General features: G+C 32.8%; 1 protein-coding gene across 1 annotated transcript; it reads right to left on the bottom strand.

Annotated features, from left to right (window-relative positions):
• Positions 1–18,401: 18,401 nt before the first annotated feature.
• Positions 18,402–67,369, bottom strand: LOC124371526 (RING finger protein 44-like). Its single transcript, XM_046829879.1, has 13 exons — positions 67,205–67,369; positions 63,775–63,893; positions 62,919–63,078; positions 59,819–59,939; positions 59,626–59,702; positions 45,983–46,203; positions 39,873–39,999; positions 38,708–38,824; positions 30,219–30,425; positions 26,589–26,713; positions 21,951–22,121; positions 19,784–19,919; positions 18,402–18,727 (listed from the first exon to the last, which is right to left on the bottom strand). The coding sequence occupies exons 1-13, from the start codon at positions 67,367–67,369 to the stop codon at positions 18,665–18,667; spliced, it is 1,809 nt and encodes a 602-aa protein (XP_046685835.1). The 3' UTR covers positions 18,402–18,664.
• Between the last annotated feature and the right edge of the window lie 4,720 nt (positions 67,370–72,089).

The following is a 72,089-nucleotide window of genomic DNA, read 5'->3' as shown; positions in this document are numbered from 1 at the left end:
TCGGTTTGATTCAGTTTTTTAGACAGGGTTTGGCTGGCTCCCTCAGTGGCGGTTTGGTTAAGATTATCATATGTAGTCTGGTTGGATAAAACATGAAGCTTGTCGATATTATCATTAAAAAACTCCTCGTAAGTTTCTCCCTCTCTAAGCACCTGTGCAGTAAATGGAGGTGACTTCATTTCCTTGCCATGCGCTTCCGACAGATGAGTTTTGTGTTTGTTCTCTGTAGGTTTGTCTAACTCTATTAAATTATAAAGTGTGTTCACAGGATGATTTATTTTCTCACTACCTGAGTGGGAATTTTGGGATTTTTTTATTTCAAAGTTTTTTCCACGTGACTTTTTTCTTATTTGAATCGGAAAGGTTCCATCTTCATAAGTGTGTATAATGGGAGCTACTAAGTGAGTTGTTGGTTTATCACCCAATTTTGACTCCATTGCATCATAAGATATCTTGTTGATGTCAAGCGTCTGACACTTAAGTCTGGCTTCCAGATTTTTTGCTGCCTGAAGGGATATACTAAACAGATTCTTTCTTTTGGTTTTATTTTTTGAATCTGTGCTAGATTTTTTCACATGGAAGTTCTTGCCAGAAGAACTGTCCCTGTGACCACTTCGGGGAATGCAAGGTGAAGAGTGTTTTGTAGGCATAATGTTTTCAAAGTTGTTACAACATTGATGGTGAATACCGTCTGACAGTTTCTGAATTGTTTGCTCCATTTGGTCTTGTCGTTTCTTTAGAAGCAGAATTTCCAAGTACACTGATGAGGATTGTGCTACTAAAGGGGAGTTGCTGTCATCAGAAGTTTGTGTGGAAGCAGATTTAGTTGACTCAAGATCGTTATTTTCAAATTTAGTACTCTTCTGAAGTGTCAAAATAATTAAAAAGTGGCATGAGTTGATCATAATCACCACTATTAGTACTGCAATACTAGAAGCGTGAAAACACTTTATATGTAAAATCAGTTTGTTTATAAAATATAATTATATTCTAAAACAATAATTATGTTATTAATAGTTTAATCAGCATGGAAATTATACCCATTGGTAACTATTACTCACCAGTTATAAGGTTATATAAATACAATTTTAGGGCTAGGGGCGGAACACCACTATATTAGACTGTGCTTCAAAGAGATAAAAACAGTTTTTCAGTACCTATAAAAAATGGCAAATAAGTTTGATTAAAGATGTAAAAATGGAAATAGCAACACTTGTATGTTTGTTTACTATAAGATAAATATTTAACATGTGAAATATCGCATCAACTTACTGGACACAAAAGATCGTGTGAAGGTAAATTGCTCCCACAAATTTTGAACTAGTTTAATTCTTATTTAGTGTCAAAAATTCTCAAAAGAAGTTGTGGTTAGTTTGATGAACTGTCTACCAGGATATACTAGTTTAAGTAATCTGAATTTAGACATCCATTTATTAAAAACATATCAAAAGTATTTTATAATCTGACGTAAAATTTACGATACATGGCATGTTGCATGTGAGCAAATTGCAGCTTGTTTGTTTATAAGACTCTATATGATTAAAATAATTTCTTGATTTTTGTATGGTGATTTATAACTAACGCATGTACCTTTGGTAAATATAAAAAACATCTGACTATAGGGTTCTGTACCACAGGCTTCCAAAGAGCCAATGTTAATCTTATGAGAATATTTTTGTTTACTTTAAAAAAGCTAACTATAAAACACACAGATAGTAATCTCAATCCACTAAGCAATATTATCAGCTAAATGGTTATTGTAGAATGCACTAAGCAACTCAATTTAAGCTTATTTATTATGGTTTACAATTGTCTAAATAAGAGTTATTTATTCTTAAAAAGTAAATAAGCCTAATAAAAGAATACTGTGCAAAACAGAATTTGAATTTATTATAAGTTAGTTAGTGACTGTATTCATAATCCTAAATTTTTCTCAGAGGGATTATAGCCAAAATCGGAGCAGAGCAACAGACGCCAGGGTCATGAAGAAATATAAGTAAAGAGATAAGATGAGCTTCCAACCTGCTAATAACGTTAATTACAAAAAACATAACAAATTTCCAAAAGTGTGGCGAACCGCCATGGGTGCAACCTTTTGTGTGTTAATAAGCACAACTTTCCCCCATTATTTAACATTCTGCACACTCACTGTTAACTTTTGTTATCAGGCACGATGGGCCATGTCCACAGAAAATGCTTGGACATCTGGATGGAGAGAAAGAAGAGTTATCACTGCGAAATCTGTTCCTATCCACTACGCTGTTCTACCCAATCATACAGTCTCTACATCTTCTATTACGTTGTCTATCAACTGATCAGGTTCACAAAAATTACCCTCTATGTGGCCCAGGAAATTAGTATATTCACCGCGTGCTATCTAAACGTCTTACTTATGTATTACTTGTTTGAAACTTATGTCCTACAAATGCAAAGTTTTGAAATTTTTATTTGTCAATCAGTTTCTAATATTCATCAAGAGATGAACAATACTATTACTGCCATACATGACTTTATTAAGAGCTTTTGGATGAACTGACATTCAAGATAAAATTGAAGAACAGTAAAGTTATATTAATATTTCTGTTTTTAAAATTCAGTAAATGTTATAGTCATAGCTGTATACGGGCTAATATAAGCAAATATACATACTGTATTTTAAAAGTTTTGTCCTTTATTGGAGATGCAAAATATAAATTGCAAAACTTCTAATTTCAATGTGAGGAAATTTGAGTTAACTTTTTTATTTTTGAAAAATCGATAAACAAAAGACAGCAATTGTCTTTAGTGAGTAATGCAATATGCTGATATTTTCACTGCAACAAGGATTGAAGAACACATGTAGCTATAACATATTACTAAAAATTGTAGTATATATGTATTTATCTAGATACAGTAAGTTCAATTTGAGTAATACAATTAAATAAAATGTTTATTTAAGAATTTTAAAATTAATCACTAGTTACATAAAAAAACTTTGCAACTACAATACATTTTCACAAGCTTTTCCAGTCTGAAATTCCCAGATGACTAATTAAACTCACATAAAAACAATTACACATTGAAGTCCAGGAAAAAATATTTTTTCTCAGGTTCCAATTATCTCACCAATCATTTGTGAATTTGATATCATATTATCATAGGTATTTTTTACTCATAGTGTTTATTAAATGTAATTTTGTTAGTAATTTCAAAAGTTTTAAGAGTGGACTAATTAATTTTTTTTTTAAATTTGATGTATTTATATCTGTGGAAAGTTTTCCTTTCTTTTAATTAATCGTTTCAAACATTTATGAAAAAATATTGTGCATATGGCATCATACACAGAGTGCAAACATGATTTTCATACAGTAATACACTTTACCCCAATCAGCAGCTGATCTTTTTGAAAACAATCTTGAACTGAATATTTCATTCATGTGCATTAAAGATATGATAATTTAATTAGTATACTGACAGGCATTTTATAAGCCTGATATAGGAGTAAAATGTCACTTGACAGATTTGAAATCGTTGTTGAGTACTTAATCTGGCAACCTGTCAGTGCCAGGTTCTTAGATTAATACTGTGTGGCATTTTTGGTTTGGTTTTTACAAGACTTTGTCTAAGAGTGTTTTGTGTTCTAAAAGCGGAAAAGAGCAAAGTTTGTGGTGCAGATATAAAATACTTTGGAGTATCTCATACTAGGGTCACTCTGAAAGTTTTTAGATACCAGCAGACAGTGCATACTACAAACATTTTATAATTTTCATATTATAGGAAGGTCACTGATTGATCGGGTGGCGTTATAGGAAAGACACTGCACTGCATTTTTCAAAATTATCACTAGTGATGATATGTGTACACATAATTGTATGACGTTCCAACTCAAGGAGAGAGATGCGTATGGATGGTGTCTGAAGACGAGCCATCCCCCTCAATGGTAAAATAACAACAATCAGTGAAGAAAGTAACATAGCCTGCTTTCTTCATGAGGATGGTACTGGTAAACGCTATAAAGCTGGAGGGACAAAAGACTGTCACAGCAAATTGGTAAACTGAACAATGCTTGCCATAGGGTTAATTTTTTTCACTATAAAAATGCTGCAAACACAGCTGCAAAAACTTGTTGAGTTTTTGGTTGAAAATTGCATCAAAATGATTTTTATTCACCCCATCTCACTATGTGTTACTTCTGGTTATTCTTCAGTCTGAAGAAACATTAGTATAGTTGGTGGTTTTCTTTGGAAGCCAAAATTGATGCAGAGATTCATAAATACTTTACTCAATTCCAAAAACCGAGTGCTTTCAACAAGTAGAAATTCAACTTCAAAAGTGTATTGAAGCTGAAGGCGACATCTTTGCACATGCATAACATTTGTTAAGTAACACAAAATCTCTTCTTACATCTCTCAAAACTTACAATTACCAGCAAAATTTCTCCCCCAATGGATAAGGAGTAAAGAACCAGACACAGTATGATCGGTCAACATAATTGTTACGTAATTAGCCCTTTCCTGATGAAACATGGTCCCTGACTTTTCTGCTATAATTTCATAAGCAAAAGAAATCCGGGCACTGCCTGGTTGATATACTAAATCATATTTTGTTGACATATGAGATAGGTTTGGTGAATTCCATTGACTGCAACCTCTCAGAAATAGTTCAAACTACTTGAGAAAATATCAGCAATTTTTATGCAGTACAGGATTTGTTGATTAGCAACGAGTTGTCTGTCGAAGTAAGATCATAGCCATGCGAATGTCAATCACTTTCTTTTACTTTTATTGTTGATTCATTGTAATCAAAGTTTGTTTTAATTGTTAAACAGTCAGTTTTAGGCCTAATTCCAGATATTTAGTTGGTAAGTTTATATTATGGCAAGGCACCTGTTTTGTATTACAATTTGTAAGAGTGTAAAATGTCATGTGCTAATAAATGACATATAATTTTCAAGTGAAAATATTTAATGTTTATTACTTTTATTTGATATGTTATAATATTGAAACAATGTTTAAATTATTTGTTTAGTATTATTTATTATTTTAACACTGGCTGCGAGTACAAGTACTTTAAATGGCCTTGCCTGTTTTATAGTTTATTACTTACATTACGTTTTTTATCTAGAGAAAAAATATTGCATAGAAGAAATAAGGAAACAGATACACAATGAAATAAATATGATTTGCTGCACAAAAAGCTTCAAAATATTCAGTGTACATTGCCACAAGAGCAATTGGCAATTATGAGTTCCGAAAGGGTTAAAATTTTTTATATGGAAACTATTTGTAAAATTTATACAACAATGAACAAAGGTAATACTTCTACAAATTCATAATGGAAATGGCCACTACAGCAGATTGGAGCTTCTGTACAGAGTAGTAGTACTATAGCTATAGTATTAGTAAGTTATAAAAGAAGGATTTCAACCCTGCTGTGGCTGCATAAGTACTGCTCACAAATTGATGCCAATAGACAATAGACAAAATTCTTTATTCATAATCTTCAAAATTAGAATGGTTTCATAAAGTTTACATGTAATAAAGTTTACGATGGTTGTGTAAGTGTAAATAAGTTATCAGTTCTCCAGTTAAGAAATTCTTCAATTGAGTAGAAGGGACGTTCTTGGAGCCATCTGGTTAGTTCCCGTCTGAATTGCTGTTTGTCTGCAGTATGATTTTTAACTTCAGACGGTAGTATGTTCAGGAATTTGGCACCCGTATAAGTAGGTTGCTTCTCAAATAGAGTCAATCTATGAGAGGGAAGTGAGTAATTGTTTGCTGCTCTTGTGTTGTGTGAATGTACATCTCCTCTTCTAGGTATGTTTTGTTGACTGGTATGGACAGTTACTTCTAATATGAATAGGGCAACTGTTGTTAGAATATTTAAGTTTTTAAAAGCCAATGGAATAAAGGTGTTTGGCCACTCCCTTTTGGTCAAATTCTCATTGGTGGTAAGTATACATCAAGTTTAGTATATGAAAATATGTCATATTCAACACAGTCTACAGAGACAGAGAGTGAGTATGTGTGTATCTGGATTCTTGATTGATTTTCACTATTCAAGGGAAAAAATAATTATGCAAAAAAACTATTTCATGACCAAGAACACCTTTAATTTTTAATTAACAAATATTTTTTCCTGCATTTTATTATCAAATTTCCTGACTTATTGAATGTTAAAATAGAACTTTGACTTCCTGCCTCAATAAACACTAAACTCAAAACACAATAAATTTAACAAAATTTGTCAATATTTGTAGTATGTATACGACTTGTGTAGAATGTCAAGAGTTCTATAGAATTTTAAAAACTGGATAAATAAATTGAACAAAGCGTGACATTTCTTTATTTTTACTTTACTTCTTTTTTATTTCTTGAATAGCACAACAAATTCACATAATATTAGTTCTAAATTACAACTATAATTACTCATAGTGGTTATACAAAATGGTGGTTATCAGTAGATAAAGGCTTGGCCAGTTGTAAATAAAAATTTAAGCTTGCTAAATTACAACTATAAAAATAAGATATAGTACTATATTAATAAACTACTAAATTGGCACCTGGTTTTATTGCCTGAGATAGTTTAACTAAGAGTACGTTCATATTTGTCATTACTAATTTGACAAAGAGCATAAACCAGGCTTGTTAATAATCAAGGATCAGGTCAAGTTTTGTTGTTTCATTTAAAAAATACTAGAAGGAATTTCAACCTTCAATTTACATTCCACGTTTTCAAAACCAAACTACTGCATATAATTACTGACATAACAATGAACCAATTCTGCAAAATATAAAACTTTGTTTCGCTTCTTACTTTTATTCATAAAATACCACATATATATGAATCTCCAATGTCATAAAGAGATGGCTTGAAAATAATGATTTTAAACATCATTAAATAATTATGTTAATTAAACTCTCTTGCACTGTGTGAGTTCAGCTGATGCACATACAGAATCAGAATTTTCATTACAAAAATAATGGTAATTAGCTTGCATAAGAAAATGTTTAAGAAATCTTATACTAATATAGAGGATTGTAATAATAACACACATTTTCATGTTTGGGTTTTCCTTCAGTAGAAGTAAATGTACTCATAAGATATTTCTTTCAATAATAAAAAAATGGTCTAAATAAAAATACACTATAAGGAACTTGTGACATTTTACATTAGGCTTGTACCACCTAAATAAATTTATAATATTTATATGATATAATAACTTTGAATATTTTCTCATCATTATGAGTTTCTAGTAAAGTAAATGACAACCACACAAAATACAATTATTTAATACTTTTATTACAATATAATTCGTGTGGTCAGGTAATATAATTTTTCTAACCAGAATTGCCATTTTATGAACATAACAAATTTAATATTTAGTACTATGTACCACATAAAATACCATTTCCTTAAGTAAAATCATACACGTAAAATTATACCGGGTATTTGATTGTTTAATTTTAAGAACCTTGGTTCTACATTTATCTAAAATGATAAACCATCATAAAAGTTACATAAATTCTACAGGAACCTGGCTTAATTCCAAATAATTATTTTCGGAATAAACATCTCTTTTATTCATATTTACATAAAGGAAATGTCTTATAAAGAACAGTCAATTTCAACTGAGGCACCAGTGCCTAACATATAGATAACAAAGCCTATACTGTATGTAAATAACTCTGAACAAAAAAACGCCAGCAGAGAAAATGCTTTTCTATTTAATGTTTTCATATGTAAAATATCGTTTCTAATATAAGAAATACCATAAAATTCCTCTTTTAACTTTACTAATAACCACCATTAAATGGTTACATAACTTATTGGTTAAAACAATGAGGTGTATCTCGGTTTTCATATGCAAACTGTAGAAGTATCACAAAATAAAAAATACTGTGAATACTTTTAAGACTGACCCACTTGTAAGGAACTTCCAATTTCAAAGAATATCAGTGAAGTCCCTTGAACTTCACTAATATTTAATGGGAAAATGGCATTCAATGTAGAAAATTGTCGCAAAAATCTGTTATTGAAAAGTAAGTTTTTTAGCCACTTTCTAAATGCTCCATAGCCAGCTGACTAGCCTTCCCCTTAAAGCAAACATGCACTATTGTGAAGTATGATGAAATTACACCAGATTCAACTACGTTTTGTCTCAAATTCATTGTACCACACAAAATTACAAGTGGTAAAGAGAACTTTTTTTATAGACCTAACTTTGGCTCTCAATAAAGCCATTTCTAATTCAAACCACATAATTGCAAAGCCTTATAATTATGTATGATTCTGGCACTGAATTAAACTGTGCATCAATGTCAAAGAGCTAAGGCAAAAATTATTTGTGACAAGTGTAGTACCTAGTGATTGCCACATATCAGGGTTGCCATATGAACAATAACTTTTCAATAGAAACTTTAATGAATATATAATTACGGTTAGGCCTTTATACCCCATCCTGTTTAGTTCATCAGTTCAATATTCAAATTAGGGTGGGTTCTTTAACTTTCAAATCCGTCTGTGAATTCATTAAAACCTATTTACACACAAGAATTGTTCAATAGTATCAGATTTCATATGTTTTCTAGTTTTATTAACCCTTTGCGTGCCACGGCGACGATACATCGTCGCCAAAAACCCTTGCGAAAAGTGCCACGGCGACGATCTATCGTCGCCGACTTACTGTGCGAAAAGTGCCAGGCGACGATCCGTCGTCGCCGTCTGTTATCGTAATTTTTAACGCTTTATTTTTCATGAATTCTTTTCACGACCAATATTGTTTTATTTGTTAACTATCCTGCAATAGATAAATAATAGTTCACATAATACTTTATATTAGTGAAGATAAAAAAACACAGAATAATAGAAGCAACAACAGCTGGCGGTGATCAACCGGGCGCGTAACATCGTTGGCGCGTAAACAACTCGCTACGTATAGTATGCGTAATATCTAAAATAATACGTTCGGTCACATGGTTGTGTATACATCGTTTTGAGGTTAGGATCTCTAAAATGATTTTGTTAAATTGATATCTCCCGTGCGTGCGTGCGTGTGCGCGTGCACACGCGAGCGTGTGTGTGTGTGTGTGTGTACATATTTTTTGGGAAAATATGAAGACCATATATTAGATATACTTTAGAACCAAAGGATAAATGTAAGTAATGCATTAATTATTTTTGTTTTCGTGTTGTGTTACCGGTACTGAAAAATGATTTTTTCATTATGTACATAATTTCAAGCATTGTTATGTAACTATAGTAATTATATAAAAAAGTCAACCATTATTTTTTTTCACATTAACAATGTTATAAAGAATATTAAAAAAATTCTTCCCATAGTAAAATTGTTTCTTATTAATTTGTCAAAAAAAATAAAAACTAAAAAATAAAAATTGCTTTATACATTTTTTGGTTTTGACATACCAAAACTAATATTATTTTATGTTGTTTTATTTGTTTTGTAACATTTTATTGTAATACAATTTTTTACAAACATTTTGATACCTCTTTCATAAAAATAGTATGAAAAATAAAAAAAATATATTCTTTTTCCGGAAGCCCGGTAATACTTCTTATTATTCCCTGGCATTTTTCGCATATGACTTGCAATATAGTTGCTAGTGCATTTCTTTTGTACTAAATTTTTTGCCTTGTGGCATTCAAAGGGTTAAGTACTGGTATCGATGCTCAGAACAAGCAACTGTTGTAATACTATCCTGAGTATTTAAAAAAAAATCAATATTGTGATGTAGTTTTCCGTTTTTTACATTTACACAAAAAGCAATATTTACTGTTCAATTAGACCAAATCCAGAATCTGCATTGTAAAAATCCTCATCCATGAAAATTAGTATTATGGAATTGTTTGGGCATTTTAAGCTTTTTTTCTAAAGGTTCAGGAAACAAACACTGCCATTTATGATTATCATCAGGGTTTTCTGTTTTAAACCACATTGGAAAATTGCCATCACAATGGAAATCTTGAAAATATTGTGGTACAGAGCCATCTTCAGTCAACAAATATTAGACCAAATCTCCTATGCAACAAATACTATTTTAACAGTAAAGAGCCTTATATGAGAAATTTATGTTAGTATTATAACAGCTTTAATTGAAAAAAATATACATATAAATTCTTAAATCTATATAAATAAAACAAATACAAATTATTGGATACATGTCATATAGTTACTTTATTTCTGTACTTAGTTTCTTAACGTATTTAATGATACTTTGAAGCATTCAGATAAATAAGATAAATAACCAGCAAGAATGGTTTTGAAATGTTTGAAAAACCTTATATACAAGATTTGTTACACAAATTTGCAACACTTACTTATCATGCTTTACTAAAATGATCAAGGGAAATGTGGATTATTTTACTAACCCATACATAAGATAAAAAGATTTGCAGTACAACCTCACTTATCTGATCTCATTTACACGGATATCCGGGTTATCCCCATTGATTGTAAAAAAATGGAGGGTTTTTTAAGTACAAATTATTTTTGTTGAATTTCCAGTGTATTTTTTATGTTAACGCGTTTGGTGTACAGAATAATGCTCAAAATATATAAACAATGTTGTGGTAGGCCTAGGAGAAAATAATGACATTGAATGTCTTCATGATCATACTTCTCAGAAACAGTGTACGAAAGTTAAAAAAAAGATACTACCAATTGAGTTTTTTTATATAATAGTAAGCAAAATTTATTTTTACGTTTTTCCGATATAATTAAATCTCTTAAAAACAAAATAATTACTTTCTTTTAATGTTATATTTGTAACAAATAAATTCTTTATTATCTATTGTGATGTTACTGTATTCCCGGTTTATCTAGATCACTTCTGGTCCCAATTAATCCAGGTAAACAAGGTTGTACTGTCCTTGATTTCCAATTAAACACTAATTTAAGTTGTTTGTAAGTGTAAGTGTGCCCAGCAAATGTTGCACTCAAGTGTGTATTTGGCTGGTAACAGACCATGTGGAATATAACGTGCTGAACTGTTACTCATAACATAGATCTACACATTACCACTGGATACTGCCACTGTACAGAACTAAGAATTGTACAGCAACATAATCGGAATGATTGAAGTTTTCTAAATATGCAAGTAGAAATATAGTTCCCATAACTACCATGCTTGCTCATAAGGGACATTCAAACAGTAAATGCTGTGCACTTTTGTTCGACTATGCCAGTTGTAAACAAACAATACTGCTAAGAAAACCGTGATACACCTCTTCATTCAGTCTTACGCATAACTGAATCTTGCATTACATACATTCAAACAAGGAATGAGAAAGTCAAACGCTAAAATATTATTTACACAACACAATGTAAAATTAACTAAAACTAGACACGACTAACCTAGATTGCTGTTGTTAGTGAACTAAAGCATAATGGACAAATGACATGAAATGGACAATGTTTGTACTATGAGAACAGAGGTATGACACAGGACTAGACGAGGACAGCAGGCACTGCAAGCCGCGGTCGATACGGTTGAGCTACATTTACTTACAGTAATGATTGTACAAATACTAACCTACGCTGAGACCAACACAAGTATTGCTATGATTACCATATTGTATTATAGCTTTTCACCAAGGTTAGAAACTTGTACAGCAATATTCAAATTTAATTACTCAAAACATATGCTATAAAGATAATTGTTGCACACTCTAGTCAAGTAACCTTAAGAGTTGTTTCCCTTTCAAGATAATTGTACTTCTACAGTAGACAATTATTACATCAATTTTGTAGACCTACATTGGACCAATGTTTATACATCCCAACGTGCACTCATAGAGATGACCACCTTTATGGTCTTGTAAAATAGAAATTTGGCAGCAAACTTTATTTGGGGATCAATTTCTTGTTTTGGAGCCATCAGATAGTATGTACTCCATATTTTTGTAAATGGCCTCCAACTTACTTTTTCTTGTGGAAATCCTGATTTTGGCTAATAAAATAAAATAAAAAAACTTCCTGATTCTTCAAGAAACGTAAAATGTTCACAGCAATCATGTAGATGATCTAATCTATTAGCCTATTCAGCAAGTTTGCTATTTACTACTATTGCATTTGTCTTGACCTCTTTTCTATACACTGAAAATGTATACAGTTTAATATACTTTGAGAACAGACATAAATCACAAAAAGCGAAATATGATGAGTAAGATGGGTGTTCTAACACAGGATTAATCTTGACCAAAGAAATTTGTGGACTGGTGCATTATATTGGTGTTCAACAGATTTGGGCCGTTCCCATTTTAAGCCTTATTCTGTCTGTCCTCATGGGCCACTGGCCTGTGCGATGATCTTATCAAACAGAATAAGGGGGAGAGCCGATACAGTACGAGTTGATGGTACTGATAAAAAGTGCAGCGGTCACAGACAGGATTTGAACCTGCGCTACCTGTAACTCAGACCCAAAGTCCAACGACTTAGACCGCTCTGCCATCGACACTCCCAGGTACCCTGGGATACTCAATCATGGATACCCTTAACAAAAACTATGAATATGCCCCTCAGTTTTTGACTTGCTCTGGTGAGCTTTTTTCTCTCCCATCAATGATTACGGGTTATGCGTTATTTTGAGATCATATAGTATTCATAACAACTTTCACATGGTATTTATACCTATTCATTTGCAGTGAAATGCCACATGATGTCAAAGAAAAAGTCTCTGCTATTCTGTTTGTACTCATGTAAAAGGGTTACTGTACCATTATTAAGCAAACTTTCTTGATTAGCAAAATGTATCTTACAATCCCACCATCAATGTTCATCATAACTTTCGTAACCCAAATAATGTTGCAGAAGAGTTCAATTTAAACTCAAATACTCTTCAACTATTGAACAGTTTAAGTACATGCATACAAATATAACCATTAAATTAAATTGAAAATATTCATTGAAGGTTTTTTTTAATTTCACGTGGAATTTGAAATCAATACTCTGCTTTAACTTTACCACTGTCATGATTGCAACATTCTGAAATAACAACAAAGCAAATATTAAAACAAACTAAACTTGATAGGGGGACACGATAATGTATTTTCTCAAAGTTTTTAAGGAATAACATATTCCACCTCCCCTCCTACTGATATGCTTAGCAGCGACACCATGAACAAACACAAAAATTCAAGCAAACTTCAACAATGAAAGGTTATGGCTACAGTCTTTTGGGACCAAAAAAGGTTAGTTGCTTATAGAGTTCTTGTAGACAGGGACCACGATTAATGCAGCCATTTATTGCCAAACCTTACAAGACCTGGGGCTCTCTATTCAAAACTAAAGAAGAGGCATGCTCAAGTATGGAATTGTTCTGCTGCACGATAACGCCCGCCTTCATAGTGCCGGTGTAACCAAATAATTTCAACAATTTCAGTGGGAAATTTTTGGACCACCCACCATACAGTCCCTACCTAGCACTGAGCAACTTCCTTCTTTTTCCTCAACTGAATAAGTGATTTGGAGGTGAGCACTTTCGCAGTACTTCAAGACAAGGTCACGACTTTCAAATTCACTGGAGGTAACATTTATGAATATGGTATTTTAATACCAATAATTCAAACATGTTTTTATGTCGTGAACATTCCCTTATATAATACCATTTGGTATATACATTTCTGTGTATGCTATAGCATTTTTTGTCGTACCCGCTTGATGCATAAAAAACCTCATGAACCAACAGAGTTATCCTCCTATTGATATGTGATTGACACTGATGTTTCCTGCTTTATTGGTTGTAAATATCATTTCCTGACACTCATAAAAAGAAATGTTTCAGAAAAAATATATTTGATATAATATATCATGTACTGATTTTATGATTTTTTCATCAATAAAAGATTCATACTCATACCAACCCTTATTATTTTCTCCCATAGAATAAAGCTTTACAATTTTACTAACCTTGGTTTTCACATCAGGATCTTATTTACCTGATCTAGAAAATATAGAAGAATTCTAAATGCTTAGTAACATGTTGCCATAAGATAATTGTAATACAAAAATATAAAAATCCATCTATGTGAATAAATAAGCTCTCGTGAAAATCAGAAGTGTCGATTATAATGTAAAAACTGTGCATACAAGTCAGGCTTTATTTAACTATTTAAAAATACAGCTTCTGTTTAAAATAAAAACAATGTTGACAAGCAAATTAATTCCTAGGAGAGAGTAATGAATGTCTAAAAACTCATATACTCAGTTTACATGCTTATGAAATATGTAAATTTTAATTAATGTGATACATTTGTTTAAGATTTTTAGATTTAAACTCTAACCCCAAAGATTTTACATTGAGCCCATTTATTCTCTACAATTAAACACACCTAACCTGTTTTTATCTGACTGTTTTTAAATCAAAATAAAATGTTGTAAGTCTCAGTTTTATTAATTATTATGGATTTTACTAAATTTTCAAATTGGGGATTACAAAAATTATGTTATCAAATTCTCAACAAATTATATACTATGAAATAGTATTTATATAAAACATAACTTATCATATATATATACCGTCTCAATTTTATATATTCTGTAAGTATTCTTTTCAAACTGTTGATAATTTCACAATTAAAAATGTTTGTAGTTGATCATGTGAAGTTTACATTTTTCAAGTGGAACATGGATGGAATAGAGACCGAATTATTAAAAAATTTGAATTACATACGTGTAATGTACAGGGCTGAAAAAACCATTTAGAAATATAAATACAATACTGCACAATATCTACTGTGTCAATCTTTCAATGAATTTGTTTTTGTACATACATTAACCTCTTCAGTGGAATGTTTCTGTGTGCATGCGACTTCTATGGTAGAATGTTTTTTGAGCAAAGCTAGTACAAAAACACAAGAGGTTTAGTAAAGATTCAATAGCTTAGTTAATTTTGGTCAGATCTTCATGACTTTTTCAGAAAATACTGATAGTGAAACTAAAAATACATCTATAGTATAATAATAATAGATCATATAATCGTATTGGTTTGCTTAACATGATTTATTTTACCATGAGACAAAACAAAAAATAGATATAAAGTGATTGATTTCACTGCCATGAGCTGCCATCTTTAAAACTTACAGCTTTGAGATATCACATTCAAACATGAGATTATATCACAGTCTCAAACACTTCATTTAATTCCAATAATGTAAAAAACAAAAAAATTCCCAATGAACAAGTCTCACTACCTTTTTTACTCATGCTGACATAATTACAATCATTTGGCAGAAAAACTATTCAACAATGTCACTATTCCGAAAAATAGAACAGTAAGAACTTAAAGAATCCAGAATCTCATGAATATGTGTTTCCTATTTTGTCTACATTGTTCTTAGTAACAAGACATTGTTAGGAGATGTTACAAGTTGGAGGGGTTGGGGCTGTATTTATACATAATTTTAAATATATGTATACACATAAATGGTAAGGAATTGGAAGTAAACAATTAGTAATTTTTTTAACTATCCATGTTCCACTGTAATTTATTTCAATAGAAACTGCTGAAAAACGAGTATGTAGTTTTCAAATATATACAATAAAATATGTTTGTCTGATTGGGAGTTTTTTTTAATAATTAAAAGGAATAGCCCCCATATTTTTTTAATTTGAAGTAAACAATTAATCATTTTTTAATTATTTATGGTCCACTGTAATTTATTTCAATACACTACAGAAAGAGATTGTATCTTTGTTATTTTAATTGTTTAACAAGAAAGTATAACAGGGAAAAAGCTGTATGAGTTTTTATAAAAATAAGAATTAAAGTATTTTTACTGTTTATTTTTGTCAAACTTGAAAGCATTCCTGTCATTTTTATTTTTAAATTTCATTTAGCAAGTATCCAAACTTTTGTAAGGCCATCTCTTTTTATTATCAGTACTACTTACTATTGATAGCAACTTCATAACTTAAGCATTAAGTAAACTGCCACCTGGGTCACAACTTGTGATAAAATATGTTCTTCTTAAGGCAGTTTTCATCGAACCTGAAGTAAAAGATTGGGAAGGATTTATTCACTATTGGACCGTAAATATTGATATCAGAAACAATTCCCATTGGATTGAATTGAGGGAATTAATTATTTAATACATACTTGCTCCATAGATCATTTTAAATATGTGGCAATTTTAAAAACCTATTACGAATAAAATAGCTGGATTTATAATTTGGTATTCCATGAACACAGATTTTGCATTTCCTCAAAATATTTAAATTGATTCACATTTGCTGAAATACATTTCATTAAACTCCTCTTTGTCATTTAATATTTTTAGATTTAAAATAATTGTTTATCCTGACCATTGGTAACATTGCTATAAACTAAAGATTTACTTCTGTAAATATATTGTATGATATATTTGTAAAAGTAGAAGCTGTGGTTGAAATATTGCACAATAAAGAAAATAAACCACATTCATTTTGAATGTAAACAAAATGGTTAAACCAAAGTGTTGTTATACAAGAAAATGTGGTTAGGCGTATATGGAAAAAGTTTGAGGAAAGACTTGTGCATTTTACTTTAGGCAATGTTTGCTAGAAAATAGTACATACCAAAGTTCATAGCTTCTGTTGTAACAAAATTCTAAGACCTGTTCTACAGCACAAAGAACAAAACTAAAAATAGGCTAGGTTAAAAAATTAATTATATATTTAAATACATAAAATTTACTTCAAATATTTAAAAAATTAATTATATATTTAAATACATAAAATTTACTTCAAATATTTAAATTGTTCTTTCTGTTGGTAGGAGATATATTGTGGTATACCATCCCATATATTTCGAACCATAGTTCTTGACTACTTTGTCTATGAATGTAAGCAAATCTTTTTTCAGAAAAGTAAATTACATTTGTGAAAGTTTCTACAATATAAATTGTGTTATTACTTCACTTTTGTGCAATCCGAAATTTTTCCTATTTTCATCTTTAACCATGTTTAATTTACAATCTTTTATCAACATCTCTTTATAGCCCAAAATTGTAATTGTTAAGTGAACCTGCAGAACTAGTTTAGAATTTTGAAACAGTTAATTTTATACATGAGAATAAGAGCTTAAATAATATATACATGTGGATAAAATGAATGCACAACCTAGTATTTCATTCCAAAAATTCAACACATTTTTTTTAATAAAAATATATTCATGTCAGTTTTACTAAAGTTTTCCAATTTACACTACATTCTACGTTATCACTTCCAGCTCCAGGTTGTGCGTTATTTTATCCAGGAGTGTATTACAAACATAACTTAAACACAATTCTGATACAAAAAATTGAGCACAACGAGTTGTACTCAATTATTAAGAGCTTTTTTTCTTTCATAAGCAAATTACATCAATTTTTGGAGCCTTACATTTCCAGCATTTTATATTATATTATACGTAAGCATTTTTTGCTCAATAGACTACAAAAATTTAACAATTCTTTTGTAGATGGCATAATACTAGAAAAAGTATAATTCAAGAAGTTGGGAATGTTAGTTCAATAATAATAAGCTTTGCCTATACCTCTCCTTTGGCTATTTTACTGTACCATTAATAATAGACCTACATTATCTGTTATACATTACTCCTGTTTCATAAGAAAGTGTAAAACCAATGAGTTTTTCCCCCCAAAAAGCGAATGGTTAATTTTGGAATGTTTTGATGGATATACAAGAAAGAATTATTATGCATAAGGGCTTCTCTTAGCTATAACTTCACATGGTAAAATAAAGACATTCTTTGACCTTTTTTTATTTATCATTTCTTATTGCAAACAACCGATGTGATATTTTACCTTCGATTTTGAAAAATCCCCACATATTGTTACAAGACAAAATCATAACATAAGCAAAATAGTCTTGCATTTATTTCAATGGAAAATAACAGAACATACAGAGTGCAGGTCAACATAATATTATTAATTAATTGCTTATAAGCTAGTAAACTGTTGTAATACAGTAGTAAACTATTAGGTACTCTGAAAACTGTTACAAGGTAGAACTTATCCAGGTCTTCTTTACAACACATCACACAACACCCAATTTATTTATGCAAAGGCTTCAAACGTGAGTCCAAGATACGTGAATTTCAGGTTACACATGAACTACTAAAAAGTGGTCCAAAGTTTTAAGGCCATCTCTTAAAGAAGCATAGTTAAACCCTAATCGTGCTCCAAGAAACTACCAAACAGACAAGTTGATGTAGAAAACCCACAAGAACGGGTGTGGGGAAGTTATACCTGTAGAAAATTCTAATCTATCACACTGACAAACAAAACGTAATTACTCTCCTACAATGAGTGAAGGTGACTTCTAAAACTAAAAATGCATCAGCTTTCAGCCTAGCCTAGAGTAAAACATACAAATTGCACTAACGAGTACCAAACAATAATTATTGAAACAGAAAACAATTAGATGGAAATCGCATTTGCATAATTTATAACAGAACTCACAATAACATGAAGGCACATACAAAAATAATACAAAAATGTGCAAATCAACTACAATGATAACACAAAACTTAATTGGTTAGTAACAGTAAAATAACAATAATTGTTTTAGCACTTTAAAATATAAATACTTGAATTTTAAAGTCCACTAAACTATTGTAACAATTATATAAGGAATTGAGTTGCAATAAATACTTCAAAGTTACAAGAGAAGCTAACAGGATGAAGTTCACTCGGAGGAGCTGAAATAACCGGAGGCATCACCACGGCAGATGGGACAGGTGCGGTTTGACTGAAATATTACACATATGTTATAACACAAGTCACTGCATTCTCACTGTTAGCTGCTAAGCGTGAATTTTCTTTATCTACTGCACAATTCAGTTTTGTCTATAATATAGAATAATACAATAAGTTATGTGTATTTAGTAATTATATGTCATATTAACAATTAAAACTTTATAAAAAAAAGAATAACATACACTTAACTTGCTATTGTGACATATTAAAAGTGAACTTATAGTTACAGTTTATTAAATTTTAAATATTAAGCAATATTACCCTCCTTAATACAAGCTCAAGGTCCCAACCTTAAAAATTAAAACTTTCTGTGAAAATTAGATGAAGATCCAATAGTAAATAACAAAATGATTACTGCAAAAAGTGGTACATGATTTAAATTGTAATATAAAATTATTACTTATTAAACAAAAATTTATTTACTTAAAGTAAATCTTACAATATTTTATTTTTAACACAAAGACATTAAATCCAAAATAAGACCTGACTAAGATGTAAAATTGTATCTTTCTGTAATTTCAAAATTCAAATATATTTTTGAAATACCCCAAATAAATAAACCATGCTTACTTATGTAATGCTTAAGGTTTTCATATTAGAACTTTTAGAAAGAATGACAAGTTGAAAAACGATCTGATCATAGTTCATGTTAATATTACAGTTTAAAACCTTCAAATAATACTTGCAATTAACAGTAATTATAAATTTTGGTTTATACATTGGTATGTCGTACAAAGTAATTACCAATTAGAATCCAACTGTTTAGGTATTTCAGATAAATTATATAATATTTATGTTCTTCCAAAGATTGAAAAAACATAGCAAAAAATGTAAATTACCAAAAAATGTTTTTGAAATTTTCAGCTTAGCTCGAATATTCCAAGCTACAACAATAAAAATCAATAGTAATTCATCATTAATACTTGAAATGCATAGTATTACATACCAAAGATGTAAGAACAACTTTTCTTGTATGAATCAATTTATTTTCGAAATTGCTTAGATTCTAATTGTATAACAAGTAAAGCTCGCACACTCAGTCAATTACCTTGAGCCACTTGTCGACGCACTTAGCGTGGAACTCGTGTGAGCAAGGTAGACCTCGCAACACTTGTCTGGGCTCGAAATCACACATGCAGACCACACAAGATGTCTGGTCGCCTTGGTGAGTCTCTGCATTAAATCTGAACACAAATACTTCAATATTATGCAATTGTTTTATTACAAGCAAATAATTTCTATATCAAACAAATCACCAATACTAGGTACAAACTTTATTATAACCTGGATTTTACTAAGAATTTGCAAAATGGAGTACCAGTAGTAATTCATCCTTACTATTTTGAACTCATTAGTATGCTTTGATACTGCTGAGAAAAGTAGTACAACAATTGGGCCATTGTCTGTTAAATAACAGGACTTAGCAGGCTGTGAACTTCATATATTATCTGTCATATATTTAATGTTTCTGGTTGGCATAACCACATAAAATATTGCTTTTTCTTTTAATGTAGTCACCTGATATTTGAAAGGATAATACAATTTCAGACATTTGCCAACGTTATTTGTTCCAAAATGTGTAACACTACGTTTCGAGGATTGAAATCTATCTTCATCAGGTTTTTTTTTTTGTTCTCTTAGGACAAGAAGCTTATAAATTGCACTTAGTCCTGTAAGATCCTTAGCGCTGCTTCCGGAGTGACAGGATATTCAGGACGGGTAAGGTAAGGGGGTAGGGGCCGCCTCATATCGAGATCCATGAGGAAGAATTAGGGCACTAATCTCAAAGTCATGTCCCCCCAGAAGAAGGGGAGGCCAGCTCTGAACCAGCCTCTCCAGTCAAAGCAGGCAGGGGGTGGCACACCCTTATTGAGGCTAGCAAGAACCTCTGATAGTTATGGAATGAAACCCACCAAATTCCAACAGTCATCTCCCCCAGTAGACTAGACCTATTGAACTGCCCTTGCACCCCAGAATCTCAACATTTGCGGTTAGTGATGTGCCGGTCCTGGACATCCATAGGTTAAGTGACACATTGGTATTTGCTGTGCCACTGGTAGATTCAACTGGAAGGTGTAAACCAGCCAGAAGTGATCCCTGCTGGGTATCCTCATCAGGTTAGAAGACAATTAATACACTCAAGATTGAGATTCAACACAACACATAGTTTCTTTATTCAGTTTCTTTTCGATTATAATTTCTTGCTTATTCATTGTAGCTTGTCATCTTTTTCTGATTCCAACATAGTAGTAAAATAGTAAAAGGAATCAGCTGATTCTACTTCATGTTTGTTTAAAGTTATTGGTATGTTCTTTTTTTTTAGTTAACTAATTTTTATATAGTTGATATTTTTGATATTGCAAGTAATGATTAGCTAATAGATATGTGGAATTAACGATTACATAGAATAGCACAACAAAATCTTTTATATGAAGTTTTAGTGGAAGAGATGAAAAACATAGAGCTTGGACACGACATGACTTGCCGCAAGTGTTGCATTATGTGTATTCCAGACAGCTTCCAAGACTTTCTCATAACATTCCAAACTCTAAAGGTACGTGTAAACACTTTATCAACTGGTAATTGAACATCTTGTTCCTTGCTTCAGTATGGTTATAATAAATACTCATAAATATTGATTTCCCTTGTTGTTGTGTTTTTCTTTATAAAATTCAGTTTTATTGGCCATTAAGTACTCCAAAGATTACAATAGGCTTCGTCAAAATAACATAATTTTTTAGCTTAATTCTAGTGATATAATATAAATATAGGTACTAGTTTCCAGTCATGTCTGTTATAATAAATATATAATAAATACTTAAATCTACTCAAATAAATAAAACATAAAAAAAAACACAGAGACATGGAGTTAAAATCTAAAATTTAAAATAAATATAACAAATTATAGAATATCCTTATATATTTTTTGTATTTACAACATATCACATTTCATATAGGCTACTCCTCAACACTGTAAAATTCCTTAAGCTTAAGCCACTCTGACATATTTGATTTAAATTGTTTGAAAGGTAAAGCTCTAACAAAAAGAGGAAGCTTATTAAATAGTTTTAACTGCTGGTATTAAAAAATAAAGAAATATGAAATTTTCTAACAAAGAATAATGTACTATTTATTATGTAACAACTTATAATGTTTGGGCCCAGTCTTCATAGAAGATGGACATAACAATAAAAATTTTATCTGCTGATACTAACTTGAAAGAGGGCAGTTGATCAATCTCACTACGATGCAGGCCTCGTGGTTTAGCTTCTCCCAGACGCTCTGCTAGACTCAGTAGTGCTTCGTAGTTCTCTGTCTCCGTAGAATCGGGTGAACTAAGTTCGTTCTGGCTGTACGGCGACAGTGGTGGGTTAGAGAACATAGCTCTGTAACGTAAAAGCATAATATCACTTTACAGAACCCATCATTTCAGATGTGCAAGAACTAAGTTTTGAATCAGTGACTGTTCAGCCCTTTATTTACTTCATAAACCCTTAAAACGAGCCACACTGATATATCTGTAGTACAGGATGTGCAGCATGTGGTCTCACTCAATTTTCTTATTTGTATTTATTGTGTACTTAACAATTCACGGAAGTACAGAAACACATAAAAGTATTGATTTATGACCGCAGTGAAGACCAACAATAAACATTCACTAGTGTTAAAACCGGTTTAATTTTCTTGCATTGTTTTGTGAGGTGGCACAGGACAGGCAGTGGCAAACTGTCAATTACAACCTAGTATGTAATATGTTCACATAGTTTTCAATTCTTATTAAAATTGTAATTGGTATATTTCAAAATGAATGATAATTTTTAATGTATTAACAATTAAGAGAGCAAATGGAAATACAATCTTGCATTGCCTCCTTGCAACAGTGAGAAAATTTAGAGGCTTTTCAGCTGAACTCTAAAACCTGTACTTGCACATCTCCTGAGCTGATTCAGAATACTGACTTGCTACCTCAGTGTATCCTGCAATGTATTTGCTGCAGGTGGTAAGTTACAGTAGATAACCACTTCAAGTGGTCATTTGGTCACTCCTGGCCCAATACCTTATCCTGGCGTTCATATGAAACATTACATAGAAATATCATAGTATATCCAAGCTACATTACAAATTTCAATATAATTAATACAGTTACAATGAAATATTATATAATGAAAACTACAACATTTCTCAAAACATTAAAAAAATACAAGGCTGTGTTGTTCTTTTAATCCATAAGTCAGAGTACTTACGGCTTTTAGGGAGAGTTTAGGCCATAACAATTATACAGAGATACAATTAATAACAATGTGTGAAATATTGCCAGTAGATGAGTTTAAATTTTTTAGAAAAAGATATGATGTTATCAATAGATATATATCATAAAAATTGCTTTTTAAAACAACTGTGTTGCGTGTTATTGGGCATTGTGACCCCTTCGTATTAGAAAAATGCAGAATACTGTACACTGGAACGCTACTGTCTGACAAAGATTAGGACGATAAGATATCAGATTTTAACGCCCATATAAGCAGGAATTTCCAGTTCTTCCTTTCAGTTCAATGTAGTACTTTATTAAGTTATTTAAAAACGGGAATATAACTGTATGTAAAATGTTGTCCCGGCCCAAATTTTGAGGTTTCCTTGCACCAATAAAATGACATCACACAATATTGTATTGGAATTTTTATTTTAAAGTACGATTCTCATTTCCCAAATTACTGTTCCAAACAAATGTTTAGTAGCTAATGGCACCTAAGAATCCATGCCATGATTTGAATAAAATTGTACCAAGCTCAGAACAAAAAATGCAATACTTATGTATTTTAATACATACATAAAATAAGGTAAACTTTCTTTACATTTGTTATTATTATAAACAAACTATGGAAACAATATTGTATATTTCTAGATAATTATTTATTTGTATATGAAGCCTTGTTAAATCTTTATCTACACCTGAAAGCAGCAAAGTGGACAGTTAGGGTCCAGCCAACAGTGGTGCGGTTGCTATATAGCCTCACTCGTGGTAAAAACATCTCATAACAATCTTGGTTTATAGTTTTGGATTAAAAATCTGGTTAGCTTCTTTTACAAATCCTTCATTCGCCCCAACATGACGAATAACAAGACACTTTCCATTTTCTTTTGAAAATATTTTAAGGAGAAGTACATTATTAAAGAATAAACAAATTACCTTTATATTCAATGTTATTTTACAATAACCATCCAAATATTCATATATGTTTCTATTTTATAAATTGTAAAATAACATTGAATATAAAGGTAATTTGTTTATTCTTTAATAATGTACTTCTCCTTAAAATATTTTCACATAGTTTGCACTATGTATACATATTAATATTATCCAATATAAAATACAAACTCACAATTATTTACAGCTAACAAACAATTGCAAATCCTACGCAATGTTTGCTTATTTAAAATCTTCTTGTGTTCTTATTTATTAAAAAAGTAAAAAAAAAAAAATCATATAGGAAATATGAACTATTATTATTAATTTATTAAAATAGATATAATATTTTAAGGCTTTAGGACATCATGGGTATATATCTGATGTATTTTCACATCATGTTTAAAAATTATAATATAAATTGTAAATTTATAAAAATATATGGACATTTCATACTAATTTTGTATACAACTCACGTCTGGAAATACAAGATGAAAAATATTACAGTAAGTTAGAACACATTTTACGTAAAAATATAGAGTTGTAATATATACTGAATATACAAATATTTATACAATTACTTGAATTTTGAGCCTACAGAAATTATTTCTTATACTAAAATGTAGACTTCTTCAGGCTCCTTTTTATGTAGTATCTCATTAACCCGCGAGAACTCGCGCTGCAAGAAGTTACGCAAGAACTCGCGTTGTTAAATCGAATCTAACATCCTCCAACCAACTAAGAACGGCTTTTTCATGGTCTTGCAATAATTGTGAAGCCATGAAAGAGCAATCTACGAAATATAACTCAAAAGCAAACTGAAAAACAAGAAAAATCACTAAACTGATGATGGATTTAAACTGGCAGTTACGCGATCACTCGCGCCATTAGATCGCTCCTAATGATCACTCGCGCTGTTAGGTTGAAACTAATAACCCGCGAGGAGCGTCAACCCCCCTATGTTAGATTCAATCTAATGGCGCGAGTGCTCCCGGATTAACAAAAGGTCTCATATTTTTCACAGTGCTAATGTTAAAAACGGAGAACATCACTAAGTCAAGGTACGTATCTGTCAGGTGGAAGGACATTCAACAACACAGCACAACTCTGATTGGGTGAGGCTAAGGCGGGCCATAGGAGCCCCCCTCACACCCTCAACTGTCCTATTTGCTGTACTCCCGTATAGATATGGCACTATTTTTGTATTTAGAATTTCTACAAAAACTATTATGTTATGGGTCTAATACTATGATAGCCATACCTAAAAAATACTATTTTTTAAGAAAAATTACAATTACATTATCACTAAATGTTCTTGCAGAGAGATTTTAGTGTTCAAACAAACTGATACAGAAAATATTGAAAACATTCTGCTTTGGGGAGCTATTGAACAACAACCATCCAAAAGACAGTTATAGATCTTTTTCGGTAATAAGGTAAAGAATATGACACATATTCTATTTTGTTGATACGATAATACAGAAAATTTTCTAACAGATTTGTTATTTATATGCATTATTTACTAGATTGTTATAGCTATACTATGTAAGAGGCTGTAATTATTGAAACACAATACACACTTTTGAGATATAAAAACAAATATGGTATTGTGTACAGGTTCTAAATAAAAAAACCCGCAACCCACTACTGCTCAGCCTTTACTCATATTCTCCTATACTCATGCAAAGTTTAAACAATATATCTCACGCCTAAATGCATTGAACATCAGTTTATTTGCTACAACTCAGACTTGTAATATATATATATATATATATATATATATAAAACACTATACACATGAGCCATGTTTTATTCATATATTTCTATATAATTACTTCAATAAAAATACTCATTAAAGCGATGTTAAATATGCCCAAAAGAACATAAACAATGTTCCTACAAGATTTTAAAACTTTGAAACAACCAGATTAAAAACTAACATGTTTTTGCTTAAAAAAAAATGTATAGTTCTTTTTATAAAACAAAAAGTATTACAGTCACAATAATATAATTCTTTAATAATAGTTTGCATCAAAACATCCAATTCTTGGCACATATAGATCAAAGTACGTTTGACTGTCAGAATACAGTCATAATTGACAGTCTGAAGAGAAGCAAACAAAATGCAAACCTCCTACATATTGATAGTTTAAAACCTATTGAATACAATACACTTAATTGAGTTGAGTAGCATAGTACAATGTTAAATTATCGAAATATGAATGTCAACGTATGTGATGTTGATACTTGATGTACTTTTTAAAACTGTTAATGTAAACATTGCCACAGCACTCAATGTTGCAATTGTAGATGAGGTGGTATCTTTGTGCATATCACAGAAGGAAAATCCCTTGTCACTATCACAAGAATTGCCATCCTAGGCTCTGGCTTATGCAGTAGAGTTTTCATATTAGAGTGAAGGATGTGTCATCCTCTGATTGTACCTATTGTGAATTAAAAATCAATTTGAATAACTTGATTTTGGACGATTAAACACTTAAAAAAAATTTGTTGTTGCACTTGTCACATTACTCAGTGTAGCAGTTAGTAATCCATGATCTCTTGAATAGTTGGATGATTGAGTTAAAATAAAATCTCTACCAGGGACATATTTTGTTTTTTGTATTCTTTGATATTTATATAAAATTAAAATAATAATGATACTCACAAGAGGTGAAGCCAGCCAGCCTGGTACGCACTGGGGGCTTGTAACTGAGGTCTCCACCGCCGTGCAGAGTTGCGACGTGGAAGAGCTGCTGCATGTCTGCGCACATCCAGTGGCGCTCCTCGTACCTAAAGACAACCAGACACTGGTAAGAAACAATACATTGTGCTAACCTTTAATATATCTGTACCTGACCTCAATGGACAGACTCAATCAAAAATTTCCAAATCACAATATTTTGCTTAATAATTTGCTAACAATTTATTTTTGAAGCAACTTTTGTGTCCGTGATATATTTTTAATTTGAGAATAAACCATGTGAGATTAACATACTTTTTATGTCTTAAAAACATTATTTTTTCTTTGAAATGATATTCACAATTACACTATGGTTACCTTTATATCTTTACTAGCAGTTACTCACGGCTTCATCCGCAGTTTAGTAGGTTAAGCACCTGTATGAGTACTTCTGGTTCAAGTGAATTATATTTCCTATGTCAATGTTGAGTTTGCTTTCTTGCCACTATCAAGAAAATATGTTAAAAAGTGTATATTTATAACCATTGTAAATTGCTCCGGCCTTGGTATATTTGTTCCATAATTGATTTTGCCATTTTCCTGATTAAGATAATATATAAACATACACAACTCTGAGAAGCCTACTTCTGTGGAAAGACAATTAAGATAGGTTTCATAAAAGTCTATAAATGTATAGTAAAAAGATAGAATACTTTGTATTTATATCTGCACTGCTAGCAATTATCCACTACTTTGCATGCAATTTAGAAGGGATTGCACCACTGCTGGTTCGAGTGAATTTTATTTCCGAGGCCAATGTTGAGTTTGCCAATCAGGAAAATATAAATCACAGATCAGACAAGCCTACTTCTGTCCAACTACAACTAAGATGGGTTTTAAAAGTTTTAAATTATACTATTTACGTGGTTGTTTCTTTATAAATTGAAAAATATGTTTAATATTTTAAAACATTTAGAGCTGGAATTGGTACATTAGTTCAAAAACATAGTCCAGTGAACTTTCATCTAGCATAGTTATTGCCGATTTTAAAGGGAGTCTTCGGAGTCAAATTCTGACTATCTCATGTCTTAGGACATTTTCCAAGGTAGCTTTTAAAGTATATTTCTAAATTAGAGTACTGAATTAATTGCTGAAATCTAAAAACGATATGAAAACTAATGGTTGCTTCTTAGAGAACTAGAAACACACTATAAATGTAAACAAATAGAAAATAATGGAATTAAACATATCATTGTGCTGTCACAAAACAATTTTTACACAGAACAGTTTATTACATTTGACAGGCTCTTTCAATTAATATTTCACAACTTTAGAGACCAAGATGGGATTTTTCATTACTAGCAAGACCAGCGGAGCGTAGTCCGGAGGCATTTTTTAAATAAGAATAAGCGTATATTCATCAAGGGGGCCAAAAGAAGGTCCATGTAAAATTTCAGTACAATCGGTTGTTGAATATTTTACACGTACGAGGGGTATCCAAAAAGTAAGTTTCCCTGTTCTGTAAAAAGACGCGTACGTAACACAGCGTGCAGCTGTGGGCGGGGATATGTAGCGCGGTTCGGTTGGCAACAGGTGCGCCGGTCACTGGCCCATTGTCACGCTTCTCAGTCAGTTGCTGCCCAAACATCATGGAGACTCCACTGCGTTCTGCCGCCAGTTGCGAAGTCCGTAGTGTTATTCGTTTCTTGACCGCCAAAAACGAAACTGCCGTTGAAATTCATCGTCAGTTGTGTCAAGTGTATGGTGAACATGTTATGTCCGTTCAGATGGTCCGTCGTTGGCGTGCAATGTTTTTGGAAGGAAGAGAAAATGTTCATGACGATGAGCGTAGTGGCCGACCGGCCAATTCTCGGCAAACCTGACGTCAATGATAAGCGAGTGACTCTCGATGAAATTATGGATAAACTGCCGTCAAGTGTTGAAGTTAGCTGGTCATCTGTGCACAATATCATGACAGAAGATCTTCAGCTTGCAAAAGTGTGTGCAAGATGGGTGCCTCGCTTATTGAGCAATGCCCATAAACAACAACGAATGGCTGCTGCCCAGTCTTTTCTTGCGATTGTTTGACGATGAAGATGAAAACCTTTTCAGTAGAATAGTCACTGGTGATGAAACATGGATTCACCACTCAACTCCAGAGACCAAACGCCAGAGTATGGTGTGGCAAAAAAAAGGAAAGGCAGCTCCTCAAAAAGCCAAAGTTATTGAGTCGGCAGGAAAGGTAATGGCTACAGTTTTTTGGGACTGCCGTGGAGTGTTATTGATTGACTATCTTCCTCGTGGCGAAACCATAAATGCAGAAAGGTATTGTGAAGTTCTCACCAGACTTCGGCGGGCAATACAGAATAAACGGCGCGGACTTTTGTCGTGCACGGTTCTGCTTATTCAAGATAACGCCCGACCACACGCTGCTTGTGCAACAATGGAACTTTTGAGGAAATTTAAGTGGGATGTTTTTGGTCATCCTCCATACTCACCAGATCTTGCGCCTAGCGATTTTCATCTGTTTCCGGAGCTGAAAAGACACCTTGGCGGTCGGCGATTTGCCAACAGCGATGACCTTCAAAATGAGGTGGATACTTGGCTTACAAATTTGGCGGGTGAATTTTGTGATGCTGGAATAAAAAAAAAACTACTTCCTAGATACCAAGAGTGCTTAGAAAGGGATGGTAACTATGTAGAAAAATAAGGTATGATGTAAAAAGTTGAATAAATGTGTTTCAGTTATTTTTTGAGTCTTTTTAATTTTTTTCATAATTAATGGAAACTTACTTTTTGGATACCCCTTGTAAAAGCAAAACATACAAACAAAGGCACTTCCGCATTTATAATGTTATTAGGATAGTTATCTTTATTGAAACTGCAGTAGTGTTATAATTGTTCATGCCAGATTAGGTTTTACTTCGCCAAATTGCACTTGTATCATGTTATTCTTTATTCGAGCTGCTGACTTTTCCTCAAAGTTACATTGTGCTGTATTTACTATTACATTTCGCACAAAACAACCAACAAGAATCAATATTGGAAACTATTCCTGTTGATTATCGTGAATTGGTAAATATAGAGAATATACCTCAGCAGGGCTGGACTTACATATGGTTATAGGGCTATAGCCTAGGATGGCAGATTTTGAAGGATGGCAAATGTTAGGCCTAGTATTATTGCTACAATATAAAAATAGGCTCTTTTTGCATTTCGATAATTACTCTGCTCCATTATGATGTTACAGTATACAAGGTAGGAATATGCCACACCACGTGTCATGTAACAGGATTTGCTGAGGTTTAAAAGGCAAAATTTCAAGTCTATAACTCATTTCATTATTGACAGATAGAATGACAGACAATAATATGGCAATGAAATTTTTACATACCCCGACAAACAAAAGAGAAAATTGTGTCCGCCAACTAAGTGATAGACTTCAACAACACTCAGCCAAATTCCATGGTTAGACTTACAACATCACCGATCTCAATCTTGTCTATGTAGAAATTATGTTTTACACAAATTTTCTACAGATGAAATCTTTCTCAAGATATCAGGCCACATGAAACTTGTACTGTTGATCTTAGTACAAAAAATGCAGATACTAACCTCAGATATGAATATAGAGGGTGGTGAGGCGACTTGTACTAGTGGGGCGGGGTGGAAGGGCGGAGCAGGCTCCTGGCGAGGGGGCACCAGGTAGGAGCCAGGTACAGTAGCTAGTGGTGGGGGTGTGTAGCCGCCGTGATGATGGTGATGGTGGTGAGCTGGTGGAGGGGCATGATGTGGAAGACAGCCACCAAATGGAGAAGGCACCTGAAATAGTTTATATCAACTATCATTCTAAATAACTGAAAGATTAATACTTAAGTATACACAAATTTTGGTAATTACAAAATAGGTAATGACAAATTTTATTTTTTGTAGATGTGTAGTGCACATTTTATGATTTGTAGAATTTTTTACAATCCCAATACTGTAGTAGTTTGGATTTATATGATGGAAGAATACAATTTTAACACTTTGAGTGCTGGCCCTAAATGACATGTAACTCTGTAGAATGCTGGGCGTTTTTGGTGGTTTTCAAAACTTTATGTAAAAAAAAGTATTTAAGGTATGAGAAAAATACTTACATGCCTTAATTCAGCTTACTTTCGTCTTTCTTTTAACGTGAGATTGTTAGTGGTTTTTTAAAAAACTACACATAAAAAATGTTTTTTTAAAACATATATTTTTGGAAAAAAAATTATTTTTTGAGACAGTTTTTTTTATTTAACCCACTAAACTAAGCATATATACAATTATTTACAATGACCCATTTACAAATATAAACTGTCCTTTGAATAATACAAATCATGTTTTTATGTTTTGTAGTTTCTTGACAAAAAACTATGCCGTCATATTGATGCGTCGGCATCACTTTCGCTGTCAGCACTGTTTTCAGCATCTGTAACATAATAATATACTATGTAAAATATGAATATATTTTCATTTTATTCATAAGAATAGAATATTAGTTGAATAAAGTTAATTTATTATAATACAAATTATAGTTTGATTCACGAAAACAATAACGTATAACCAAACTTTTAGACTGATGTTTATATGATAAATAGACTTACTTATTCTTACCTGAAGTATGTGTCTAATCTTCTTCCATTAAATTCAGGATCAATGTCAGAATCGTCAAAAAATACTATCTACACCAATAAAACTATCTTCATCTAATACATCGCTGATCGCAACGTCGTTCAAGCTGCGAGAAGCCATGATTGCGACATCGACTGCCGGCTGCAACGAACGTCACGTCAGCGGCACGTAAACAACGCGACCGAAGTTGCTTTGTCTTTAAGCTCATAAAATACATCTGACGCTTTCTAGCGGTGAATTGTGTTACTAAAAACCCAAATAACATTGTAGAGTAGGCAAAACCCGTTTAAATACGGACAATGTAATATAATACCAATTGAAATGACAACCACGTAAAACTACGGGATTAGCATTCTTCCGAAGTTTCGCCGTTCCGTAAAATTACGGGATTAGCACTCTAAGTGTTAATGGTCATATATGAGGCATATGCAGAGAGTAAACTGTAATAAAGGTCTCATGGCCGAAACGATAATGGTTCGAGGTTAGTATGTCAAGAACTGTCGAAGTTACAATATGTTTTGAGAAAAAGATGTTGATAACAGGGAGGATACTGATGAAGAAAACACTGAAAATATCTCATTTATAAGCCATGCAGAAGCAGCATCTCATTTGGCCGAGTTAATGGTTTATTTCAAGCAACAAGAAGAGACAACACTGGCCGAGCTTCTCATATTGAAAAGGATGCATGACCACATGGCATGGAAACGCCATTCAAAGCTAATGAAAATTAACAAAGTTCTTTCAGATAAATTAAACAGTATATACTGTATTATACTTTTTTTGTGATGTGTATTTTAGGTATTTTTTCAATATAGAAGTGTTGTATTGTTTGTACATGTTGTTCTTTATTTTTTCAATATTCTCTGTTTAACTTGGATATGTCGAATCAGCCGCTGTCCCAGCATGTCCGACTTAATGAGCTGCACTATAATTCCATACATGGAGTGGAGGAATTTATCTCCATGGAGATTGCAGCATCTAAAATCCTCCACACCTTGCCTGGCCTCCACTCGATTCAACTAGTGTTGGTCTGTCAACTGTTTTAGGACCCAGCTGGCTGACATTTTCCGATATTAAAGGGTTTCTACGATGGTTTCATATAGCAGTGATCTAGAGGTTTGTGAAAATATCACAGAAAGTTCATTAACAGTCCAATGTGCAATCATTATGGAGTACATTTTAAATTTTTCAAAAATTTCAGTAACAATTTAAGGTCTTCCGCTCCTCTGATCATCATGCACAGACGTACAACCGTTTTTTAACTTGTGAGACCAATTGAACACATCCTTATGATTCTTAAGCTTTATCACCATATGCAGTTTTAACTCATTATAATCGTCAACCAGAGTTTTCCCTTCCAAACAAGAAAATGGATGATGCTATGTTTTTTGCACTTGGCAGGAGATTGAATTAACATTTTTCACAAAACGTATTGTTGCATCGACAGTTCTTGACATATTGGCCTTGAACTGGTATCGTTGTGGAGAGGCGGAATCAGGCTACACTGGAATGTAGCAAACACATCGAAAAAAAAAATCCATCCGGCCATGAGAGCCTCAGTACACATACTTTATGAATATGCTTCGTATTTCAACAACAATATTATAGAAGACTACTAGTTAACATTGTTAACTAGTTAGTTTTAACAATTTTATAACTATTGTCACAGCCATAATTTGACTCCTTTTATTTCTGTTAAGAGGTTCACATCACAACTTAGATGACCATTAGTGGGAGCTTTGGCTATTTTTGACTTAAGTTACCAGTGATATAATGTATTATGCCTTATTTAAAGGTAATATTATTTGCAAAAACTTAGTTTCTTTGAAATTAAACAATATTACCAAGAGAAATAAAGGTATTAAATATCTTTTCGTACAAATTGAAAGGTCATATATATATATATATATATATGTGTATATATATATGTGTGTATATATATGTGTGTATATATATATATATATATATATATATGTACATACATACATATATATATGTGTATATATATATATATATATATGTATATACATACATATATATATATACACACACACAATTCCTTGAAAACAAAACTAAAAGAAATATTATCTATGATCCAACAAAATATAACTATGAACAAGCATCCAAAAGTGTTATTTAAGTAAAACATCCAAAAAACCTGAATTATTTTGAAAACATGTGACCCAGATAATATATAATATAATTACATGTTTTAAAAATCATTGCAATAAAGTCAATGACATAATGTGACAACATTGAATTATGTTGAAGCCACCAAAGAGCCTGCTTGCATAAATAAATTGTATGTTAGTTAAAATAAGTTTATAGTATTGTAATAATATAGGACTCATCTATAATAGTCCTTACACTCAAACTGGTCTGAACTGGAACGATACCGACAACAAGTAGCAGGACTCAAGATAACAAGTAGTCTCTATTGAATGTTCAACAATGCAATTCCCAATATAGTTTAGTAACTCAGTAAAATAAGGCAAAATAAGGATGCAACCTCGGAATGAAAGATTAATAAGCTAAAAATTTGCATACGTCTTTATTTTGATGGTATAAAAACTTACCTCAAAAGTCTCATATAATTACGTGTACGCGTCTTTAGATAATTTAAGGTCAAAGTTCATGAAAATCATTTTTTTGCAAATATCTCGTTTCCCTTACGGCTAAATGACTTTGAAGGTGGTTAGAGAAATTGTCGAACGGAAAATTCTCTTCAACTTTTGTCTGTAGTAATTTTATGTACGTTCAACCCTTTTTGAGATACAGCGCAAAGAGTAGGGGACCGCGCTTACCTGTATAAACGATAATGCGAAGGTCAACCAGTAGAATACAATAAATAAATTAGTTATATTGTTAATTATTCATTTAATATTATTATTATTACTTAACACGTTCAGTGCGGGCCCCGCGGGGTAAGCGGCGGCGTAGCAGTGCGCGCCACGCGGATCCGGGCGGGGCGTTTGCCACAGTCTCGACTATTGCTCAGTGTGAGCCCAGCTCTCGGCCGGGACGGTTCGTACTCGTTGAGCGTGGCGTGTGGTTCCGAGTTGACCTTGACTTGTACTTCGTTTCTGTTTCCCGCGTTTTTTTAGCATGTGCAAGTGATGCGTTCTTAGTGAGTTGTTTATTTATGTGTACTGACATTGTACTATTGTAATATATTAGTTTTATATCGCATTTCAGGTGTAGTGACATTTGTACTATTATATTATACAAGTTTTTATATCGCATTTCACCATGTCTGCCAACCGTGCTACAGAAAATAGTGCTACTGACGATGAAGCATCAGATGTGGATTAGTGAATCCAGTGGAAATACTGCTGTTGACAGTTCGGGTAGTGATAGTGAAGATATTGTAATACATCCTTCATGGGCTAATAATACAAATGGACTAAGACAGATCCCTTTCACCGGAAACAATAGATTGCTAGTAGATGTACCAGGTAATGGTTTTCACCGATTGACTGGTTTTTTATGTTGATGGACGATCCATTCCTCGAAAAAAGTGTGCATTGAAACAAACAAATATGCTCTAGAACTATTTTGTGGACCAACAACAACTACACAATCTCGTGTCACAAGATGGAAGGACATTGAAGTGGCAGAATTAAAAACTTTTCTAGGCCTACTTTTGCATACTGGCTGGCTTCAATTCCGTCTCAACCGACTCCAGGACTACTGGAAAACAAATAGATTGTACAATTTGCCACTTTTTAGAGAGTATATGAGCCGAGATCGGTTCCTCCTCATACTCAGATGCTTACATTTTTCATCAGAAAATGGAAACGAAACTGATCGTTTGGCAAAGGTTGAAACTAATTGTTGACCACTTCAACAACAAGATGGACGAGGTGTACTATCCATGTAAAGAGTTGTCACTGGACGAAGCCATGGTGTTGTGGCGAGGAAGATTGGTGTTTTCGCCAATATATAAAAGGTAAACGCCATAAGTACGGAGTGAAGTTATATTCTCTTACTGAGCCTTTTGGACTGACATTGAGATTTTTAATCTACTCTGGTAAAGACGGAGATTTGTCTGGTAAAGGTCATTCATCTAAGGTAGTGTTGAAACTCATGGAAGGTAAACTTGGAAATGGCCACTCTCCATTTTTATGGACAACTTTTATAATAGTTTTGAATTGGCAGCTAAGCTTCTCTCTGAAAAAACCTACTGCACTGGAACTTTGAGAGCAGATAGGAAACACAATCCGGCAGCAGTGAAAAGCGCCCAGCTAAAGAAAGGGGAAACACAAGCTCAGTTATGCAGAAGATATTATGGTCGGGAAAATGGCGTGACAAACGTACTGTAAATGTACGTGTCAAACGAGTTCGAAAATGAAATGGTCACGGTTGTGAACAAGAGAGGGCAGGGAAATCCAAAAGCCCCTGCCAATAGTGCAATACAATGCACACATGAAAGGCATCGACCGAGCGGCGACCAGATGCTCTCTTATTATCCTTGCGAGCGTTAAAACCTTGCGATGGTATAAAAAGATAATTTATGTCATGTGATGCAAATGATAGTAATAAATGCCATGCAGCTTCACAATATGCATTACTATTGACAAAAAACTCTCTTTGTACGATTTTAGAAGCAGTTTGATAGAGAGTCTTTTACCCCCAAAGCAGCAAGCTCCTCTCATTACTCCGCCAAGAAACCCAACCCACAAACTTGTACAAAATGAAGAAACGGGATAAAAAAGGGTGACAGAAAAACGTAAAAGATTGTTAGGGCTATGCTACAAAAATGAAAAGAAAAGGAAGATGACAACATATACATGTTCTGTTTGTCCAGGTAAACCAGGACTTTGTGCTGTCAATTGTTTTGACATTATATCACAGAGGCCAGCAGTAAAAGCTATGCCCTCAAGACCTTGTAAATATTGTATATAGTTTTATTTGTTTTTGTTTTGCACTGTATAATGAAAATAGTTTCAAATTGGATTGTTTTTACGGTAGCCACTCGCGTTATTAGACTTTTTAAGCCGCGCTCTGTGTGACAAAACTCTTTCCGCGTGCTGACCCCGCGGATCCGCGGGTCAATCTGTGACGTCATGTAATCCGCCATTTTTGGATCACGGACGTTATTATCTGCCCATAAATCTGCCTCTGATAGCAATTGGTAAGTGTATTAATAAATATTAGACTTTAGCTTCTGGTGCAATTTACATGTATTTGCCGTCAGCAGTCAACGTGTTAATACTATTATTATTGTTATTATTATTATCATTATTATTAAATATTTATTATTATTTTATTATTTAATATACCGAGACGAAACCACTACAACATATATCATCGATGATGGACTTCTCTTGCCTCGCTGTTATATGTAATAAAGATGATACTATCTCTGATATTTTGAATAAATACGTCAAATTATTTACAAAAACATTATGGGTCAAGTATCGTTGTTGTATTTGATGGTTACTCAGACAACACTAAGAACATTAAAGCAATGGAACAATTAAGAAGAACTGCTGGTGTGTCAAAATCTTACGAACTCGCTCTGATGAAACAATGGTGGTGCCAATCAGCCAAGAAAAATTTTTTTATATATCGAATTCATCTAATAAAAAAATATTTATAGACATGCTTATCAACAAAATTAAAAACTGTTAATATCACTACAAAAACAAGCCAGAGATGATGCCTGATGTTCTCATTGTAGAAACAGCTATTGCAGAGTCTGAACTTAAAAAAAAAACTTCTGTCATTGTAGGCGAAGATATTGATTTGCTAGTTATCTTGATAGGAAGTGCTCAATCACATCAACAAGAAATTTTTTTTAATGGTTAAGGATAATGTGGAGACAAAAACTGTATTCATCGAAAAAGTTTTTGATAAATACCCTCATTCTAAGAAACACATATTATTTTTACACGCATTTAGTGGATGTGGTACGACTTCTGGGCTTTATAAAAAAGGTAAAATATCGTTTATTAAAAATGTTCGAAAAAAACATCACGATTTAAATCAATCAGCTGAACTATTTAAACAAAAAAACTGCTCTGTACAAAAATTATTTTTGAAAATGGAGTACGTATTTTCTTAGCAACGTATAATGCTCCGAAATCAGAAGACGATATAGACTATTTTCGATACACCCAGTTCATCAAATCAACAAGACTCAACAAACCAGTGCAGTTATCAAGTCTTCCTCCTTCAAGTACAGCAGCTCGTCAGCATATCCTTCGTGTCTATTATTAGACCCAAATTAGGTTGGGAAATGATTTAGAACCCCAGGAATTCGGCTGGGTACTGCAAAATGAACTCCTGGGACCAATAACAACATTATTACCACCAGCACCAGAAGAACTGCTGAATACAATATTTTTGCAATTGCAAGAAAGGTTGTGCTTGCTAATTGCGGATGCAGGAAATCAGGATTGCGATGCACTTTAATTTGTGGGCAGTGTAATGGACAATCATGCCTCAACGCTTCATCAACTTCAGATGGTTTCAATGAAGAATGGTGAATATGCACATGATATTTCTTGAATCTTTCTATTCTGATAATTTAGTAAACGAGAATGATGATAATGAATCCGATATTGAACAGCCAGAGGAAAAAGAAGAAAAAGAAGGAGAGGAGGAGGAGGAGGAGAAGAAGACGATGAAAAAGAAGAAAATTAAAACAAAAATATTAATCACTAATAATGAAAACAAATATTTTATATTTGTAATTTTAATAAATTGATTATTGGATCAATAAATAAAATATATAATTAAAACTTAATTTGAAATATTTCTTTTTAATATTGTATGTTTTGTAAAAATAAAATAAGTATTATTTAGAGAATATATAATTTATAATTAATATCTATAAATATGGTAATATTAAATAATAAATAATAATAAAAATTTAATTATAATGATAATAATGCTAAACAATAATAATAGTATTAAGTAATAATAATAATAGTAAGTGAATAATTAACAATATAACTCATTTATTTGTTGTATTCTACTGGCTGACCTCGCATTATCGTTTATACAGGTAAGCGGTCCCCCTACTCTTTGCGCTGTATCTCAAAAAAGGGTTTGAAACGTACATAAAATTACTACAGACAAAAGTTGAAGAGAATTTTCCGTTCTACAATTTCTCTAACCACCTTCAAAGTCATTTAGCGTAAGGGAAAACGAGATATTTGCAAAAAACTGATTTTCAATGAACTTTGGACCTTAAAATATCTAAAGACGCGTACACGTAATTATATGAGACTTTTTGAGGTAAGTTTTATACCATCAAAATAAAGACGTTATGCAAATTTTTAGCTTATTATCTTTCATTCCGAGGTTGCATCCTTATTTTACCGGACTATAGTAATATCCAGTTTAAAACTGAAGGAACAGAAAATTAGTCCAGATGTTGAAGGTTATGTACATTTGAGTGCTGCATATGGGAAGGTTTACTTTATTTCTTCAGCAGTTACCTGACATGTAGGGTTGAACTGCGGAGGGTTGTAGAGACAGGGGGAGGGTGGAGTGGTGTTGGCCTGACACACAGTGATTGGTGTAGAGTACAGTGACAGAGGTAACGTGACCGGCACCTATAAAAACCAAGCTTAAGAGCCGGCTGTACTGGTGGCCATCTTGTAGAATAATGTTGAACTTCATGCACTTTTAGATTCATATTTGTAATCAAATGGTTTTTAGTTTTTTAAATATTTATAAGTTAAAAAAAACTCACTCTTTTGTACTTCATTGTTTATTGTATACATTTTTATTTTTGGGATGCGTATTAATTAAACTTTTTAAATGAGGTGTCTCCCATAATGCTATGATCAAAAATATGGGTGGGTGTAAAAGTGCATGAAGTTTAACACTATTCTTATGAGGGAAATCTCAAGGTAGTATCACTACAGACAGCTCTTAATTATTGTTGTTTGTAACATCGGAATAATTGTAATATAATGAGAAAAAAGAGAATTTACATCACATTATCAGATATTATTTATAAGGGAAGCTAAAAAAGAGTAAAACATATTATTCCATTTAACCTATTTAAAAAAATGTACTAATTATTTTAAAATCAAGAATAATTAAAAATGGAATAATATTAGAAAATACTTCGAAGTTCTAATTTCTTTTGAAAAGCATTACTAATAAATCTGTTACTTACACAGTTTGTCTTCATTTTATAAACTTAAAAACAATTTAAAAGCAATAATATATTTTTTAAATCTTAGCTTGATAATTTGTATTAAGACGTTTTGGGGAAAATGTTTAAAAAGGCACTACCAAAATCACAAATATACAGAAACAAGAAAACATTATTTTCAGCATGTCTGTCAATTTATATCCTTATAAAAAAAGAATATATATATATATATATATATATATATATATATATATATATATTCTAGTTTTAAATTGACGAATGACCATTTTTATCATCAACTTTTATCAAAAGCAATGATTAATCAACTTTACAAAAATATTCAACAGAAGGAAGTAATTAAACCATTAAACTGAATCAGAATATTTAGGTAAAAAGTAACTGGTAAGAACAAAACGTCTTATCAAATGTTTTAATACAAATATAGATTGTGATTAAGGAATTAAATATAGCTTTTGATATTATTTAAGGTATCTTACCTGTGTGACATCCATGACTACAGTGGGCTGTGGCTGAGCTTGGTGTGGGTTGGGCAGGAAACTATGATGGTTCAGCGAGAAACCTTCAGAGTTCCAATCTCGGTAGCATGGCCGCCTTATTGGAGGGCTATAACACAAACATATTTTATTACTAAGAAGAAGCTGTGGTTCCTTTCTTACTAAGCAGGATTACTATTATAATGATTTGTCATCATTAGATAAAACTAACCTGTCTTACAACAGTTTAAACCTTGTCGGTTTAGACCACATTATGTAATAAACCACAAGACTAGTTATACATTAACAATGTTGTAGTACACCTACAAGAGGTTGATAATTAATTGTAATTTGGAAGATATAAACTGATTCACTACAATCCACTGATGATGAACTATATTATAGGTGAAACCGCTAATAAAGAAACCTGCGCAGAAGCAAATATTTGAGCAGCACAGCGCAGGAGGGGCCCCCCTCCGGCGGGGGGGTAGTGGCGAGTGGGCGGAGCATCTTCTTGTCAGCTGTTTAAATCTTGTCTTGCTCGCGCCATATTGTTTATACTGCAGTTACTTACTTGGACCGTTCAATTCGAACGAGTCAGTCAGGTGAACGAGTGATCCGGATCGGAGTGTTTCAAAAGACCCGTTCACTTTGAAAGTTTTGTTCAATTTGGCCTGGCAACTGAATAAATTTGATACTTTTTCCAAATCAGGTGAAATGAAAATGGTTTATTTTTCTTAAAAATAGTACAATAAAACACATATACACGTTTTGCAACAAACGTAAGCAAATATAATATACAATGTCTGAAATCATGTACCTATCAGAGTGTAACAATACGGTACTTATACGTAGTTAATTATTTCTTATTATAATAAACCTTGCATTAATTCTATTTAATTCAATTAAAATTTGAAATAAGAAAGAGAAGTAACCTATAACCGGGATGAGCCTACATGGGCCCTAGGACCTGTGCGAGTTGTGCGTAGGCTCTGGTCGTGAATATTGGAACTCAAAACTAATAATAGAAGAAATGATTTTTTATAAGTAAAAAATAGTAGTTTAGTAATTTTTTATATTATTAATGGTTTTTATAATTTATTTTTAATCCGGCCTGGATGGCAATGACAGCAGTGACCACGCAGGCAATTGATGAGTCACATTGATAATGATACGTAACCGAGTAGGCTATAAATATAGTTTTGCTGCACTGTCGTATGAAGTATTAGTTATGGTAATTATAGTGAAGGACAGACCGAATAACAATAAATAGCGAGGAAGGGTTAGAAGTTCAGCGATAACAAGGGACTATAAGTCAATATTACTTCTTCGCCATCTAACGATAGTAACCCATCCTTCACGCGTTTTTAAAACCAGTAAAAGATTAGGTAATTGCAACACAGGAGCGAAGTTGTAACTCAAACACACGTTTACGGTACAAAACTTGAGAAATATAATACAAATTTGTTATGCTGAATGTTTTTTTTTTTTTAATATAGAAACTGTAATGACGACTTGTTGCGAGTACCGTGTGTTATGAGTATAAGTTGTTAACGCTAAAAGAGTATGAAAATTAATGTATAAGTAAATAAGAATGGTTTTGATTAACACATTTCTTATAGTCATTAGTTCTTCCTCGAAGAAAATTAATTCTAAAGAATATTATGTTGTACTCTTAAAGAACATTATTTTTAGTATTGTTTTTTGTTCAAAAATTAATGGCTCAAGAATAGTGTTGAAAGCAGCACCATGGACTATAATACCAAATGAAAGTTGGGATTTGAACGAAAACAAAATAGAACACTTTAATTTCCTTATCTGTGAGTACTTCTCGTAATTGTCTGAAGGCAAAAATGTACTTGCGGATTTTATTTGTCAAAAAATGAATGTGTTTTTGACACATTCACATTGTGATGTGATTTTTTTTAAAATATACTTGCAGGTATTGAATCGTGCCCAAGAGCGAAATTTCCTCTCAAACTGTATTTGGCAAATATTTATTTAGAGAAGAAACTTTGTTAACCCCCTCTACCACTCAATTGAATTAAAAACCCCCAAAACATATTTAAATCCCCATTAGCTTGGTCAAATTTATCACAAAAAATAATATTTCTTTAGTTGCTTTAAATTTCTGCTTAAAATGTTCCTGCAATTGACATGGCGGGTTTTAAGCTCCACATTAAATGGTTGCTTTTTTCACTAATTTACGTAATTTATCTCTTTATCTTATAGCATGGACTAAATCTGAAGTAATCCATGGTTTTAGCTTTTTTTTTGACCTCGTTTTAAATTTATTCGATTGTCTATTGAAATTGTAATAATATTCTGAAGTTGTAATGTAAAAACATTAACATTATTGCTGTTAAAAATTGATTGCCAATTAGCATTTGATAAGGTTATCATGTGGGAACACATGGTCGATATAGGTGCAATGTGCAGGGTCGATCTGAGAGGAGGCGTTCTGTGTAGTAGTGTGCGTAATATTATTTTTAATGACTCAGTCTGGGTATTATGAAAAGTGGTGGTAACTTAATCAATTAAATGTTTAAAATGTGTTGTTATTTACAAAAATAAATTATTTTCAAACAACGCAATGTGTCTGTTTGATGTTTAGTAATTATTGAAAACATTTGTAGTGAAATAATCTTATGATAAATCAAAGGCATATTTAATCAACCAAGTCCATTGCTCTTAAGTATTAACGTTTAAAATATTTAGTAATGCATATACAGGGAGCGGCAAAATGGTCTGACGGTTTTATAATGTAAACAACTCAAACGTTTTTAAAGTGGTACAAAAGTGTTTTATTGCAGATTTCAGATTGGTATTTATGAAAATTTATAAAAATAACCAAAAAAGTGCGAGATGATCCGTTTAGGATTTTAATATAACGTCTTTCAAATGATGTCCGTCTTTGGCGATGCATTCTTCCAATCTTGCACTGAAATTGTCAAACACTTTCCTAACATTTCAGGAGAGAGGTTGGCTATTTCTTGGCGTATGGTTTCCTTCAGTTCATCCAATGTGCGGGGTTTTGTTTGTGTATACTCTAGATTTCAGCAGTCCCCACAAGAAGAAGTTTACAAATGCTGAGATCCGGGGAACGACGTTGGCCACGCAATGCAATGTCCCCAAAACGCGAGATGACTCGGGACACGAAACTTGCTTCTTAAGAAGTTTATTACCACATTGGCTGTGTAGGCAGTTGCCCCATCCTGCTGGAACCAAATTCTGTGGCGGTTGAAGCGATTTATGCGTATTTCGGGGATCAGGAAGTTTTTCAACATAGTCAGGTATCGTTGTGAATTGACGGTTACAGTTAGGACCGTTCTATTCAAAAAAGTATGGGCCTATAACACAATTTTTTGTTACGCCACACCACACAGTGACCTTGGGACTGTGAAGAGGTCGTTCATGCAGTTTCTTCTGGATTGTTTTCTGACCAATATCGGAAATTCTGCTTATTAACATAACATTCAAATGAAAATGAGCTTCGTCGCTCATAATGAGAATTTTTTTTCATCTGTAAGCAAATCAATCATTTGCTCTGAAAATTCAATGCGTTTTGCATATCACTGGGCTTCAACTGTTGCACGATAGCCATTTTGTACGGATGAAAAGTGCAGGTCGTACCTTAATATTCTTCTTACCGAGCGGTCAGACATCTGCAGGGCTGCTGCTTGTTTTACGTGCAGGCCGCCGAGGACTGGCTTCCACAGCTCCTCTCACTCTCTCGACGTTCTCTGGCGTCCGGGCTGACCTTGGACGGCCTGTTGATTTTCGTTTTAAAGCTGAACCGGTAGCTCTAAAGGTTACCCACCCACAGCAAAATGGTGTTTCGAGTTGGCACTTTCCCTCTTGGTGGAGCCACATTAAAACGTCTGTGGAACTGCCGCTGAACAGCAACAACACTATCGCCACTTTTAAAAAATGCTTTCCACAACGAACGCTCCATGGCTACTAAAAATGTCCGCACGTAGGCTCTGCCACGCCCTATCCCCACCACAACCCACCACTCACTCGCTTGACAGCACGCGGCAGCGAAAACCGTTCAGATCATTTTGCCGCTCCCTGTAGTAACATTACAGTTAATTATTGTTAGTCAGTTCTATTAATAATATATATATATATATATATATATATATATATATATATATATTTACATTTACTAGATTCCTGAAACAATACATTTATTGTTATATATCTATTCATTTCACTGTAAAATATGTTGTTTCTTCCTCTATCCGAACACATTTTTGCAAGCAGATCCTTTCGTTCACTTGGTCATTATATCCAGTCGTTCATTTTGTTAGTCAACACTATGACCGGTTAAAACACGCTCTAGTGAGAAGGCTTAGTAACTCTGTACTGACTGGTTCAACTGAACGGGTCACAGCAGTGAACGATACCGACTGAGCCGGATTAGTCAGCTGATTTTATTAGATTGAAATAGAGTGAGTGCCGAGCAGTGGTGGGGATGCTTGGAGGGGCGGCGGTAGGGATATTTACCCCACCCTGCGGTGAACTCAAATCAACCAAGGTTTTTTGTTGTTAGCGGTTTACCTATAAAGTAGTGGTCAATACTAAAAAAATCAATTAAAAAATAATTGACAATGCTGATATATGCTGAGGCCCGAATGCTATACAATCTAGTCATATCACCTATACTACCCAACCTCCAAATCTTAGCCATACAAGCCGACTAAGAGAATAACAAGAACTAAGCTCTACATCACATTCAAATACAATCACCTGAATAACTGAGCTCTGAGTTGCTGGATTAATAACTTTTTCCTGGAAGACATTACCATAAAACCAGTGTGGTTGCAAATGTGAAAAAAATCAACAAATATTATAAACATTACTGAATACAAAACATGCCATTGACGAGTAGAAGAATGTTACTGTGATTCTATAATGCTTTCTCGATTATCAATGTTTACCTTATCAAGAAGTACCTTTATTCATTTTAGTTACATAAGGATAGTGTCAATAATAAATAAGCAACCGATTCATTGTTCATAATTTTGCTATAGTTTCGCAAAAGTAAATAATTTTAGATAAATTTAAATTCAAAATTCACCTGCTTATTAAAATAAATAGTTTTACAATTGGATTGATTTACTTTAATGAAACACACCAGTAACATAGCCAGAAAAAATTTGAGCTCATTGTGACTAGTTCAAATAAGCAATACAACATGAAAATCAGTGGTGGTTTGATTTTTAAAATGGTCACAAAAATGTTCACATAGAGGATCGCAGTGGTACTGAATCTAGCCTGGATACTGAAGACTTGTTAAGAAAATTTCATGAAAACCACAGAGAATGAGATCACTTAAACCTTTAATATATTTTCTCCAAACTTTCAGGAAGTTTAGCTCATAAAATTTGTGTGGAGAAGCTTGAGTACCTAATACCAATTTCCTTGAATAAGGCTAAAAAACTAATGTAAAAAGGTATTTTGAAACACTGTGGAAACTATGACGGGCAATATAACACAAACAGAGGAAAAACTGAGCTCGAAAATTATGTTTCCCTATGACTATGTACGTCCACACACAGTCAATCATACCCGACAGCTCTTGGATGATTTTGGGTGAGACATTTGATTATCCTCCATACAGCCAAGATCTAGCACCTCTTTCAAGCAATGAAGTCCGACTAGTGCTTAAGATCTCAGGCGGCGAATTTCTTCAATTTGGGATCAAAAATTATAATCACACTACTCTAAGTGCCTCAAGTTGAACGTGGATTAAATTGAAAAGTAGCCTTAAATTAAAATATACATAATGCAGGTTTTTTTCTTCCCCTTTGTTAATTTTGTATTTCAGAATGTTAGTCATTCTGGACAACCCTCTTATCATTATTATTTCTTGTAGAACCATATATTTTTTTTCAGCAGCAAACATGTGTATAATTTTGTATCTTTCATGACAAAAGATTTTTTGAGTAGCAATGAAACCAAATTCTTTTAAAATAACAGGTGTTAATTAACTCATTTTATTAACTCAAAGTTTTTAATTTTACAAATGACTTGAGCCATGTTTATGTTTACATGTCAGACAGACCTTGATTACTGCCCCTTCATTCCCTTCTATCAACTAGACTCACCTTCCCCTGTTGCGGGAGGGTTGTTGGTGCCTCACAGCACGCTGGTGTCTTTCCCAGCTGTTAGAATGATGGGGGTGGGAATGAGAGTGGGGATGAGGATGGGGAATGAGGATGGGAATGGGAAAAGAGGATGGGGATGGGGATGAGGTAGTGGATGAGGGTGAGGGGGAGGGGTGGGGGCCAACTCCACAATTTGATGATGAGACAACCGTCGCCTCTTTCTGCTCGGACTCTCACTCTGCAACAATTACTAGAGAATTAGAATAAAAGCTTACTTATCAAAATCAGATAATAGGTTTGTCACTATAATTGCAATGGTTTGTTGCATTTAGAATGAAATCTATATACATTTGTAAATTAGAACACAACAGTTTCTTGATCTTTTTTAGCTTGATGCACTAGAAACAAACATCAGACATATAAAAATAATACTTATATCAGCATCAGACTATAAGACAAAGAGACTAAAAGTCACCACTTTTAGTAAAAAAGCGGTATTAATAGGATTGATTAAATCTGATTTAAGTTTAATTTCTGTATCAGAAATTATGCATGACACTAAAGAATTCATAGCATTGCAAATAAGTTTATGCTAGCTTTGATAAAAATATACTGACTTTTAAAAATGACATTTTGAGAAATAAAACAATCTACAAGCCTATTAATGACAAGATTTAAATTATTTTATGAAATGTTGGAATGAATGAAACTGAGAGAAATTTATTCATGGATAGTTTAGTTTGCCCTTTTCTTGTACATGGACGGGACTATAATTTCAACATTTTGTTTCATGCAAATAAATTAACATTAAATACTAACAAAACAAAGATGATTATTTTAAGCTCAATAATATGAAAAAATGGTGTATCTTCCAACTTTTAGAAATTCATTTGGATACAAAACTAACTTGGATTCTATATGGAGTAAACAAAGTAAATCTTAAGTTATTAAGGGGTTTGTATTTATTATATAAAATTGAACCCCTATTTCAAATCATATATTTAACCTTAGAACTGGCTACGTCATATTTTACAACGAATATTTTTCTCTTGCCGTAAGTAAGGACTTATGCACATTACAATTTTAGTGTTATTGTGGTATAACTAGTTATTTAACTAAAAAGCTATTATTATGGTCATGATTTAATAATAATTGTATCGCACAGCACAAAATAAACATAAATCAAGTTTTTTTTTTTAAATAGTAAAGACAAATAAATGAAAAACAGGTGTTTTGGGTCTGGTATACTTATATAAGAAAATTATCGATTCCGTCAACTTCCACCCAAGTCAAACACTGTTAATTTAAGGTGGGGCCTCCCACCAGCTTTTCCACTGACCAGTGTCACCATAAGTGTACACCAGACCGCAAAAATCCCTAACATCAGGCATGGGAATCGAACCCGCAACTCCTAGGCTAACTCCCACGATAGTAGTGCATTAAAACACACAGCCATCTTGACTTGATGTCTTGAATGTGCCGATAGCTCACTTTGGATACCCGCTGTTGCTATTTGATTTAACTGGATTGAATTCCAGTTCTAGGGTTAACTATTTATTTCAGTCTTTTATAGTGTCACCATCTATACTATTATATAAAAATCAAGCCTATTAAATATTGAACTGTTCTATGTAAACATTGTTTTATGACAGCACAACAATTTGTTCAATAAATTTATAGTCTTGAAAGTAAAGACTAAACTTAAGAGTAACAAAACTTCTTATTTAAGTTTTTCTGTAATCACAGTTGAGCACAGACTTTACCCAGATAAGAAAATTATATCTTTAAGGAAAAACCTACTTTTAAATTTATGTTTTAGCAAATATTAATTATGCTGTGTTTGGCCATTACTGTAATGCAGATATCAAAGAGACAGTTGCTATCTAACCATCTAGAAATTTAAAGAATGTTATAAAAACCAGTCTTAGTCGTCTTAACAGAAGTAGACTTCTCAAACCTATATCTGCTTCAGGGCAATAAAGCAAACTCAGTTGTGGGCCCAGAAATATTTTAGACTGGAAGTAAATTACAATAGCTGAAAGTAGACGCTTTATGAGCGAAGTAGTATTCTCAAACATGTGTATATACATAAACCTGTGTGTGTGTGTGTATATTATATTATATTATAATATATATTTTATATATATATATAAAAAGGTCTGTCCATAAAGTATCCGACCGCCGACCAGTAGGCGGCCACGGTGTAACCGACCGGCTTGAACCGGTTATTGGAGGGGAGGGGCGAGCCTACTCCTTCCCATATTAGACATTGAATATGATCCAGTCACAGCGCTCTGTTCCATACAGTACTGCTGTGTGTGTGCGTCACATTTCAATATGACTGAACGTGTTGAACAGCGCATCTGCATTCAATTTTGCCAAAAACTTGGCCATTCAGCATCAGAGACGATTACTATGATACAGAAAGTTTATGGTGACGTGTCTATGGGCGATACACAAATAAAAGAGTGGTTTAGGCGGTTTTAAAAATGGCCACATATTAGTGGAGAGTGATGACCGACCTGGCAGACGATGACGATGGCTATTCGACGAATAGCCAGAAACGATGAAAATGTTGAACGTGCAGCAATTAATGAAAACCGTCGATTGACTGTTCGAGAGCTGGAAGAAGATTTAGGAATACCAAAATCGTCAGTTTGTAACATTTTACACGAAGATTTAAAAATGAACCATGTTTCGGCAAAATTTGTTCCTCGGCTGCTGACAGAAGACCAGAAGAACTGTCGACTTGAAATCGAACAGGACAATCTGGATTTGATAAAAAGTGATCCAGGGCTATTTTAAAAAGTTATTACTGGTGATGAGTCATGGGTTTATGGCTACGACCCTGAAAACAAAAGCTCAATCTTCACAGTGGAAAACTCGCAAAGAGCAGCAGCCGAAAAAAAGCAAGACAAAGTCGAAGCAATGTCAAGACTAGGCTGACAGTTTTTTTTGACCAGGACAGCGTTGTTCATCACGAATATGCTCCAAGAGGCCAGACAGTGAATAAGGAGTATTATCTTGAGGTCCTAAGGCGGCTACAAGATGCAGTGCGAAGTAAACGACCTGAACTGTGGACAAGCCGTGACTGGATCCTGCACCATGACAACGCACCAGCTCATTCCTCAAATCTTATTCAACATTTTTTGGTCAAACACGCCATCAACCAACTACGACAGCCTCCCTACAGTCCTGACATAGCTCTTTGTGACTTCTGGCTATTTCCGAAATTAAAAATTCCTTTGAAAGGAAAAAGATTTGACGATGTTGAACAAATAAAACAAAATGCGACGTAGGATCTGTTAGCCATTCCGCAAAATGAATTTAAGGAGCGTTTCCGGAAGTGGGAGGAGCATTGGAAAAAGGTAGTGGCTTGTGGAGGGGAGTACTTTGAAGGGGACCAGATTGCCGTTGCCGCCGAGTAACGTCAGTTCATGCCAGACGTCAAGGTCGGACACTTTTTGGACACACCTCATATATATATATATATATATATATATATATATATATATATATATATAAGTACCCTAAGTTATAAGTATATATATAAGGATTTTTTTTTATTTTAGTATATATATACTCTTGATTGGGCAAACAAGGCAAAATTTTTAATAATCTCCCTCAATCAGCCAGGCTAGTCTCAACAAGTAGATTTAAGAAGGTTTCGTATTATTGGTTTGTAACATATTACAACATAAGGGAACTTTTAGATGGTGATATCCAAATCTCTTTTAAATCTGTATCTGTATAAGTTAGTATAACAAAAATTAAGTATTAGGATTAGACTTAGGAAATCTGTATTTGTGATATTTACATACTTTTGAATTTAATTTTAATAATTAACAAATCTTATTCCTGTAAGTGAAAGGTGAACAGCTAATACTGACACTATTTCAACACAATTGTAAAGTTGGCAATAATCGATGACAATCAGTGAAATACTTTATAAATAACCAGTTCAGCTTGTTTTTTCATCAAGGCGTAACTTGAATATTAATATATTCATTCAAATTTTAACTTGTACTTGGCAAGGTACGTACTATAATTCGTGATTGGAAATGAACAAAATACAACTAGACTATCCCTTTTTACATATGAAGATGATTTGATACGAGATTATCATCAAGGTTTTTCGTGAGTAATCATGATTGCTTTGAAAATATGAAAAAAAACTTTTTTTAGTATATCCATAGGACTTATGTGAGAAACTAATGCTAATTTTAATGTTTTAACAATTCTGAATGTGATAAAAATTGTTATTCGAAGTATCAAGGTTTACGCGGTTAGGTTGCATTTTCAAAACCATCTCTTAGTACTCACCTAAGAGGTAAGACAAAACATGTGTACGAAGTTTCATATAATCAATCTGAAATTTCAGAGATTTCGTGATGATGATAATTGTTATTAAGTATTACAATTTTCTATGAATTTCCATTATTGGTTATTAAAAAAAACCTCTTCTTGAGGAGATATACATATATTTATATATATATATATATATATATGTATATTATATATATATATATATATATCAAATCATGTCAGCCCATAATAGTAATTTTATTCTTTAAAACAATTCTGTATGTGTTATAAAAACTGTTATTTAAAAGTATTTAAGGTTTTAACAGATTTTCTAGTTAGACTGAGATATTTTCAAAATCATTTCTTAGCAAGCACCTAAAGGGTAAGATGAACATGTGTAGAAAGTTCTATGTGTTCTTTCTGTAGTTTTGGAAAATTTGTGTAGAGTTATATATGTGCTTTCTTAATTTGTTTCAGTCACCCTCCTCTATTTGGTGAAGATTGTTTGAAGTGACTACTTCTTTTGGCAGGCTATGGATGTATGTTTTGCACGGGGGAAAATTTTTCGTTTCACGTCAAGGAACGTATTGTCACACATGTTCTTTGCACTTTAGCTGCTAATGGGCAGGACTATAACGAACAATTTTCATGTTTGCATTGCTCTGTTCATTGGCTATCCAAGCTAGTGAGAGGTTACTGTCGCTCCTTGTTATTATTTGGATTCACAAGGTGTAAATATTTGTTTATTTCTTTTTCGGCTAATGATAATAGTTTTATAGACAACACATTTAATTTCTAAACAGAAATATTGTTCTTGGAGAGAGATTTTTTGGAAAAATGCATACATGCATTTTGAAAGAAAAGTGCAATTAATCTTACTTAATATAATCAAAATACGACTGAAATAAACTTGTTCTGCATATTGGGTTTTACAAAGTTAAATATATTTTTTATTTTATGACATTTGATTCATTTCAGAAGGTATTAAATTAAATTGATTTAAAATGTTAAAAGTTATAGGACAACAGCATCTTTAAAGACTACACTCACTATTTTAAAGGCAAATTGTTTTGTTTTTTTGGAAAAATATATATTTATTGAGATACAGGGTTGTGGAATATTATATAATTCGAATAACCTCAAATATTCTAAATGGCGTACTAATCAAAAGGTTATGGTGGCATGTTTGAATAACTATTTTTAATGGTTTGGGTAATCTAATTGTATACCATAAAGGTTTGGTTTTAAAATATTTCTTTACAATATTGAAATTTTAATTTCTGTAGGTCAAACTACTAAGTTAAGTAAGAGGTTGTAAATTATATATCAAGAATATTTTTGATTTCTTATTTCAATTATCATAAGCCCATAATTTAATTTTTAGAATATAATGACTATGAAAATGTATCAATATTTATTACTTTAATACTTAAGAAGTTCATGATCATTGTAATATATGAAATGAAAAAAATAATACAAAATATATATAAAATAAATAGAAAATATTTTACGTTAAAGAATTAAGTGCCTCATATTATTTTAAATTTAAAAAGTAACCATTTAATAATTAGCAAACGTACTTTTCAAAATTTATAGTCAAGTCCGTTATAAGAAGTAGTCACTTCTGTGGGTAAGTCCCACGACTGCCTTTTCTTTCTATTTTAAGGTAAACTTCTAAAGAATTGAATAAATTTGTTTATTATTAATACTATTGTATTTTAGATCTTCAGATAGAAGGTTATATTTATTGCATGTAATATGGAAGTATATTGTATAGCTAAATTTAGACTATGTATAGATTGCTAGGATTATTTTGTAATGCTTATGTAAAGTTACTGACTTATAGATCCATATAAAAAACAAACTATTTATGGATACAGTTTAACATGCTGACTGCGGTACGACATAAGAGGTACAGTGAGAGCAGTCTCTCTCAGTACAGACCAGCAGTGAAGGTGTGAAAACATTGTTTTTAGATACTATATTTTATTGTTAATAATAAGGACTCAGTAATAGTGGGTAGCATTTATCTCACCATTTCAGAAATATAGAAAAAATTAATAGAGAATCTCCATTGTGGAGTGAAACAGTTAAGCCAAGAAATCAGTTAAATTGTAAAATTATTTTCAATTAGGAATGAACATTTAACTGCTGGTATATCTCTCAGGTGGAAAACTAAAACAAAAGGTCAAATATAGAGAATAGTAATGTTAACAAGACAAGAAACACACCACCGATGTCAAACTTTGAACACCACAAATTGTGTGATGAATCCGCCACCTGAAACCAATCAGCAAGATTAGAAAAATACTAAACAATAACTAACAAATAAAAATCCTTGATTGTTGATTAGAGGGCAGAAACCAGGTTTCAATAAGACAAATTGGATAGGGTTGGTAAGATCAGCTTTACCTTACCCAGTTGAATATTGTGGAGAAGCATTGTGTTCTATAAGCATGCTGAGAAGCATTTATTTAGAATATAATATTCTATATACGAAGCGTGTTTTAAAAGTAAGTACCATTTGAAAAAAAAAGTAAATATTTTTTTTTAAATAATTTATTTACTTGTAAGACCAGGCTTTTTTCTAATATTATACATAATTCCCATTAATATTAAGCCACTGATCACATTGTGGGACCAGCCATTGTCAAAGAAAGTTGCCGCCTGATTAGACAACCACTGCATCACGGTCGTTTTTACTTCGTCGTCATCGGTATATCACTGCCCCGCCAGATGTGTCTAAGTGCAGTAACAAATGGTAGTCGCTTGGTGCTAGATCAGGACTGTATGTTGGGTAGTCCAATTGTTCCCAGTCAAAAGAAGTGATAAGGTCTTGGATTTGATTTGCTGTATGTAGACAGGCATTATAGTAGAGCAAAATGACACGCACACTCAGCTTGCACACCTTTTGTGTAGAAAATTTTGTAATATCTCACAGTATGCTGCTGCATTGATCATGTCTCCGCGAGTTAAAAACTCAACAAGCAACACACCCTTTCTTCCCAAAACACAGTACACATGATTTTCTGAGTAGAGATTGTTTGTTTGAATTTCACTTTCCTAGAGGATGATAAATGCCACAATTCCCAATTCTTTTGCTGATTCGATTCCTGTGTAACGTAGGCTACCAATGTTTCACCGCCTCTGACAATATGGCTTAAAAAATTAGGCTCGAGAAAACACATTGCACTGGCTAATCGTTTGGTTTTGTACTCCTCAGTCAACAATTTTGGCACCCAGCGTGAACACAATTTCTGATAATTTAAACACAATTTCATACAGAACAATTCTTGAGACAGCAGGAAACTTCAGGTAAGGGTGAAATAGTGAATCGTCTGTTCTCTTTCCCTTCACAGTCCACTTTTTGAATCAAGTTATTGGTAATGACTGAAGGATCACCCGCTTCGTTCCTCATTGTGAATGTTTGTTCGGCCTTCTTTAAAAGCCCAAAACCATTCCATCACTCATAATGCTTTCACACTATAAACATCACTGATTTGGCAATGAATTTCAGCTGCTTTGAATCCTTTACCACTGAGAAAACATATTAAAACACGCACTTAGCAGTTGCGGGATGCTCAATAGACGGCAGCATTTTAAAATCATGCAAACAGATTTAGACTCAATCGGATGGTTTCATAATGGTGTCAATGGTTTCCCAACAGATGTTGCGCTAGAAGATGCGCATGCACTTAAAAATACCGTAGCACTGCAGCGGCGTAAACTTAAAACAGTACTTACTTTAAAACACGTCTTGTTTGTTATACTTTCCCTATCCAATTTCTCTCATATTAACTATTCTATCAAACTTTCTTGATAAATCAATGTGAACACTTTACAAATATTATATTTGTTGAAAAGAGCTTTAGAAGTCATTTCGCTGTGTCATCAACTGGGTTTGAATTATATTGCACACTTTTTATAATGGAAACAAGATATTCTTCTCCAGCTCAGTTGTTCTTGTGGACTCGCCCACTTCTTCGCTGCATAGCAGAGCTATGAGTTCTGTCGATCTGATTGTGTATAACTCTTTCATTCATTCTGTTTAGTTGTTTGGACATACTTTCTATTAATTTTACATTCAAAACATTTTTTTCATATCTTATCAATCAATCTATCCATAGTGAAAGATGAACACATTTTGATTAGTAAACAATCATAATATAACTTTTGTTTATTTACTGATATTTTAAGGTAATTTTAATTGGTTAAAGTAAAACTATTCTATTTATTAACCCTTTGAGTGCCACGCGAAGTGGTGGAGATCATGCAGCCAGTGCCAATCATTTGTGACAGGCCATTCCCCACAGTGCCAAGCACTATTTTTATGTTACTGCAGTATTTTACTAAAAAATTAACATAATGGGACACTTTTTACTTTATTATTTAGGGCAAGATACAGGCTACAAATTGGTATATATATATTTTGAGCATAAATGAAAAAAAAAAATTATATATGTGTAAACAAAAATACAAAAAACAAAAAAAAACACATTTGTTTTGTTTAAGATGCAAAAAGTATTTATTTATTTTTGTTTTATTAGTGTTATGTGCCAATTTTTATATTCCCCATGTTAGTTGGAATAAATGTACTAAGTTTCATAAAAATACATTTATATATAACTGAGTTTTAAAATTTTTTTTATATATTGCTGCAAAATGGTGAAAACCTGCACCAACATGCACGCTTACTCTTGTTCATGAAAAATTATATTTTACTAGTTTTATGAAATTAAATCAAGGTAGATTATACAACTGTTATTTATTTATTATGAACAGACTTAAATTAATTACTTTGGGCTTATTTCATTAGGCCTATTACACTAAATCCTTCAGATGAAATAACTGAGTGAGTGTTTTTATTATATAGGCTAAGAATGAATTAATGTATTTTCGTGGTCAGATTCGTGGACAGAACTAGCATTCCATCAATCAACAAGCATTTCCAGGTATTGCGATCGGTATTGTTGTCGCTGTTATCTTATCTTTCTCGAGATTACGGCAGGCCGCGCGCCATCACATGATTAGCTACAAACCAATTGTAATTCATTATAATCATACGTAAATGAAAAATTAGCGTTTGGGGCATAATGTTAGTTCTATTACTCAACTACATCGTTTTATAACGTTCTAAGTTCATTGAAAAAAGTTTAAGCGTTGGGGGCATATAACGGAATCTGACCTATTTTCGCTTAAGGGCGATCTGTTCCTTTTACTCATTTCGGCAAACTATACCTTATTCAATAATGAAATTGACCTGAAGTAATAAAAGTAGGAAACTTTTAAAACACTAACCAAAATGTCAACACAGCCACACTAGACAGCTAGCAGAAACAACTGAATGTAAACAAAACGACTGCAGCGCGACAACAGGCGGTTCGCGCCACAGCCTTCTAGATATCAGCTACATAAAAAATATTGTATACTATATATACAAACTATCACTACGTGAATTATGTCGTACATTTCTTGGGCTTTAATTTGACATGTTTTATGATATCATGCGTCAGTATTTAGCAACAGGATGACCAATATTGGAAGGGCCGACCTAGTCGGCCCTTGGCAATTTTCGTCAATACCATCGGGCCGATTAGATCGGCCCTTGGCACTATGCGGAAACATCGCTAGGCCGATTAAATTAGCCCTTGGCACTCAAAGGGTTAATAGTATCACCTATATTAGCATACATTTAATAAAATATATACACACACTATATTATATCAAACACTTTTCGAGGCTACATTTCTAATAAGTATATTGTGTACTGGAAAATGAAAGATAAGCCGAGGAAAATGCAAATGAGAAAAAGTACAGTTAGTTGTAATCTGAAATTAATGTATGCAAAAGGGGTAAAAATGATAAATGTACTAATAATATGGGACAATAATATTTTTTTTTATGAAAATAAAAAAAATGAAATACTTTTGACGGTATAGTTTTTGTAAATGGAACTGATTTCTTTAGACAGTAAGTTAAGAATACCAATCAGCTTGGTGTATTTATGTGTAATTATGTATAATTACACATTAATTTTATACATAAATCAAAATGTGTGAAACAAAATAATACAATCTACCACTCTGAAATTACATGATGAACAGATGTTAATACTACATCATCTGTATGATAAATGTACATTAACAGTGTATTCTTATAACTAGTTCATATGTTAATGTTTTCTAGGCTTATAATTCAGTTACGTTTATAATTGAAATTGTTTGAGAATAATTTTAAACAAACATTTCAATATTATTGTTGGTCATATGTTTTATAAGGCAAGATATAATGTGGGAAGAGTAAACATATTGTTATATGTTAGTGTTTTATATAATTTCTAATGTGAGATATCACAAACGTAAGTTAAATTAATTTTTTATGTACTGTGGCAAGAATTTCTGATGTGTAAGAAGGACAACTTTTACCAGTTTGTGGATAGATTTCGTTCTTGTAGCCTATGTGTATGATACGATCAATAATCTCTTGCTCTAATTCTGGATCAAGCGGGTTTGTTTAGATTTAAATATATATTTACATCATGACTTATGTGATATAGAATAACAATTCATTACAATATTTTAGGGATCAATTTTAGTGTTATTACATTGCTAAAATGCTAAAAATTGGAAGAAGTTCAATTTGTCACATGACAATATGCTTGATAAAACTTTGATTCTAAAATGGATCTTATTGTTGGTTTATTACAACAATCATTATCATATAAATAGCTAAGGATACATAATTCTTGTTATTTGTGCATGGACTCTAATTCCATAATCGAGAAAAACTACAGAAACCATTTCTTGTTCAACGTACTTATGTTTCATTCACAATTAGGCCTACTAGTGTTTGATAAAAAATAACTAAAACATGCCTAGGATGTTTGTTTCTATTTAAGGGCCACTGCCATATACAAAACGTTTCCCCACACCACTGTATGTGTCAATAGTTTCTCAACTTAAGTCTGAATTTTCCATTTGTTCAGGCCTGGCATCTTAATTTCCTTCCTCTATGTTTACAAAATCCCCAACTTGATCCTTATCTATCACAATAAAATCTTCACAATAACTATCATTATCTATCAGAATAACTTTGATCAAATTCAATCAGTGCACAAACCCACTCAGTTGCAACTGAATAACCGTCACTATCAATAGACGGTTGATTTCACTATTTGAAATATGGACCTGTATTGTTTCAATGTCTTTAACTTTTTGGACAACATATTACTATTTATATCAATAGCTAAATTCATAAACTTCACCATTAACCCTTTGAGCCCCGGACCTAAAAATATAGTTTGTGCAAATTTTTACCACGTCTAGTTTTGCAAGTAACTGTCTAAAAAACCCCAAGGCCTTTTCAGTATGATTTTGTACGATTTCATTTGAAAAATCATACCATCACTAATATACTAGCTAATGACCTAAATAATACATTAAAAATGTTTTGAAATAAGGTACTTTACAAATAAAAAATTCAGTAAGGGCTAAAAAATGTTTGTGTACTTTTTATATATGTAAAATAACGCATATGTGCAAACTAAAAAAAAGAAAAAAGTTACATTTAACATTTTTTAGAAATAAAACAAGGAACAATTAACCCGTGGGAAATAATTTTATTTTCATTTGTCATGTTATTGCAAACATGGAAAAAAAATTTCAGACAGATTAGTTCAATAACAAATATTTTTTTTTAATCACACAAAACCTGTGACGTACTAGGCCTAGGTTGTGTAACAGGCTACATTCTGAGCTGATGTAGATGGTATCTCAGGTGTTAAGTCTTTAGCACTAAATAGGCCTACATTTCTGCCATTGTCACTATCATATTTAGGATCATACGTAGGATCAAGGTCACTATCATCGTCAAAAAATATCAGATAATACTGAATCGTCATCTGAAAAGTCAATATTCAATTGTCTGTCAATGTCACTTGAATGTTCTGCTAGGTTTGAGGGTACTTTGGGATTATACCGACCACACCCAGACATGAACCGTTATTTGACATTTCGCTTCTGCTGATTACTAGTTAGCGTAGAAACAATATATTTCGGTAATATTAAAACAGGAATTGTCTTATCGCAAAACCCCTCCCCATCCTCAGACAGAGGTCAAAGTTGAGCGATCTAGTAGATAACGTGATTGCAGAGTCGCGTCGCTTTGTTGTACTTCCGTGTTTTACCTCTACATTTCTCCAAACACAAAAATTCAACAAAACAAAAACATTACCAAATTAAAACTAAACTCTTTATTGAAAAAACACTCAGAACTTGTTTTTATTCTTGATCACATTCCGCCACCCAAAATGCGAGTGCCCCAGTCATCAGCGCGGGCTTCGGCAGCACCCGCGCTGATGTCAACGAAAGAAAAACATCCCTCGAGATAGTACCTATCAGTAAAATATCAAATTCTAGAGGGGCTGATCAGAAAATATAAATTGAATTTTAATGGAAAGGCAATTATGTACCTTGCAAATCATGTGATGCCGCGCGGCCCTGCCGTAATCGGGATTTCTCGAGAAAGATAAGATAACAGCGACAACAATACCGATCCACAATACCTGGAAATGCTTGTAAGTTTGTAATTTTGTAATTACAGAGTGGTGTTTTTTCGTTCTATCATGTTTCTATAAATTTATATTTTTGTGTTCTTCATACTGGTGTGGTCGGTATAATCCCAAAGTACCGGTTTGAGTGACCCATTATTTACAAAATAAAACAATATTTCATACTTGAAAGTACCGAAACAATAATATAACTGTCTACTCACACAAACGTAATGAACATCAACACAGTCTACTAAAACGTAAACAATGTCACAGCAGATGCAGATGTTGTTCCTTAGTAACAGCTGATCTTCTTACTCTTTCTTTAGGAGTAGTGTAAATATTATTTAGTAACATTTGACCATGAAATCATAATATTGTATATGTATGAAAATAAAATTATAAGTTCTAAAAAACCACTGGTGTCGCTAAAATTAAATACTTAAGAGCCATTTATAATAACTTATATCATGCCGACGACATATCGTCGGCTGGGGTTTCTCGCACTATTTTTTACCGCCGGAATATCGTCGGCCTGGGGTTTTTAGACAGTGAAATTTACCGACGATATACCGGCGGCTGGGGCTCAAAGGGTTAATGTCATTTATGGATAGTCTGATACTCAAATGACCACCAAATAGAACATAGTTGATATATCGTCTCGTGACCCGGCATAGTGTGAGTATGTTAGGTATGTCAAAGTGTTAGGAAGAATGAACACATTGTATAAAGAAAGGATGTGCTACTTGGTAGAGTGTGGCCTTAGCAGAGTGAACTGAACATTACTTACTTTTCTTCCATCATCTTGTCCTCCGTTGCGGAAGAATGGTGGTGAATGGGGAATTTGTATCGGACTTAATCTCAGATCTGGAACAAATTTGATTACATCACGTACTAGTTCAACATGACAACTTTATGGAAACAAGTAATTTTTCAGTAAGAAAATAGTAAGTATATTATTTTGAATAGTGAAAATGTGGTACCTGGACCGCTGCGTCGTGGGGAGAACTCTAACCCTCTCTGAGCTACGTCCAGGGGGCTAGAGCCAAGTAGTCCAGGACTAATGCTAAGCAAAGGACCTCCTCGCACTGACAGTCCATTATCCTGTTAACAAAATTAAGTCAATTATTTCCTTATAGCTATTTGATCTGAAAAGAGTGTACAAGCAAGTTATGTTATGCACAACATGGCACAAAATCTAATCTTACTCCAGCATGAAACTTATAATGAATTTAGACTTCAAATCTTACTTGCTTATAGGAATTATGGTTAGGTTACACCACAGCTGCATATGAGCAAGTAGATTGAAATGACACAGAGCTGAAGATGGACTGCCAGGTAAGTAAAATAATAAAAGTTAATTACCTTAAACCATGCTATCTCATATCAGTTACTTTGGTTAGTGCTCTGTTTAGCACTTTTTTACTTCTTTACTTTCATTTGCACTTCATTTTTTGTTGCTGTCTTCAAATTGCATTCATTACAGTAAAAACCTTTGATTGGCTGAGCGTTAGCAAAGTCTATCACTCAAGAGCCTAGAAAAATATAATTTCTGTCTGTCTTTCTGCATGATGTTTAAAAAAACAAACTGATCTATAGATTTGAAATTTTGCCATGTTTGATGATGAGCATGTCCTATGTGATTTGACTGAGCGTTTACTTAGCCTATCAGCAGGATATTTCAAGAATGATGTCATCTATAGATTTTAAAGTTTACATAAACTTAATTTTTCTACATGGACAAGAATGAGTTTCATGATGGTGCATCTCTCTCTCTATCCATGAAATTTACCTGAGCATGTACTCATTCACAATTTTAGATCGTTTTTGTCTTGAGTTGTAAAATGTCATTTTTTCTTTTTGTAGGTAAAAATTTGATTTATGTAATCATCAGTATAGAGCAAATCCAGTTTACCCTCATCAAAGTTCACCAAATAATAATTAACATTTATTGACAATATTAACCCTACTATATTTGTTTTACAACCTTTTAATTAAATTACAATATTAAGGGTACTGGTAATATCCAGAGGTCACTATTTTTGGAAGTGGAGGAAAAAAAACTACATTATTAGTAGAAACAGATTTTATTTTACTTACTGTGTGAAAACTACATGTCATTATGATGATCGACTTTTGTTTTCTACCACCCAAAAGGAAGCAATGTCTGCGAGGAGTAGGTCACACTTTCCCTATCTATTTCTTGTTATTACATATCAGTAGGTTTAGATTATGTTATCATAAACATGTTACTAGTAGTACCAAAGGTAAATATAACCTTACAAGCACTCATTTTAGCTAATATTAAATTTTGGGTACTATCTCTAGGGACGTTTTTCTTTTACAGAAGTGCAGGGGGGCACCAAAGGTGTCACCGAAGCCTGGACTGATGGCAAGGGGCATTTCCGATCAGTACTTTCCCGAACTCAGATCACGCACCTAATTGTCAAACTTTTCCGATATCAGACTACATTGTAAATGTCGACTTTAACTTTTTATATTTATGATACGTACATACATGAAGACATGCTGGAAATGTGTGAGAACAAACTTAAGCATTGACAACTACTCGATTGGCTGGGTAGAAAGTGTTAAATATTTGGGTGTAACAATAAACAGCAAAAACGTGGAGGATATAGAGATACAAAGCAAATTAGCTAATGTAAATAGGTGTCTTGGGGCGTGTACAAAACTCTTTACGTCAAGATTGTTATCACAATGCTCCAAAATAAGAATTTATAAAACAATCATTCAACCAGTCCTAATGTATGGAAGTGAAACATGGACATTAACGAAGAAAAATGAGGGGCGGTTGATTGTTTTGAGAATAAAGTTCTCCGAAAAATATTTGGACCAATATGTGATGAAGGGGTGTGGCGAATAAGAAAAAATAGAGAATTACGCAATGTATACCAAGATCCTGATATTGTGGCTTTGGTGAAGGCAAAGAGAATTAGCTGGCTAGGACATGTACATCGGAGACAGGAGGGCACAAGGTTAAAAGAGGTCTACCAGGCGGTACCGGCAGGAAGGCGCCCTTTGGGTAGGCCAAAGATAAGATGGTGCGATCAAGTGGTCGAAGATGTGACCCGGTGTGGAGGGTCTGTGGATCTGGCGGAAGACAGGGTGGCGTGGAAGAGGCTCATAGACGAGGCAAAGAATCGACTGAGATTTGTTACCCCCGGCAGTAAGTAAGTAAGTACATACATATAGCCAAATATCAAATAGTAGATAGGGACAAAGTGGTTTCTTTTTTTACAGACATTGCTTCTTTTGAGGAGGCAGTACACATGAACCGATCATCATTAATAACATTTAATTTCCACATTAAGTCAAATAAAGTTCTGTTCTTCCTAATAATGTGTTTTTTAGGTCCCTGGTAAGAAAATCTGTTAAAAAATAGTGGCTTGTATACTACGAAAGTACCATATTAAGTAGTAACACAGCAAAAATAGAAATGAAATTAAGAAAATGTTCATTTTAACATGAATTTAGTTCTTACTCACATAGGTTACATGAGGCATTGTTAATTTAACTATATTGTATAACACAAACCACTTAATATTTTACTACAAAATTAAAAAAAAATCGTATAACGTAATTTATTTTCAGTGACATGCAGAAGAGAAATATTGCTAGCCTATCAGTTAAAACCCGATCCTTGTAAGATAGCCAAAAACAAGAACTAAGTTATCTCAGAAAATTTAAAAGTTACATTACACTTAAATGATGAATCTAGGCATTTTGTATAGTTTTTTACATATGAAATATTTAAAACATATTCATGTCAGTAATATATTTGCCAGAATAAATAATTAAAGAATATTATAAAAAGAAGAACATACCTAAAACTTTTATGATTTACAGCTAATGAAACATTTAAACAGGCAATACTTGTAAAATTGTATTTAGTTTGTGAAAATACACACCTACTTTATTTTGCTTATTTAAAACAATGTCACAACATGAATGATGAACAATAAAATATCCAACTTGATGTGTTAACAGATTAAATGTTATCACTAAACAACAGCAATTAAGATGATATTTTGATATAAGCTGCAAACTACAATGAGATCTTACCTGAGCACGAATGTTGACATGAAGGGGTGGAGACAATTGGCGCAGTTCACCCGGCAGATCACCTGGATGTAGTGGGGGATAGTGGCTTGGACTTTGTCCAGCCACAGTACCTTGGGGCTTAGGGTAGAACACTGGATCTTTGCCAGGTGAACCTCCATCACTGGAACAGTATACACACCCATTAAACTATTGTTCATTTCAATTTAATGATAAGTGACACAAGTTGACTAATGAAAAAACACAGGGCAGTTTATGTGGTGCTTGTAGTAAGGATTATTCTAACAGTTGTTGTGTCTCTAGCTGTATCACTGACACAATCTAGAGAAAGAAAGACAGGAAGAATGAGCTAATGTTCCATGAGCTAGTTGTGATCAATATTTTAGGCACTATATCAATGTAGCTCAGACTTTGCAAGAAATATCACCATCATGTTTATATAAATTAAACCATATTTACTGGCAGAAGCCCCAGTTGTCCTTGAAGGATGAAGGGTAATAGGACTACTCTCGTGTTGGTTTTGGATTTTCCATATATTAGACCATGTTTACATACCTCTGGTTGTAGCACTGATAGTCCTTGTGGGATGAAGCCAAGTGGGACTGTACTGAATCCAGGTTTTGGAGTTTCCATACATTAGACCATGTCTACATACCTCTGGTTGTAGCAGTGATAATCCTTAAGGGATGAAGCCAAGTGGGGCCTCTACTGAATGCTGGTTTTGGAGTTCCCATACATCAGACCATGTTTACATACATCTGGTTGTAGCACTGATAGTCCTTGTGGGATGAAAACCAAGTGGGGCTGTACTGAATGCTGGTTTTTTGGAGTTTCCATGCATTAGACCACGTTTACATACCTTTGGCTATAGCACTGATAGTCCTTGAAGGATGAAGGCCATCGAGGTCGTCCTGAGTGCTGGTTATGACGAGAATTTCTCATGCTTGCGCCTCGATTGTTGGGATTCATTGTTTTTTTCTGAAAACAGAGAAATAGTAATGATAAAAATTATAAATTTTTTTATATTCTATCTCACAAAATGTAGTAGAAAAATTTGGAGTGTAGATTACTCGATATAAGAATGTGTACCTGATGATGAATTCATAGAATTTGAGATGTACATTGTAGAAATAAAAATAATATATCAAAGTGTTCAAAGGTTTATTATTGTATATAATTTCATCAAACACTTTTTGAGGCTACATCTCTAATATGGACTTACTATAGTCTACATGAAATGTTAAGTGACAACTTAGAACATTTAAAGCTTTATACAATACCAAATAGAATGATCTATAGAGACTTTAGCATAAGTATGTACTGTTATTTTGTTTATTGATAGTCTAATAGAATGTAATAAATGTTTCAGAATTAATAATCTAGTAAATATTGTTTTTATTTTTCTAAGTAATGATATTCATTATTTATGTTAGTTATTTATATTTGTGTTTATGCTCTGAAATAGCACATAAGAAATGTTTTATAATTAGCCTAAATATTTTAAAGATTGTTCTAGAATAAGCTGTCTTATGTACATGACAAGATACCTGTTTAATGTTATTAAATTATATAACTATTTCATATGTCATGTACTAATAAAGACCAACTTATTTTGCAATAACTAAGGTCTTTCAGAATGCAGACCTGTATGAAATTACCAAGCTTCATCAACATGTCTTAAATGTATTATTAATCAGCAGTTTTAAAATTTTCTTAAAAATACAAAAATTTTGTCAAAATGTTCAATCCTGGGTTTTGCTCGAACCATAGCACTGCTAATGCACCTCTTAAGATATTAGATAATATCCATCTTGGCATTAGTAAGAGCCAGACAACTACTTTAACTCTTTAAAAGGTCTTTGGGAGTGTTTTTATTGCATTCTCTTCATCAAAATTAAGAAGGGTGGTTTCTCTGATGGTAGTGTTACAATCTTCCTAAGCTGTATTTCAGGATGATGCCAGTGGGTCAAGTTGGGTGGGGGAGGAAAACTGGCACTGAGATACGTAGGTTTCACAGAGATCTCTCATTAGGTAACTTATATTCTGAATGTACATTAATCAATATTACTAGCCGAATTACTCAATCCAACTTCCACTTATACACTTATTACTTACAAATACTTCCAATATTAATACCGTTACCCAATGGGCTTGCAAATGTTGGACTTAAATATTGATAATGTGCAGTGTATTATGATTAGCTATTCCAAAACCTGTTAACCCGCTGCTACTCGCGCGTGTCAGACGAACACTGTTACTCGCGCTGTGCGTTAGATTTTATCTAACATAAGAACTTGTTTAAAAAAAAAACACCCATTTTGTTACAAAATGAACTTATTATTGAACATGTTTCACAGCAATATAAATGTATAAAAAGAAAAGACCATATTAACTTATTTTTAACGATAAAATATCAGTTAAAAATGTAAAATAAAAATATTTTTTGTATTACGTTAAACAATACTTTAAAAACGTAATTATCTTTAAGTAAATATTAAGTAGTTTTAAGAAGTATTAAGGAAGTAGTTTTTAAAAGTCTTAGAAATAAAATATACATTGATTTCAATAATAATAAAAATAAAAACTTTCTGTTGTAAACATAATCAGGGCCTTTCTAATCAGAGTCTGCTTCTACATTCTCGCACTCTAGGCAGCTAAGTAAAGTCTCTTCGCCGTGTGTTCTTTACATATTGGTTTCTCACAGGCATTGCACGATGTTGTGTGAATCTGTTTTTTCGAAGAGGGTAGAAAGCACACCATGGTTTTTGTCTTTCTTGACGAGGTGCAGGCTCAGGTGGAGGAAGTTGAGCAACATGTCTTATTTTCTGACGAAGTTCGCAAGAAAGGTTTGGTACTATTGCTCTTCTGACTAGATGCGGTTTAATCAGTTGTGTTGCAAGTTCTTTACGGTAGTTTCTTCTTACCATGGGCACTTGAGTGTTTGCTGTTGAGGATGATCTGTGCGTTTATTCCACCAATGTTCAACATTGAACAAAACAGTGTCAGAGGCCACCGATGACTGATTCTGGATACGCTGTAGGCCTAATCACTCTTCATTCCTGTCTACAACGTCAACTCCTCCTTTCGTCAGGTTGTAAAAGGATATCACCTCTAGTTTACAGGAAGTCTCCAGAAACTTCGTCGATAGTATCATCTTTGTGCATTGTAGAGATCATGAGCACATTTTTGTTCTTTTTAGGCACATAAGAAGCAAGAAGACAACTGTTAGGGGATTTGCCATAAAAAATAGAGAGCTGTTTACTGGACGATCCTTTGATGAAAGTGGCCTGAGGTGGCAACTGAGGGTTTTTTTTACGGATGGTACCAACTACCGTCAGTCTATGGTTCGCAAAAAGATCATTTGCAAGAGGGATTCCGTTGAAATAGTTGTCCATTGTGATGTTTCGGCCAGAATTACTTATAGGTGCAATCAGTCGCTTCACAACTCTAGCTGAATCGTTATCTACATAAAATGGCCCCGGAGGTTGTTTGGCAGCATACAATTCCAAATTGTATGTGTAAAAGATACGGGAATCTACCAGAGCATAAATCTTAATCCCATACTTCGATGGTTTGTTCGGTATGTACTGGCAAAACTTACAACGCCCTCGAAATCCATCTAACATATCGTCTAAGGTTGCATATTCACTTATTGTATAGGAACCTTGACACTTTTCTACAAATTTGACAAATAGATCACGAATTGGGGCAAGATTATCATATCTTTGTCGCTCATCTCGGGTGTTCATGTCATCAAATCTAAGAGCTTGAAGTAACGTTTGGAACCGTCTCTTAGACATTGTTGCCACAAAATTATCAGGAGCAGTTCCATCAGTACGCCACAATTCTTCAACATGTAAGTGACCAGCTTTTTTAACACACCATTAGGTACAACATACCTATTACAGCTAATAGCTTAGTGGCGTCAGTTTGAGGACAATCTCTTTGTCCTCTTGTGTACGAATCACACATCAAAAGTAACCTTTGATTCGTATAACGGACTATTTCTTCAATTACGTCATCGGGGAAAAAGTCTCCAACTATCTAAAACTGATTTACTGTTTTTGGCTAAGCCTTTGGTACCAGGCAATTTCGTTACTACATTTTGTGTAATAGTTCTTGTAGTTGCAGAGGTTGGCTTGTGATTGTGCCAAGATGTAATGCCATCTTTTCCAACAGTATGGCCTACAGTGACATTTTGACGTTGATTTATTTGTGGAGCAGGTTGAGGCTCGGTTGGTTCTTGATGCCCTAAGTCAACACATTATCTATGTCCATAGATTCTATACCTTCCTCATCACCCGTTTGTTCAGAGCAGTGTCGTGATTGCTGTGTTCACTTTCTGCATCAGACACAGAAACGTTTCCATGTGGATCTCCATCAACAACTTCATTCTCGTCTTCCTCTTCATTCAACCATGATAGTATACGAAACTCACTATTTGGAAGATCCATTACGCCTCCACCTAAGCATAAAAACACTAAAAGAATCAGATTTATAGTATTAGTGTCCAAACAAAACTAAAAAAATACACTCACATGGTTACTCGCGCCCTTAGCATTTTACTAACATAAAGAGTTACACGATTACTCGCGTGTTAAATTCCTATTAACACTATGTGTGCGGCGCTCTTTTATCCCCTCCACTGCACCATGACGCCACTTAAGAGATGGAAAACTTCAAAAAATGGCAGCAGAATACTTAAGGGAGGCTATGAAGAAGCGGCGGCACTGTTAACATTTTTTTGCAACTTTTATATAAAAAATGGCAAAAATGTTAGATATTTTCTAACACGGGAGTAATCGCGGGTTAATACAAATGACTATTATGGCTTCCAGATCACACAGTAATTTGATGAACTAACAGCAGATTTTGTTTGGTGTGTAATAATGATTTTGATAGTGTCCATACTTATGAGGTGGACATCTCTCACTGGGATTCTAAAATAATGCTGATAAAAGGACACTTGACTATCTCATTTCAATTACTGTGACGTAATCATAATGACACTTAGTGCAGTCATAGAAGCATTATTGCTCCGAATTTTTTTTACTGTGAACCGAATTGCATACAATTTTGGAATTAGGTTCATTCTTACCCTTAACTTCAAAAGTGAAAATGATCTGAACTCCGCAACCACCCTGGGGGTGGTTGCCACCCTTCTCGGGGGGAATTTTTTTTGTTTCAAAATAACCTCGGATATCGATAGAAGGCATCATTTTAAGCAAAAAATCATCTATAAAGTTTTTCGAAAAATCCAATACTTTTCAAGTTACTGGTAATTGAAAATTCGCAATTTTGTCACGTTTTTCATCGGTTTTTTTTTGCAAATATCTCCAAAAATAAAACGTTTTATCGAAAGTTTTAAAAGAACAAAATTGTAGCAGGTAATAAAATGAACAATTTGGTTTTTTATAAAGTATTCTAAGTGCAATATTAAGCTTAGATATTAAGATCAAAGCAGTTTTTTTATTTTGTCTGAAATTTAATCAATGTTGTCAATGCCATCTAGCGGCGAGCAGATGCAATTTTAGGCCATTCTAATAAAAAAGAGTTTTTGTAGTGCTTGAAATAAGCTTTAAAATGAGCACTATTAAATGTCTTTTGCACGTAAAGTAAGTGAGTTGTATTGCAAATAAGAGGAGCAATCTAATGTTTTTTCTTTGAAATCAATGGGTTTCATAAGTGCCATTTCCACCAAAATTAAAATTAATTGGATTCCGCCTAGAATTAACTTTATTATGAAGAGTTTGATAGATTGTATCAGTTTTGCTGCTTCTGGACACATATTTTTCCAAAAAAGTCACGATTAAAAACAATTTCAAATTTTAAAAAAATCACCTTTTTTCATAATATCTCAAAAATGACTACAGATACGTATAAAAGGTAAAAGGTAAAATTTAGGTATGTTTTTGACAAACAATTTGGTTTCTTTGTTTTTTCTGACACACAAAAATTGACGGAGATATGATTGTTTAGAGCGCAGGCGTGGCAGCGCAATCACAGCCTCTCTTCAGCCCTTTAACCCTTCACCGTTTGAGGAAAAGGTTTTTTACTATATATTTCAATAAAGGATGTTGTAGCTCTCTTAATTACCTTTACAATGGTTTTTTATAAATTGTGATAGCATGAAAAATTGAAGGATTTGTGGTCCAAAAACTTATCGTATTTTTTTTATACTTAGTAACTGAAAAATTTCGGAGTGTGAATATTTGGAGCAATGTGAAAGTACGCAGCATAATAGAGACCCAAAACTATTGTAATGTGTATATATATACATAATATGGCTCATATATTTTGGAAACGTAGGCATGAATACATACAAACGTTCTTATATGTATATATAACACATTTGAGTGAATTTTATATAATTTGTAAATTTTTTATTTAATAAATGGCAATTTTTTACTCTAAATAAAATGTTTTTAAATATGTAATCATATATATTACTGTTTTAATTTAGGGGTAGTTTTAAGGGTAGAAAAAGCTTAAGAATATGATAATCATTTTCGAGAGTGTGGAATAATATTTAAATCCTTTTCCTTTTTAAAAAAAAAAATGTTAAAAAATTTTTTATCAAGGGGTAGTTTTCAAGAGCGTTGAAGGGGATTAAAAATTTGATAATTATTATAGAGAATATAAAATATTACTTACTCTATACTTACATCTTTTTAATGTCATACCAAAGTATTTTTTTGTGGTTTTTTCAATTTAGGGGGTTGTTTGCAAGGGTTGTAAGATTTTCAAGGGGTTTAAAATGATTTTAATATGAGGTACTTGTGTTAGAAAAACACTTTACAATTTCACCACTTACTATTAGACATGTGTTCTAGCGATAAAATGGCTCAATGTCAATTTTTCCATTAAGGGGTTGTTTACACCCCTTAAAAATAATAGGCGGAGTTCAGATCATTTTCACTTTTGAAGTTAAGGGTAAGATGAGCCTAATTCCAAAATTTCATGCAAATCGGTTCACAGTAAAAAAATTCGGAGGTAAGACCGTATTTTTCGCTTCAATGACTGCACTAACTACCGAAGAAGAAAATCTTGTTGTTTTTAAGTATTTTAAATATTCATTTTTTATCCCAACTTATGTTACAGACAAATATTATTTTAAATACAGGTATGCAAAGGATGTTCTGTTTCAATATTCATGATCATATTTATTATAATTTTATAATGAGTATAAGTGGTACAAATTCTTGTAAGTAACTTGCAGTGAATCATTTAGACAAAATTACAAATTTCTTAGCTATTGAGCCAAATTCTGAGGCACTACCTATATAACTATTAGTGTTATATATACCTATACATACAGTCATAGACCTTTAAAATATAAATAAATCAAAAGCCTATTGAAGTTGTTTTTAATGTTTAGTGATTTTTTATTTTCATAAAATCCTGTTTCTAGATAGCAATATGTGTGATTTTCCCAGATCTGATTTTGTTTTTTAACTTATTTTTGGTGGAGATTGTTACTTGTAAACTAATCACCTTGACCAGAAGATTTTTTATTGTATCAAACTATGCAAAGTTTTATTCTTACACTGTCTACGATACACTGTCCTTGATTCTTTTAAATGAATTTGTTTATCAATTATAGTTCACTTATATTGCTAATATATCATAATTAGCTTATCATCTTATTGTAAGCTCTCATGTAGACATTATTTTATTGTTAGAGAGAAGAATTGGTTGCAGTCGTAAATATTATGGGTAACAATCTATAATATTTAAGATAGGGTCCCCTAGAAGTGGTAATTGCTGCTTTTCAGGGTGTGGGAAGCATCAGAACTTTCACTCCCAGACAGAGATTGGGCCTTTCATGAACCAAGGGATGTCAACCCCCAAGTGTTCATGGAAGGTCTCCTTGGCTTGTGAAGGGCAATACCTTCATCTCATTACAATACTTAGGACAGACAGCACAGCTATCTGTATGTCAATACAGTTCACTAACAATCGTTGTAATTATAGTTGTATTATAACATTATATAATTTCCTGCCTTAGGACTAACATTCCAAGACTCTAGGCGTACCACGTGGACACAATATACACTATTGATTATAATACTTTCAGAACGAAAATAATCCTTATGGATTAAGTGATAGTAAGTTGTGATATTCTAATGGAATCTCATATAACTAACTTTTGTGAAGTCTGAAGTAGAAAAATTATCATATATTGTTTTCTTTTTTGCTAATTTTAAAGTAAAAAAAAAAAATTATTGCTGTACTGTTTGATACATCATGCTCATGTTATACTATGCTTATTTTATTGTTGTTTAGGTACTGAAAATGGTTATAAATTTACCACCATGCGCTTTTCCTCTTAGGCCTACTATTGCTTTTTCTGAACACCGTAAGACTATATACTTGTTTTATTCACAACCTAAATTTCTTACAAACTTGGCTATTTTGGAATTTTGAAACACATTACACTTTTTTATGATGCAGATACTACTTTATTTAATATATTTTGCGTCTAACTTACTCATATGCTGTTTTTAAAAATTCATTAAAAAACTCTGCAACTCCTGAAGTGGATAGCAAATCATCTCATTGACCGTGAATTGGTTGTCAAGTGTGAGTGAGCTCTTTTTAGCACCTTTCTTTTCATGTTCTCTCCAGTATTCCTCAGGGTTCTCACTTGTGACCATTACTCTTAATGTTTGGGTCATTCCATATCAAATCAACACAGGGGTATATACATGACTACCTCAGAATGTGATAAAAATTTGGTATGAAGGTAGTCCTTTATATAATTTAGGAAAAATTTTTCAATTTATCCCCCAAATATTTAAATGGGTTACAAAATTTTCTATATGAAATCCCTCCAAATGCACCAAAAAAAACAGCAACCAACATATTTTTGGAGAAATAATGCATATCGATTTTTCCTAATTGAGCTTAGAGAAAGAGAGTAATGTCATTTTACTCAGTATTAAATTTTCTTTATTTTTATGTTCAAACACAGCATAATTTGTTATAAAAAGTTTATAAAAATCAAAAATCAACATTTTGATTTTTCAAAAAGTACATGTTAGATAATTAAAAATTCTTACACGTTGTGTTTAAACTTTTGTTAAGTGATTCTAAAAACTTAAAAGTAGGGAGGCTAATGGATTCATAAGTAAAATAATAATTTAAGAAAGGGTTCTAACAAGTTTTTGTAAC

Source organism: Homalodisca vitripennis, unplaced genomic scaffold (assembly GCF_021130785.1).
Source record: "Homalodisca vitripennis isolate AUS2020 unplaced genomic scaffold, UT_GWSS_2.1 ScUCBcl_1546;HRSCAF=5294, whole genome shotgun sequence".
Classification (NCBI taxonomy): domain Eukaryota; kingdom Metazoa; phylum Arthropoda; class Insecta; order Hemiptera; family Cicadellidae; genus Homalodisca; species Homalodisca vitripennis.
This window is presented reverse-complemented; position numbering and strand designations above follow the sequence as displayed.

What these genes read in the sequence shown, in the direction of transcription:
- LOC124371526 (XM_046829879.1), bottom strand. Translation starts at nt 67,369, where the DNA reads ATGGATCTTCCAAATAGTGAGTTTCGTATACTATCATGGTTGAATGAA. An exon ending in CCCACGACGCAGCGGTCCAG is followed by an intron (nt 59,703 to 59,818) that starts GTACCACATTTT and finishes AATTTGTTCCAG; the next exon opens with ATCTGAGATTAAGTCCGATA. An exon ending in GACAAGATGATGGAAGAAAA is followed by an intron (nt 46,204 to 59,625) that starts GTAAGTAATGTT and finishes GAGTCCGAGCAG; the next exon opens with AAAGAGGCGACGGTTGTCTC.